Source organism: Nicotiana tabacum, chromosome 16, assembly GCF_000715075.1.
Source record: "Nicotiana tabacum cultivar K326 chromosome 16, ASM71507v2, whole genome shotgun sequence".
In the NCBI taxonomy this organism is placed as follows: domain Eukaryota; kingdom Viridiplantae; phylum Streptophyta; class Magnoliopsida; order Solanales; family Solanaceae; genus Nicotiana; species Nicotiana tabacum.
Window position 1 is genome coordinate 34,013,565 of NC_134095.1, and position 72,089 is coordinate 34,085,653.

At 37.7% G+C, this 72,089-nt stretch overlaps 3 protein-coding genes and 1 non-coding gene across 6 annotated transcripts; 2 read left to right on the forward strand and 2 right to left on the reverse strand.

Annotated features, from left to right (window-relative positions):
• Positions 1-8,165: 8,165 nt before the first annotated feature.
• Positions 8,166-8,648, reverse strand: LOC107821211 (uncharacterized). The gene has a single exon (XM_016647633.1). It carries the CDS (start codon positions 8,646-8,648, stop codon positions 8,166-8,168), a length of 483 nt encoding a protein of 160 aa, XP_016503119.1.
• Positions 8,649-11,815: 3,167 nt separating this feature from the next.
• On the forward strand, positions 11,816-11,972 carry LOC142171294 (U1 spliceosomal RNA). Its single transcript, XR_012700869.1, has one exon. It is a non-coding gene; the product is annotated as a U1 spliceosomal RNA (small nuclear RNA).
• Positions 11,973-21,690: 9,718 nt separating this feature from the next.
• Positions 21,691-28,150, forward strand: LOC107818343 (uncharacterized). Of its 2 annotated transcripts, none has more exons than XM_016644341.2 (6): positions 21,691-21,846; positions 21,976-22,166; positions 22,529-22,606; positions 22,770-22,845; positions 27,578-27,651; positions 27,751-28,150. In XM_016644341.2, the coding sequence occupies exons 2-6, from the start codon at positions 22,035-22,037 to the stop codon at positions 27,820-27,822; spliced, it is 432 nt and encodes a 143-aa protein (XP_016499827.1). In that variant the 5' UTR covers positions 21,691-21,846; positions 21,976-22,034; the 3' UTR covers positions 27,823-28,150. The 2 variants fall into 2 exon arrangements, with proteins under 2 accessions (XP_016499827.1, XP_016499826.1); XM_016644340.2 differs by having other exon boundaries at positions 21,707-21,846; positions 21,934-22,166.
• Positions 28,151-28,665: 515 nt separating this feature from the next.
• On the reverse strand, positions 28,666-31,788 carry LOC107818344 (uncharacterized). 2 transcript variants are annotated; one of them, XM_016644343.2, is made up of 2 exons: positions 31,565-31,788; positions 28,666-30,429 (listed from the first exon to the last, which is right to left on the reverse strand). In XM_016644343.2, exon 2 carries the CDS (start codon positions 30,369-30,371, stop codon positions 28,833-28,835), a length of 1,539 nt encoding a protein of 512 aa, XP_016499829.1. In that variant the 5' UTR covers positions 30,372-30,429; positions 31,565-31,788; the 3' UTR covers positions 28,666-28,832. The 2 variants fall into 2 exon arrangements, with proteins under 2 accessions (XP_016499829.1, XP_016499828.1); XM_016644342.2 differs by having other exon boundaries at positions 28,666-30,411; positions 31,565-31,769.
• Positions 31,789-72,089: the final 40,301 nt, after the last annotated feature.

The window sequence follows — 72,089 nt, forward strand, 5'->3', positions numbered from 1 at the left end:
TCATGGAATATGTCATTGAACATACAAAATATGTCATTAAGCATTTGAGATGAAAATCATAGAAGAAGAGTAGACATCCATCATAATGTGATATTTATCATAACACTCCCCCTTGGATGTCCAAAGATAATGTGCCTCGTTAAAACCTTACTAGGAAAAAACCATATGGGAAAAAAAATCCTAGTAAAAGAAAAAGAGTACACATGATTAGAAATACGCCTTTTTATTGCCTCGTTAAAAACCTTGCAAGGAAAACTCAGTGGGACAAAACCTTGTAAGGGAAAAAGAGTACAACGCGTATTAACTCTCCTTGATGAGAGCATCAACTCACATCCTTGAGCCTTCGCATCCCAATTTTGTACACCGGTTTCTTGAAGGTTGATGTTGGTAGAGATTTGGTGAACAAATCAGCCATATTATCACTTGAACGAATCTGTTGCACATTGATATCACCATTCTTTTGAAGATCATGTGTAAAAAAATAACTTTGGTGAAATGTGCTTTGTCTTATCTCCTTTTATGAATCCTCCCTTCAATTGGGCTATGCATGCTGCATTGTCCATTTTTACATTATTAAACAAAATACAAAATGTGTATGTCCTGGTAATTAGACCATAATTCATTCAGTAAAAGAAAAATTCACAAAAATATTCTAGGGTGCGATTTAACCTATTTAAATATTTTGATAATTATGTTTGTTTGAATTTCATTTTATTTTTAGTTTTAAGATTAGAAAAAAAAAAGAAGAAAAGAAAAAGGAAAAAAGAAAGGGAGAAAAGAATGAAGAAAACGGTTTGGGCCAAGGAAATAAACCAAAAATAGGCCCAAACCAATTCGATCAGGCCCAGTCCAAATCCGGTTGCCCAGACACCTCCTGAAACGACACCGTTTCAGGCCAATCCATCTCAGCCGTTCAAACTCTCGATCCAACGGCTCAGGACCTCTATCAGTAACCCGCTTCAAAACCCGACCCAGGAACCAATCCGATCCAACCCCTCACTTAAACCAAACGACCCCGTTTGACTACCAAACGACCCCGTCTCATTTCTCAGCATCAGATCCCAGCCGTTGAGATCATCTGATCTAACGGCTCAGATCCAATCAACCTCCCCATATATAAACTCAGCCCTTTACCCCGCACCCCCTATCCGAACCCCCCCCCCTTCAGTCATCTCCTTCCCCGAACCCTGAAACCCCAAACCCTAACGCCGCCCTAGTTTCCCTTCCACCAAAACCCGGCGGCATGAACGCCGGTGGCCACCTCCCGAACACCCTAAGACCCCCTCACTCTCCTGAACATGGATCTGTTACTCCCTAGCCTCGAATCACTTTCGTTCGTCTCGAATCTTCATTTGAAGATTTGAGTCGAACCCGGATCTATGCCAAACCACCCCATCTTCATACCAGACACCCCCTGACCTTCCTCGTGACCAAACCAAGCTTGGTTTGGTCCGAATCTACCCACAACTCCCAAAAATCCAGATCTGAAAATCCAGACTTTAGAACACATGCACATGGGGAATCCGGCTAGCCTTAACGGGGGTTTGAGGTCTAATAGACCTTAATCAAGGTGTTCTCATGTGAGAACCCCCTGATTAAAGTTTGTTCGGCCTCAAAGGGTCAATGTCGAGTCAGATTTGGTTCAGTTTTGTTTGGACATTTTTGGTAAGTTTTCTTTTCCTTTTTGTTTTATTCAACTGCTAGTTAAGTATGTTAGCATGTTCTGTTGTGTTTGTTCGGTGTTTTCTGATACTCTTCTTAATTTCTTCCGTCTTTGTAAAGACCTTTTATTTGGTCAATTGTTTTCTGTGTATGATTTGAATGTATTCTGTGATATACATGTTCGATTAGATTAGTCGTCAAACGAGTTAATTCATATAGGTTCCCAGTGATTGAACAAAGTTGTCTGAAGTCACTCGGGACTCTGTACGTGTTGTTTATATGAACGATTGATTGTTATGTGTTACGACTAATATAGTCGAGTCGATATATGTCGTCAATTAGTTGCAGTCATTAATGATAACAACTTGATTCATGTTGTTTATTTTTGCTGTGATCGTATTTGAATCCCATTATGAACTGAATTGTATTGCCTATTGATTTTGTTCAAATTGAATTAAAGAACATCTAGGGGAAATGTTATAATGGCAGATTCAGACTTTGATTTTAAAACACGATGCCATTTGGTTTGGACCGTGGGCAGCATGTGTATGGTTAGCTTTAAGGAATTAAAATAACTGGACAACATGTGCTGTCAGATTATATTCCCACTGCCCATACTTTTGTTAAATAAACAAGTGATTAGTACATTTTAACAACAAAAGAGAGAGGGGCTGTCAGGAATTTGATGGGAGTTTTATTTATTTAAAAGAGGTGAGTGGAAAAACAACAGGGAGGGGGGAATTTGGAGTTGTCAAAAAGACTGTAAAGTGTTAAGGTTAGGCTATAAAAGAGGCAGACCTTCCATTAGAATGGGGGTTCAATTTTTGGAGTCTGGAGAGATCCTGGGAGTAAGAAAAACTAAAAAGGAAAAACAGAAATAAATTTCAGAATATTGTGAATGAGTATTGTCTAGAAGAAACTGTGCAAGAGTCCAGTTTGATCAGGCTTTCTGTGGGGTTTTGCTTTTCCTGTTGTCTGCCAAGCTTTCTTGTGGTTATTGGATTTATGTTGCTGTTACATTCAACACTCTGGGCTGTTGTTTCCTGCTCTGTTTTTTTTTCTGGGATTGTTCATTGGTCGCTCGACTCCTTGCTGAGCTTCACCATTATCGGTTGTTTATTTGTTGCTGTGTTGTTGCTGTGTCTGTTGCTGCTGTTGATTGTGGCACACTACTCGACTGATTATTCCCTTTCTTCCTTTCCTTTCTATACCAGGTACACACCCAATACACTGTCAGATGTAACTGGAAATTTGAGCATGAATGTAAATGAAAGACCTGAAGAATTTTGTTTATATACGTAGTTTGTCCCTTGAAATATCATGTAATGTATGAAATTTTATGCTTGTTTTGGATGCTGGAGATAGCCTTCAGGTTTGACAACTGTCAATGAATGGTAGTTTGAATGTTAGATTGTGCATATAGGATGGTGATAAGAGTATGCCTAAGGCAACAGGTTGTATCTCAGATTTAGTGCAATAGTGTAGTATAAGCATGTAATGTATGCCAAGCATGAAATTCGTACACTAAATAAGTTCTTTCCTTTCCAATAAATTGCTATATATAACTCTTAAAACCATGTTTTAAGATCAGGAACACAAACTCAGGGCCTCAACCTCACAAAGATCGAGTTCAGGCCAAAACAGGCCAAGCCAGCCTGCTTCGAACAAGCAGTGGCCCAGGTCTGGCCAATCACGCTTGGGCTGGATTTGGGCCCGATATTATTTGTTCGGACAGCCTCGTTTCTGATTTAGGCATTTCTGAATGTTGTTACAATCAACTTGTAAGCATGTAATTAATTAGGACTATCTACTGTTTTACAATTGATAAGGACAAACGCGATAAGAAACGTAGTTGCTATAGGATATCCTTTTAAAATAAGAACGAGATGAGCCTCGATGAAAATAAACAAAACGTGCAAATGCGGGGCCCTTGTTTAAATGTATATTATCGAAGCATTTAGGTTCCAGGACGGGTTGTTTAGCAAATCTCACAACCTTCCTAAAAATAACAATACGATAGACTCTTTAGGACGCGCCTTAATAAATCTTACCTTCTTAAACTCGGGTGCGCATTTATGTGACCCAAATCCAATTCTCAACGGAGCCGAAATGTGTTTCTAATCACGGGTACATTGATTGTGACGTGGTTCGAGATGCATGTCCATGACGTTGCAAATTCATAAAAAATAAAGAACGAGATGAGCCTCGCCAAATAAAAATACAAATTGCGGGGCCCTCAGTAAATATTTGCTTTAAAAATTATTTGGATTTCGGGATGGAACGTTTTAGTGAAATTCCACGGTCTTACCCAAAATAAGTACGCTAGTCGCTTTAGGCGCGTCTTTAGTAATTTAATTTCCTTAAACTCGGGTGCGCATTGATGTGACCCAAATCCCAATCTCAACGAAGTCAAAGTGTGTCGACAACCACGGGTACATTGATTGTAACGCGGTTCGAGATACATTTTCACAACGTTGCAATTCCTGATAAAAACAGTAAAATGATAAGAGCGGTTAAAAGTTAAATTTTGCACATAAGTTCACACTTGTATAAAATCAGATAATCAAGCCGAATATGATAGTTAAGCGACCGTGCTAGAACCACGGAACTCGGGAATGCCTAACACCTTCTCCCGGGTTAACAGAATTCCTTATCCGGATTTCTGGTACGCAGACTGTAATATAGAGTCATTATTTTCCTCGATTCGGGATTAAAATTGGTGACTTGGGACACACTAAATCTCCCAAGTGGCGACTCTGAAATTAATAAACCATCCCCGTTTCGATTGTCCTTTAATTGGAAAAACTCCCCTGCGCCCCCTCGCGGGTGCGGAAAAAGGAGGTGTGACAATTGCTTAGTCGATCGCCAAGATATGGCAGTGCCGCCACATGTAAACACATAACCTGTTTGAGATCGAGCCTTATGCGGGTCAGATAAATACCCAGCATCGACATAACCAACAAGATCGGGATTGCAATCATTGCCATAAAATAAACCCATATCGGTAGTCCCTTTTAGATATCGCAATATGTGTTTGATCTCATTCCAGTGTCTCCTTGTAGGAGAAGAGCTATATCTTGCTAAGACATTAACCGAAAAAGTTATGTCAGGCCTTGTAGTGTTAGCAAGATACATTAGTGCACCAATTGCACTAAGATATGGTACTTCAGGACCAAGAAGCTCTTCACTCTTTTCTTGAGGTCGAAACGGGTCCTTATTCACATCAAGTGATCGAACAATCATCGGAGCACTTAATGGATGTGCTCCATCCATGTAAAACCGTTTCAATACCTTTTTTATGTAGGTAGATTGATGAACAAAAATCCCATTTGTCAAATGTTCAATTTGCAAACCGAGACATAATTTTGTCTTTTCGGGATCTTTCATCTCGAATTCCTTCTTTAAATAATCAATTGCCTTTTGGAGTTCTGTAGGAGTTCCAATAAGGTTTATGTCATCAACATATACGGCAAGTACAACAAATTCCGATGTTGTTTTCTTTATAAAAACACATGGACAAATGACATCATTTATATAACCCTCCTTTAATAAATACTCACTAAGACGGTTATACCACATTCTTCCTGATTGCTTTAGACCATACAAAGATCTTTGCAATTTGATTGAAAATATTTCCCGGGACTTTGAATTCTGTGCGTTAGGCATTTTAAATCCCTCGGGAATTTTCATGTATATCTCATTATCAAGTGAGCCGTAAAGGTAGGCTGTAACTACATCCATTAAATGCATGTCAAGCTTTTCATGGACAGCAAAACTAATGAGATAACGGAATGTTATAGCATCCATAACAGGAGAATATGTCTCTTCATAATCGACACCAGGCTTTTATGAAAATCCTTGTGCAACAAGGCGTGCTTTATATCTTTGTACCTCATTTTTCTCATTCCTTTTGCATACAAAGACCCATTTATAGCCAACAGGCTTAACACCATTAGGTGTTTGGACTACATGCCCAAAAACTTCACGTTTTGCAAGTGAACTTAACTCTAATTGGATTGCTTCTTGCCATTTTGGCCAATCAAGTCTTTGTCGACATTCTCCAACAGATTGAGGTTCAAGATCCTCACTTTCTTGCATAATGCTAGATGCAACATTATATGCAAAGATGTAATCCACCACTATATCCATTCGATTCAAATTTGTCTCAATATCGATTGGATTTATTGATAGTTCCTTATTTTCTTGAGTCTCAGGCTCATTGATTTCCTCGTGAATCTCAGGATTGGTTAAATCGTGAATTTCATTATGAGACTCTTTCGTAGTGTCATCTTGATCATTTGTTTTCCTTTTTCTAGGATTTTGATCCTTAGAACCTAATGATCTGCCACGTTTTAGGCGTGCTTTTGACTCATTAGCTATGACACTAGAAGATTGTCCAATAGGGACATCGAGACGGATTGGAACATTTTCTGCAGAGATATGTGATTTTATTATTCTTTTCAGATCCGTAAATGCATCTGGCATTTGATTTGCTATTTTTTGCAAATGGATAATCTTTTGCACCTCTGTGTCACAAATAGAGGCACGTGGATCAAGATGAGATAATGATGTATTTTTCCACAAAATTTCACGTTTGGTTTCACTAATTTCTCCCCCTAATTTTGGGGAAAATGCCTCATCGAATCGACAATCTGCAAAACGAGCAGTGAACAAATCTCCCGTTAATGTTTCAAGGTAGCGAATAATGGAGGGCGATTCAAACCCAACATATATTCCTAACCTTCTTTGGGGACCCATCTTGGTGCGATATAGGGGTGTTACAGGCACATATACAGCGCATCCAAAAATTCTTAGATGAGATATATTAGGTTCATGACCCAAAACTAATTGTAACGGGGAATATTTGTGATAATTTGTCGGTCTGAGACGAATTAGCATTGCTGCATGCAAAATGGTGTGACCCCAAACAGAAGTGGGCAACTTCGTTTTCATGAGTAACGGTTTTGCTATCAATTGCAGACGTTTAATTAAAGACTCTGCAAGGCCATTTTGAGTGTGAACATGAGCTACAGGATGTTCCACTTTTATCCCAATTGATAAGCAATAATCATTAAATGCTTGGGATGAAAACTCAGCAGCATTATCAAGTCTAATAGACTTAATTGGATTATCGGAAAATTGTGCCCTTAATCGGATTATTTGTGCCATTAATTTTGCAAACGCGAGGTTGCGAGATGACAATAGGCATACATGAGACCATCTAGAAGATGCATCTATTAAGACCATAAAATATCTAAACGACCCACTAGGTGGGTGAATAGGTCCACAAATGTCCCCTTGTATACGTTCTAAAAACGCAGGGGACTCAATCCCAACCTTTATTGGTGATGGTCTTATAATTAACTTGCATTGATAACAAGAAATGCAAGAAAATTCATTATTTAAAAGAATTTTCAAATTCTTTAATGGATGCCCATTTGAGTTTTCTATGATTCGTCTCATCATAATTGATCCAGGATGACCCAATCGATCATGCCAAAGTACAAAAGTATTGGAAGCAGTAACCTTTTGATTTAAGGTAGAATGTGCCTCAATTGCACTAATTTTTGTCCAATACAGGCCACAAGATAAAGATGAGAACTTCTCAATAATTCTTTTCTGGCCAGAGACATTCTTGGTAACGATGAGATATTCCATATTATTCTCATCTATTGTCTCAATATGAAATCCATTTCTGCGGATATTCTTAAAACTCAACAAGTTCCTCTTGGACTTGGAGGAGAACATTGCATTCTCTATGATAATTATTGTTCCCATAGGCACAGTTATAGTAGCTTTTCCAGAGTCTTTAATTAGATTACTACTACCAGAAATTGTAGTAATATTTTTCTTACACATACTTAAATGAGAGAAATATTTCTTCTCTTTGAATATTGTATGTGTCGTACATGAATCAATTAAGCAAATATTTTTACAATTGAACTTTGATCCAAGTTTGCTTTGAAAGATATCCATAATTGCTTCCCGTAGTTTGACATACAAAAGAAGTATATGAATAAATATTAGTATTTTTAGAGAAAAATGGAAAAGAAATAAAGTTAAAGCAATAAATCAATATCAGCTTTTAATGCATTTTCTGGAAAATTCTAATTATTATACAAATAATTACGCAAAAAATAATACAAGTACACATATGACTAATACATTTCCTACACATTGTATGAAAAATAATTTATGTGTAAGAAAAGAACATACTCATAAAAAAAATTTGAGGGTGAAGTAACAAAAGTTGTTCCAGAGTGCTTGTAAACCTTTTCTTAAAGAGAATTAAAGCAACGTAAAGAAAAGTTAAAATTGTTAAAAGATCACTGAGACTAGAATACTAATTAATAGGATATTACTCCTTGTTTGTGAAATTTATAAAATTTCGGAAATAAAAATATTCTTAAGAACTACATAAGACGAATTATAAAGTGTAATAAAAATTACGAGATATTTATTCATTACATACTACGAGTAGGAAAGCATAAAAATTAAATTGCTCAATTATCTCTAACCACAGATCCATCACCGATCAAGTGGTTTATTTTTTCATCAGGGTGCTCAAAAAAATTTGCCACATCCAAGTGAGTGATGTCAAATTCATTGTCATAGACAAGATTGGCTTCAGGGTCTTTATTCTTCAGAGATGCTTGATAAAGCTCAACCAAATGTTTTGGTATGCGACAAATTTTTGCCCAATGCCCTTTTCCACCGCAACGATAGCATTTAGTTTCTGAACCCTCTGCGTTTCGCTTCTCATCTTTCCCTTTCCATTTTTGGAAATTATTTTTCGGTGGAGGATGATTAACACCAGGAAATTTTCTTCCTAAGATATGGCCACGACCACGGCCACGAATATGACCACAACTTTTTCCACGATTAGCATAATGAGAATACACCTCATCCTCTTTAGGCAATGGTGTAGACCCAGTGGGTCGATTTTCGTGATTTCTCATAAGCAATTCATTGTTTCGTTCAGCCATAAGTAGAAGAGAAATCAACTAAGAGTACTTTGTGAAGCCTTTCTCTCGGTACTGCTGTTGCAAGACCATATTGGAGGCATGAAACGTTGTAAACGTTTTTTCAAGCATATCATAGTCACTGATATTATCTCCACAAAGTTTCAATTTAGAAGTAATTCTAAACATAGAAGAATTATATTCAGAAACAGACTTAAAGTCTTGGAGCCTAAGATGAGCCCAATCATATCGTGCTTGTGGAAGAGTGACCAACTTTAAGTTGTCATATCTTTCCTTTAAACTATTCCACAAAACAAGTGGATTTTTCACTGTGAGATATTCAATTTTCAACCCTTCATCAAGGTGATGACGCAAGAAAATCAAGGCATTAGCACAGTCTTGGGTAGATGTTTTATCTTTATCTTTAATGGCGTCTCCAAGACCCATTGCATCTAAATGGATTTCAGCATCAAATACCCATGTCATATAATTCTTTCCCGAAATTTCAAGGGCAAAGAACTTTCTTTTCATAATATCAGACATAATTTAAAAAATACAAATTTGAGAAAAATTATACCTTAATTTTCTCAAAGATCTTCTTGAGATGGTAGAGCCTCGTGCTGATAGCGTGTTATAAATATAACCCAAAATAACAATATAGAACAAGCAAAAACAAACTAAGAGATATAGAGAGAAAGAGAGGAAGAGAGATTCTTATTTCTTCTTCAATTGTGTGTATTTTCCTATCTATTACAAGGCCTTTATATAGGCATAAAAAGTGAAGAAAATATGTCATGGAATATGTCATTGAACATACAAAATATGTCATTGAATATGTCATTAAGCATTTGAGATGAAGATCATGGAAGAAGAGTAGACATCCACCATAATGTGATATTTATCATAACAAGATCTGAATATTTGATGGTCATTGTTGGTTGATATTATTTTTGTATATTGTGATGGTCATTGTTGGTTGATATTTTATTTTGTATTTAGTGAGTTGTATAAAGGGTACGTGATTGTATTAAATGTAGTGTAAAACAAGAAGTTGATACTCGTTGGCTGATTTTGGAGGTATTGTACCTATTTTGTGGTAGTGGTAGTCCAATGATGTGGGTCGGGTTCCTTGGATATTCTTCATCACTGTTGTTTGATTCGTTCGGCTCATACACCAACAAATATCATGCATCTTTAAGTTATATGATTCATTATAATATAACTTGCATCTTTAAGGCACAAATATCATGCCTCTTACTCTTAGGCACTGGGGCAGTAGATTAAACTCCACGCATTTCACAGCCTCGAGTTTACCACTATATATGCTTGAAGTTTATTTGGGATTGTGTGTATGATCTTGAATTGGAGTTGTAATTATAGCATTTCAATCCATTATTTTTAAGGTTTTTTTTCTTTTCTATACACTATATAAAACCTTATTATCAAAATTGTCCCATTTTTGGAAATTACGGCCTAAGATATGGTTTGCTTACCATTTATATACAATCCATTATTAATGCCTTAAATTAGGAAGATTAAATTACCCTTTTATCTTTTTTCTCTCCTCTTCTCCTTCCCTATTTTCTGTTACCTCTCTCCATATACTATACATTATTAGTGTCTTAAATTAAAGAATTTAGTTATATCTTTTTCTTATTTTCTCTCATCTCCTCTTTTTATAAGCGTAAAAGGTTAACAAAAAAAACTTACCATATATACAAATACAAGAGAGATTGAAAGCCTCTAGGTTTTGAATAGCAAATTCATTCTTGTCCAACATTCGCCCAACAAATCGCTTTAATTCCTACAACATAGAGATGGCAACGATGGCCAAGAGAAAGAAAGCTTAATCTCTCAATTAATTCTTTTTATTACTATTAATTAATTAGGGTGACAGTAGCTGATTATTTTTAAGTATTAGGACTTTTAACTAGTATTTTTAAGCAGGAGTATTAACAAGGTGCTCGTTTTCGTACAAATTTGACACATCTACAAATTAAAAAATAAATTTCGTATAAATTTGATACATTTACAAAAATATATAAACTAAAAATAAATTTTATACAACTAATTAGATAGTACACAATATATTTACAACTTATCTATAACTTTCATACATTATTAATTATATAGTACATAACATATTTACAACTTATCTATAATTTTCATACATTATTTTACCCAGTTAAATACATCTACAACATCATAAAACTTAAATACGATTTTCATACAAATTTTATATATTATGTCTTTTGTATCCGATTTGTATATATTTCATATGTGGTGTGTTCTTTTTCCTCTCTAAAATTCCAATCAAAACTTCCTCTCTTAATACAATTTTGATACATATCAACAACTTTATGCAAAAAAGATAGTATTTATAGCTTAAATACAATTTTCTTACAACGATTCATACATTATACAACTATTTTTCAACTTTCATACAACATTCAAATAAAAAAATATATAACTACAAAATAATACAACTATAATACAACTTTAATATAATTTCGTAAGTATATTGTATGTCATGTGTTCTTTTTCTTCTTCGATTTTCAATCTGAAATTCGTCAAAAATCAAGTCTAATCTTCACCAAACACCCTCAAAATTGAGATATAAACTCCAAAGAATATTCTTAATTATTTGCAACAACACCCAATCCAAACAAATAATAGTTATTGAAAACCCAAATTTGAATTCAAAGCTTCGAAATTTTTTAACGTCTGTCAATGGTGGAGAATCAAACATCTTCAAAATTTACTGATTGAAATTTTAATTCGAACATCAATGGTGCAACATGAAATAAAAATTGCTAAGTTAAAACTATATAGTAAAACGATTGAAATTCATTGATGAATTCCATTAAAACTCTATACAATAAGAAAGCATAAAAAACAGAGAACATCAAAGGAAGAAAAGTTGGGAAAAAAACAGAGAAGGAGAGATAGAAAGACGAAGAAAGAGACAGTGAGAGAGAGATAAAGATAGAGAGAGATGGAGAGAGAGAGAGGGGCAGGTATAAAGGAATGGGAAAATAACTGATATTCTTTATTCAATTTCTAATATAAAGGGATACTCATTTAAAACTTATTTGTATATAATTGGTAAACTGTATATGATCATATAATAAAATTAAAACTTAATTAGGGAGGATAATAAAGTTTCATACGTAGTATAGAAAAGTAAAAATCTCTTTACTTGGACAGGGTCAATGGGCGATCAAAAAGGCCCATGGCCTAGGTTGGTGACCTCCATTGCACTTCGGAGGGCGCCCACCTAAGGTCGGCCCCAATAGTCAAGCGTACATCATAATTGTGACAGCGGGCACCTGCATTCGCGTGGCCCCTAAATAAAATAAAATATAAGAAAGATCCATTATTTAGTTGTTATTTTGATGATGTCCTAGTGTACTTTGATTTCTCTCTACCAATATATCAATTTTGTTCCTTAATACGAAAGTTGTGAGGTTTGGCACTATAAGAAGTTCTATATTTTCAAGTTGTTCAATTAATTGTAAAGACGAATTTAGGGTTTAAACTTTAAAGTTATAATTTTTAAATAAAGTTAGGTATAAAACTTAATATTTATAATACTTTACAAAAATCTTTACGTATATATTAATAATCAATATTATAAATGAATAATATTCAATTGAGTTTTGTACCAACACTCTAGATCCACCTCTGCATAGTAGGTAGCCTTCGATGGATGAAAAGGTAATAGAGTCGCAAGTGGTAGGGATATAATAGATATGCCCTAAATCCAATCTCATATTTGATAATTTGGACATATTTTTGTGAACGTTATTCGATATAAAAATATATGGCATTTTTTATCATAGTTATTATTAATTGTTTGATTAATTTGATAAGGTCCTTGATTAAATTTTAAGATTTGTCATCGTGATAGAGATCATGATAATGAGAGCAAAGTCTCTTACAATTTAATGTAAATTTGTTCTTGATCGTAGGATTATTAATTTAGACATTAGTAATCCGGTTAGATCAATATTTATGTGATCGTCTTTTTGGGATAAAGATTAGTTGATTTCATTAACTAAATCACATGGATAGATGATGCATATAGAGATATGATCATTGAACCGACTCATTGGATAATTCCTAATGGTTAGAATTACCATAATCTGTCAATAGGATATTCTGCTGAAGAATGTGATGTAAGAATTTCCTTTGACCTGAGATCGTCATAGTAATTGACAAGTTATTTGTTGTGCTTTGATACTAGACACCTATGGCCCTAGGACAATAGTTGAAAGGATATTGGGCACGATTGAATACTTGTAGAATTAGTGATTGATCAAGATGGAATCTGTCAACTCTTGGTAATGAGTTTAAGCTCCATGTTGTCATGAATTATAAACGACCAAATTAAGACCTTGGCCAGGGCAATTGAATGAAAGAAGAAAAGAGTTTCTTAGGTCATTCAATGGTCGATTATATTTGACATGAACACATAGTTGGTCGCCTATTAGGATTTGACAGTTGAACCATATTCTAGGGTGACCCAGAGCTATAAGGACATAAGGAATTACTATATTATTCTTCTACTGGTTCTTGAGAGTAAATTGTATACTTCATGTTATCCGGTCGTTAAGGAGTGTTGCTAGACGCCACCCTTAATTAGTATATTGATGCGATCAATCTACTACCGGCTTAGTATTGAACCTATGGGGTCGCACACTAACGAGTGTTCTGATCTTTGCTAAGGATTAATTAATTTATTATTTGACAATTAAATTAGAGAATTTAATTAGTCAAATAAATAAAGTTATTAGTCCAAATAAAATATTGTTATATTTTTTGCTAGCACAAAGGATATAATTAATATTGTGAACAAATTGAAATTTTCTATTTGGAATAAAAATTGAATTATATCTCTTGGTTGAAATATATATATATATAATTAATATTTATTTTGTATAAGATGTATATAAAATATAATATGAATAAATGGCTTGGTAAGTAATTCCAATTTGGAATTGGATTAATTCACGTGCAATTAATCCACGTGCAATTAATCCCATTTGGAATGGGATTAATATTTTATTCAAATTTTGAGTTGGAACAATCACGTGACTGTTCGGCAAAACCCATTTGAACGGGATTCGAATTTTTGTGGAAAAACTATAGAAAGTTTATTTTTGGAATAAACTTACCCTAAGTAAATCATTACCTCAACCAAATAGGAAAAAAGTTTATAGGTGATGCTATATAAAGGGTGATGGAGAAAATTTGCCGAATAATTTTTCTTAAAAAAAAAATACTTTGTGAAAGTGAGAGTGTAATACAAAGCCAAGAGAGAAAATACAATTACAAGAAATTGTTTCTTGTTCTTTTATCTTTGAGTTGAGATTTTTGAGAAAAATTTCAGCACAAGTTTTTCGTTCAATTTTTTCGCGGGTTTCGTTGATCAAAGAGTTGATAGCAAGGATCAGTCTCGGTGTGGATACGCATAGAGTTTTCGTACTATCGAAGAAATTTTTAAATGACTCTCTTCACTAGGTACGTCTTAGATCCGATCTTTGACATGTAAATAATTTTTAAACACGAAAGATCTGCCTAGGATTGTTATTGTCTTCCGCTGCGTGTTACGAACACCTATACGCAATCCATCAGTGGTATTAGAGTCGTGGTTTATTGTATCTAAAATTTATTTACGAAATATTTTAATATTATATTTGAAGAGTTCAAACCATAATACATGTGTCTTGCGCAATAGTCAAATCGTTTGAATGCTGATATTATTTTATTGTGGATAAAATATGTATTCATTTAACTATTAAGATAGTTCATAACTTGAATTTGAAATTTTGTATTAGATACGATGGGAATCTATAATAGGTTACATGATTCTATTGTTATTTTTAATTGTTATTAGTTCATGAGATGTTAATTAATAATGATATTCTGGTATGAATTAGTTTTTTGTGATATATGTGATATATAGATTAAACATGTTAGAAGAATGTTGAATTTTGTTTTTATGTCACGTACTTGGTCATTACATAATTTTGAATTATTTATTACATGTGATGTAAATCAATTTAGGACTAAGCATGTAGACAACTTGAACTAAATTCACATGCTATAAAAGATTTGATCTTTATGTTATTAAAAATTGTTTTAGTAATAATTCTCTCTTACTAAACTTTGAGTTCTTAAATAATAAAATATAAGATATTTTATTATAGAGCTATCCATCAAGGTAAATAATTTTACTTATTTCTTGTTTATAAGGAGCGGTCTGACTACCAGGAGACTTATAGTTCGAGAATATGTTAGAATTATTTATTGCATTAGATGTATGGATTGAAAGAATTATTCAATTTTACACTAGACGCCTGGACCACCCGGGGGAGTATAAAATTTAATAAGTTCTTTGATATCATGATGGTTGAATTCAACTATGCCAATAGGATCGACCTGACTACCAGGGGACTATTTGACATAGAGCTATTTAAGAAAATTGTATGGGGATACAATTGATAAGAGTACCTACCTTTAAAATATATGTGAGAAACGACTTGACTTCCAAGGGGCTCATACATATTGTTAAAGGATTCCTTTACTCCACTAACAGAAATAAAGATTTCGTAAACTATAATGAGGGTAAATAGTTTAAAATAATTAGTGAAAATATCATTTAGATAAAAGCCCATATTTTTATGATATATGCAAGTATGTTCTTATATTATTGCCTTTTATTTTCTATATTTTAGAATTCTCAATATGTCTATTATATCACTGCATAAAATATTTGAGACCAACAAGTTGGTAGGACCAAACTTTGATGACTGGTATAGAAATTTGAGAATTGTTCTCATGCATGAAAAGCTCATTGATGTGATCGATAAGCCTGCAAAGCTAATCCCACCAGAGAATGATGCTCAAGGAACCAAGGTTTATCAGAAACACTTGGAAGAATGCCTTGTTATTAAACACATCATTCTCGCTTCTATGAGTTCTGAACTCCAGTGAAAACATCAGAATATGGATCCGACTGCAATCATTGAATATCTTAAGAAAATGGTTGATACATAGTTGGACATTGAAAACTCTTCAGTTGGACCCCTTGTCAATCATATGATTGTTCTTACCGAAGAACATGAGAAGTTGGGGTACAAGCTTGGTAAAGAGCTTTCTGAAGATTTGATCTTGCAGTCAGTATATGATGCTGAATGTTTTTACTATAAGAAGAAATGGCATTGGAAGAGAAACTGCAAGGAGTATCTTGCAACTCTAAAGGACAAGAAACAAGGTGAGACATTAATGAAAAATGTTTTCAAGGTTTCTTTAGCTACTATTAATTCTCCACTGTAGGTATTAGATACTGGCAGTGGTTATAACATCTGTAATATGTTGCAAGGGTTCAAGATAAGTAGTAGGCTAAAGAAAGGAGAAGTTAATCTACAAGTTGAAAATGGTGCAAAAGTTGTGGTCGTAGCTGTAGGATCAATTTCTTTAATAATGCCTGGCAAAGTACTTATGTTGGATGATTGTTATTACGTTCCTAAATTTGTTTCGAACATAATTTCAGCTTTTATGCTAGACAAACATGTTTTTCGCATTATTATAGGCAATGGTATTTGCTCTAATTATGGTGATAATTTATATGTGAATGACTATCTCCAACATGATGTTTATGTCTTACCTAATGTGAATGCTAATTCGATTATGCATGTTTCAAGTCTTAAGAGGAAAAGAGATGATCATGTAAATCATACATACCTTTGGCATTGTAGGCTTGGTCATATTGGAGAAAAAAAATTAACAAGTTGTACAAGGAAGGATACCTTGACAAGTATGATTTTGAATCATATCCAACTTGTGAATCTTGTCTCAAAGGAAAAATGACCAAATCTCCATTTACTGTAAGTGGAGAAATAGCTTCTGAATTATTGGGACTAATTCATACAGATGTTTGTGGGCCCATAAAAATTCAAGCTAGAGGTGGATATTCTTACTTCATCACCTTCACTGATGATATGTCAAGATATAGATTTGTGTATCTTATGAAACACAAGTCTGAATCTTTTGAAATGTTCAAAAGGTTCCGTAGTGAAGTTGAGAAGCAGACTGGTAAAAGTATCAAAGTACTAAGGTGTGATAGAAGTGGAGAATATTTTAGTAAAGATTTTACCAGATATCTCAAAAAGAATGGGATTCTCTCACAGTGGACACCACAACACAATGGTGTGTATGAAAGGAGAAATCGAACCTTAATTGATATGGTGAGATCTATGATAGGGTTCACTAATCTTCCAATAAATTTATGGGGATATGCTTTGAAAGCAGCAACATACTTACTTAATAAAGTTTCCACTAAGTCAGTCTCTACAATACCATATGAGATATGGAAAGGATGTAAGCCTAACCTTAAATATATCAAAGTTTGGGGTTGTCCAGCTTATGTTATGAGACTACAGTATGATAATCTTGACTCAAGATCTGATAAGTGTAGGTTCATTGGGTATCCCAAGGAAACAATGGGATATTATTTCTATCACCCTTCTGACCATAAAGTGTTTGTGGCCAGAGGAGCAACCTTTTTGGAAAGGGAATTTCTTTTAGAAGGAAATTATAATGGAGAAATAGAACTTGATGAAATTCAAGATACTAATGAATCAAGGCAATGTAAAGATCATGAGACCCAAGTTGAAGAATCTTTATTGGATGTTTTGAAGTTGACAAGGAAGTTGTCATCTTCAATGGTTGAAGTTCAAGAACTAAACGTAGTTCAAGAACAGGTTAACGAACCCGTTCCAAACCAAATTAAACAACAACAAAATCCAGCACAAGGTGAACAAGTTGTACAAGAACCTCTTAGAAGGTCTACAAGAGAACACCATGTTCCAACTAGATTAAATCTAATGGTACAAGATGTTGTATCAAATGAGGTTGATCATAATGATGATGACCCTGAGACCTATGAAGAGGTGACACAATGTTCTGACAATGAAATATAACAAATGGATGTGAAAACAGTTTCCTTAATGGTGAGCTAGAAGAGGATGTGTACATGACACAACCTGAAAGTTTCACATCTCCGCATGATCATAATAATATTTGCAAGCTACAAAGATCCATTTATGGACTACAACAAGCATCTTGAAGTTGGAATATTCGCTTTAACAAAACAATTGAAAAGTTCAATTTTGTTATATGTGGCGAAGAACCTTCTGTGTACAAAAAGGTTAGTGGGAACATAATTATATTCTTAGTATTGTATGTTGATGATATATTGCTCATAGGGAATTATATATTGGCATTGCAAAATACCAAAATTTGGCTATCTAAATAGTTCTCCATGAAAGACTTGGGAGAAGCAACTTATATATTAGGAATAAAGATCTATAGAGATAGATCGAGGAAGTTGCTTGGACTTTCCCAGTCTTTGTACATTGATACCATTTTGAAAAGGTATAACATGGATAATTCCAAAATAGGCTATCTACCGATAGGCACTGGAATTACTCTAAGTAGGGAGGATTGTCCTAAAATACCTGAACAGAGAGAACGCATGAGTAGGATCCCATACGCTAAGTGCAATAGGAGCTATCATGCATATCATGACATGTACACATCCTGATATGGCTTATGCACTTGGAGTGACTAGCTGATATCAGGCAAATCTTGGTGAGGAACATTGGAAGGTGGTGAAGACCATTCTTAAGTACTTAAGAAGGACTAAAGACCAATTCCTCATTTATGGAGATTCTGAATTAAAACTTGAATGTTATACTGTGCAAGTTTCTCTTCAGATAGAGATGATAGCAAATCTATTTCTGGTTATGTATTCACCTTAAATGGTGGTGCAGTGAGTTGGAAAAGTTCCAAACAAGCTACAATAGCTGATTCAGTGACTGAAGTAGAATATATAGTAGCTAGTGAAGCTGTATGGATGAAAAAGTTCTTAGCTGAACTTGGTGTGGTTCCTTCAATAGAAGGTGCGGTTCCACTGTTGTGTGACAATACTGGAGCCATTGCTCAAGCAAAAGAACCAAGATCACACCAAAAGTCCAAACATGTTATGCGAAGGTATCACTTGATAAGAGAGATCATTGAACATGGAGACGTCTAGATTCAAAAGATTGATGGAAAGGAAAATGCTCCATACCCATTCACTAAAGCTCTTGGTGCAAAGGAGTTTGACAAGCAAAAGTGAAAATTGGGAATGAAGTACAAGAGTGATTGGCTCTAGTGCAAGTGGGAGATTGTTAGGGATATAGTAGATATGCCCTAGATCCAATCTCATATTTGATGATTTGAACATATTTTTGTGAACGTTATTCGATATAAAAATATATGGCACTCTTTTATCATAGTTATTATTAATTGTTTGATTAATTTGATAAGGTCCTTGATTAAATTTTGAGACTTGTCATCGTGATAGAGATCATGATAATGAGAGCAAAGTCTCTTACAATTTAATCTAAATTTGTTCTTGATCGTAGGATTATTAATTTGGACATTAGTAATCCGGTTAGATCAATATTTATGTGATCGTCTTTATGGGATAAAGATTAGTTGATCTTATTAACTAAATCACATAGATAGATGATGCATATAGAGATATGATCATTGAACCGACTCATTGGATAATTCCTAATGGTTAGAATTACCATAAACTGTCAATAAGATATTCTGTTGAAGAATGTGATGTAAGAATTTTCTTTGACATGAGATCGTCATAGTAATTGACAAGTTATTTGTTGTGCTTTGATACTAGACACCTATGACCCTAGGGCGATAGTTGAAAGGATATTGGGCACGATTGAATACTTGTAGAATTAGTGATTGATCAAGATGGAATCTGTCAACTCTTGGTAATGAGTTTAAGCTCCATGTTGTCATGAATTATAAACGACCAAATTAAGACCTTGGCCAGGGCAATTGAATGAAAGAAGAAAGAGTTTCTTAGGTCATTCAATGGTCGATTATATTTGACATGAATACATAGTTTGTCGCCTATTAGGATTTGACAGTTGAACCATATTCTAGGGTGACCCAGAGCTATAAGGACAGAAGGAATTACTAAATTATTCTTCTACTGGTTCTTGAGAGAAAATTGTATACTTCATGTTATCCGGTCGTTAAGGAGTGTTGCTAGACGCCACCCTTAATTAGTATATTGATGCGATCAATCTACTACCGGCTTAGTATTGAACCTATGGGGTCGCACACTAACGAGTGTTCTGATCTTTGCTAAGGATTAATTAATTTATTATTTGACAATTAAATTAGAGAATTTAATTAGTCAAATAAATAAAGTTATTAGTCCAAATGAAATATTGTTATATTTTTTGCTAGCACAAAGGATATAATTAATATTGTGAACAAATTGAAATTTTCTATTTGGAATAAAGATTGAATTATATCTCTTGGTTGAAATATATATATATATATAATTAATATTTATTTTGTATAAGATGTATATAAAATATAATATGAATAAATGGCTTGGTAAGTAATTCCAATTTGGAATTGGATTAATTCACGTGCAATTAATCCACGTGCAATTAATCCCATTTGGAATGGGATTAATATTTTATAAATATAGAAACAACTGATTTCAATTTTTGAGTTGGAACAATCACGTGACTGTTCGGCAAAACTCATTTGAATGGGATTCGAATTTTTGCGGAAAAATTATACAAAGTTTATTTTTGGAATAAATTTACTCTAAGTAAATCATTACCTCAACCAAATAGGAAAAGAGTTTATAGGTGATGCTATATAAAGGGTGATGGGGAAAATTTGCCGTTGTGAAAGTGAGGGTGTAATACAAAGCCAAGAGAGAAAATACAATTACAAGAAAGTGTTTCTTGTTCTTCTATCTTTGAGTTGAGATTTTTGAGAAAAATTTCAGCACAAGTTTTTCGTTCAATTTGTTCGTGGGTTTCGTTGATCAAAGAGTTGATAGCAAGGATCGGTCTCGGTGTGGATACGCATAGAGTCTTTGTACTATCGAAGAAATTTTTAAACGAGACTCTCTTCACCAGATACGTCTTAAATCCGATTTTTGACATGTAAATAAATTTTAAACACAAAAAGATCTGCCTAGGATTGTTATTGTCTTCCGCTGCGTGTTATGAACACCTATACGCAATCCATCGACAAGTTGCAGCCCGCAAAAGGGAGATGTGCAATCAATCCCCTTCTCTTCCAATTGACCTCCACGGCAATGCAGTCACTTGTCATTGATGATTATTTGCTTCAATCTCACAATCTCAGCTCTCCCATTTTGCATTATGATTTATGGGCCACCTGATTTGGATGTATTGTGCAACCATTCAAATTGTTCTAGTTTGTAATAGTCCCAGTAACAAGACCAACTTGTGATTCTATTTCAACTGCAATACCAATTACCAGCTTATTGACATAAATTTTATTCGGACAATAAATCACTCTCTCAAAAGGAAAGACAAGAAAGAATTTCCTTTGGATACGGGTTCGATTGAACCTAATAATATTTGTTCAAATATTGTATTTGTCTTAAAAGACTATTGGATTATGTACAAATTATTAATTTAGAACTCAATAACTTAAAAGAATTACAATATTGAACTTATAAGTTTTAAATCCTGGCTCCGTCCCTAATTATTCGTACTAACATTTTATTGCATGAAACTTACGGGATAATTCGTGTTTAGTCAACTCTCCACCAATCTATGGTTTCACAATTAGAAAAAATATTAAATCCTCGAATAATTGCGTAATTGTTTATATATTGCATTGTCAACTCTATTGAAAAAACATATTTATGTGGTTCTCTAAAATAACCAAAATAACTTAATTTAAACATCTTAATGCTGATCAATTATTTTCTCCAAAATGTATGCTTTTGGATCACTTAACCAAAAAAGAGGAATACTAAGAGCTAAGCCCAAAATTGGTCGCCTTTGATAATGCGGTGAGACAAATAACGCAAACCAAGAAGCCAAGTGTCCTAACCAAAAAGCACATTCCTGTTAACACATCAATCTCTCGAAAAAAGCAAAAAAAAAAAAAAAGAATTAAAAAAATTTACCCTTTCAAAAATACTTAAAAACACAAAGAGGTATCAACCTAACCCCTAATTACTCGTCCAATTATCCTTATTTTCTTCAAAATCAATTTTGTTTTAAAAGAAAAAATCTGCCTCTATTTGTGGGGATTGTCTCTTGGCCCTTCGGATCTCACAATTTCATCATCTTAGCGGGTATCTAGAGCTGCATTTTATTTTCTGTAAACTGAAAAAATAAAAATAAAAAGATCAGATTTTTATTATATTTCCGGGCTTTTTCAGCTAAAATATTTTCCGTCGGTTTTCTTGGCTGGCGGCTCACAGATAAATCCTTTATGGTTTGCCTATTTTTCTTGAGCTGAAACGCTTTTTGAGAAGAAAAGATGATGTGGGATGAGTGGGGCAATGATTTCCGACATGAATACGAGGAAGAACAGCATCAGCATCAGCAGCAGCAAGAAGAGGAGGATTCTTATCTTAAATTTGATTTCTTGTCTGTTTTGTCTATGCCTAAGGTATTCGCATAATCTCATGTGTTTTAATTCTTTAATGTCTCTGCTTCTTGTCCAAGGCTTATCTGCGGATTTTGTATTTTATTTTGTCTCGAGTTTGTAATTTTGATTGGTGGGGTTTGCATTTCGTGAATGTGTGTCAGTGTGTGTAGGATTATTATAGGATGCTGGTGGTGGATTTTGGTTTTATTTTCTGGAAATTTTTGTGCCAAGTTTTTAATTTTACTGGTGGGGTTTACATTTCTTGAATTTGTATGTAGGATTATTGTGAGATACTGGAAGTAGATTTTGGTTTTATGTTCTGGAATGTTGTGTCAAGTTGCAATCTTGACTTGTGGGTTTTGCATTTCTTGAATGTGTTGTAGGATTACTATAGAATACTGGAAGTGGATTATGATGCGACAGAGGAGGTCATTCGATCCAATTATATCCGTCTTGCTTTGGTTAGTTTTTAATCTTTCCATTTATAACCAATGCCTTTGTACATGTTTTATGATGTTCCCGCTTTGTGAGTGTTAAACATTTCATTGTATCTGATCTATGTAGTGTGCATCTCTCATTTTCTTAGTCTTGGCATCTATTTTACGATTTTCGTTTTGGGGACAGAAATGGCATCCGGATAAGCAAAAAGATCAGGATAGTGCTACTTCAAAGTTTCAGGAAATAAATGAGGCTTACCAAGGTTAGTTTTTTTCACATTTAAGCTTTACTCATTTATTTTGCGTTTAACAGGCTTTTTGTTATGCCTTTTACAAATCAAAGTTGATTTGATATGGACTTCTCAGCCTGCAATTAGACAATATTTAGTTCATGTCTGTGTTTTCCTTGAGTTTGTTTGTCTAATAATGTATTACTGGAAGCAACATGTTTGAATGAATAGATTGAGAATCAAATACTTATTTCCTATCTACACTCAGGCAAGAATTAAAAGTTATGGCTGGTTATCCCATGAGGAATGGGTGTGGATAACTGATATTCCACTTGTGCGACTTAGTTGCCTCCATTTTAAGAAAAAACATATACTCCGTAGCATGTATTTTGGCTAAGCCTGCAGAAGAGGATTCAGGTCCATGATTCCTAAGATAAAAAAATTTGTACAAAAGAGTAGGATAGAGAATTTTCCATGCGAATTGAGTGTATTTTGTAGGAGGCATGGGACATTCTTTGAGTTTGATTTCTAAGAAAATGAGTCATAGAATTCACTTCTCAACAATTGTGATGTACTAGCACACTAATATTATGGTGGAAACCTTATAAACACAACTGCTCCTACTTATATTAACCAAAATGAAAGCCCGGTGCAACTGGTGCAGGGACATAATAGGCAGTGTAACGATATTAATGGAGTGAGAAGGTAGCAAAGTGTTGTCTCATTGCAAATACATGTCTAACTATGAATATCTTTGTAACCTGCACTCAATCTGGTGCTTTTTGACTATTCCTTATTTAAACAAAAGTCAACTTTCTGGGTGCCGGGAATATCATTGTACATGTAAGCTTCAAGAGTTAGGTGTGCATATACACTCATCTCAGTTATTTTTGAGTTGAATGGCCAGGCTGACAAAATCATGCCATACATGGCTTTATTGAATTATGATGGCAAGTGTTTTGTCTTGAGTGAAACTAACACATGTACTGCACATATGCCAAATTTCATATTGTTTCGGCCACGTTACAGGTTTTAACAATAACAACGACGACGACCCAGTAGAATCCCACTAGTGCGGTTTGGGGAGGGTAGAGTGTACGCAGACCTTACCCCTACCCCGGAGGGATAGAGAGGTTGTTTCCGGGAGACCCTCGACTCAGAAATAATAGATCCGTAACAACAACAGAAACCAGAAAAATAGTATCAGCATGGTAAAAGACATCAAATAAATGGAAAGGCCAAAATGTGAAAGACAGCAAAAATGTGAAACACAACAAAAATCGGTAGCAGTCCTAGACAAAACACTATCAGACTAGCCGGCACGAGGAGAAACGCTCGACTACCCCCTAACCTACAACCCTAATGCTCGATATCCACACCTTCCTATCAAGGGTCATGTCCTCGGAAATTTGAAGCCACGCCATGTCCTGCCTGATCACCTCGCCCCAATACTTTTTAGGCCGCCTTCTGCCTCTTCTCGTACTTGCCAGAGCCAACTGTTCACACCTCCTAACCGGAGCATCTAGGCTCCTCCTCCACACGTGCCCGAACCATCTAAGCCTCGCTTCCCGCATCTTGTCATCCAAGGGAGCCACACCCACCCTCTCCCGAATATCCTCATTCCTAATCTTATCCATCCTAGTGTGCCCACACATTACAGGTACCCCCTACAGGGAAATCCTTATATATTTGAAACTCAGTTATGTTAAAAAAGTAGAATAATAAAAAATCACAGGCGGTCTCCTCAGTCTCCGATTTCATGGATTTGTTTGTCAGGTAAATGGTTATTTTCTGGAAAGACACAATTTTGTGCTTAAGTTAAACTAAGGGATTTAAAAAAAAAAGTTAACTAAGGGATTCTTGAATGTTCCTGTAATCCGATGACGAACATCAGTTTTCCACTCTTGTGTGTGCATTTTCCAACTAATCGTGAAAGCTTAGAATAGTGAACAAGGAAAATTTGAGCTTATTCTCATGGAGTAATTCTGAAGGTTCTGGAATTGATCAAGAGTGCAAATGAGATTTGAATCTGATGCAAATACTGGTCATTTTATGCTTCAAGATTTAGCTTTCCCATTGGCCTTGTTTTGAGAATTTACAATATTAACTGCACTCAGTTCCAAACCAGTTGGGGTTAATTATATGAAATCTTTGACTCCATCCTTCTGTTAATTAGTATGCTGAGGATTGACTCTTTTTAGGGTAGGTGTCAATAACCTCCACCTATATCGGGGGGTTGGACTTGGCTGTGCTTTTCGTGTAGGTGGTGTGATTTAGGAATTTACAAGTTCAAAAAATTGAGACTCCAATTGTTAGACGAACTCCAAATATATCAGAAGATGACCCTCATCATGATCTTCTTAGTGAATGTGTAAATGAGAAATTTAAATTCAAGCTAACTTCCCCAATAAGGACTGGCAGCTTGGGCTTTCTTGCAAGTGGTGTCTATATTTTCTGAAGTTGTCTATTTTGTTCATCCAGTAGTTATGGGGAAGAAACAATCCAATGAAAAATGATTAGCGACATAATGAGATGATCCACTGATGCTTTGAAGTTCATATTTACATAAGAGATTCTGTGCACAACTTAACAAGCTGAACAGTTGCGATAATCCCTTATTGTGTGAGGTAAAATAGCAGGAATATATGTCCTCTTTAGTGGAAGGTGAACGATACCAGTGTTGTGAAGAACGTAAAGCGAGGAAAAGCGATAACCCCCATTTCACGAGAAGTGAGAAGCGAGAAGCGAAGCGCTCGCTTTTTTTAAGTGAAGCGGAATGTAAAAAAAAATTAAATAAATACTGCATAGACAACACATGTAATTGTAAGCAAATGTTCAATACTTCAATTAAAAAACTAAAGAGTAGCATCAATTAAAGCACAAAATGAGCATCCTATTCTTCTACAAGATTGTCAAATTCTTGTATTCCACTATCATTATTAAATTGGGCAGAAATTGGGGGCAGAAACTGAAAAAATTGGGCAAAAATTTTCTGAGAAAGAACCGAAGGTTAAAAAAAAACTCGCCAGCATTTCGACGCTTTTTGGACGTTTAGAAAGAAAAAGAAAAAGAAGAAGAAGAAGAAGAAGACTGAAAATCAAAAGTAGAAGAAGCAGAACATACCTGTGATGTTGAAGAAGAAGAAGAACAAACCTTGGAACTTGAGATAATTTCAGAAATCTGAAGTTGATGAAGAAGAGAAGAAGAAATCGCTGCTCTTGTTGAAAAAAAACCTAGTCTCGCTGCTGTTTCTGGACTCCAGACAGTGTTTACGGTTTACAATAGGGCTTGGGTTAATAAAATAGGGCTTGGGTTAATTTGAACAAAGAAGCGGTCGCTTCTCTCGCTTCTTCTCGCTTCACCGCTTCTCGCTTTTTACAGAGAAGCGGTCGCTTTTTCGTACCAGAGTCGCTTCACAGACCTGAAGCGCTGACCTGCCCGCCTCGCTTCGCTTCTCGCTTAAAGCGATGAAGCGAGCGCTTTTTTAATCACTGAACGATACTAGTAATTCAGAACCGTCTTTAAACAGAAAGATGGAGGTAATGCTATCTGTTGTGGTTTGTGAGTGAATGGGAGAAAGAGGGCAAACATTAGCTTGAAGGCGGTATCAGTTTATCACAGGTTTCCTGTAGAGAAGCTTCCGAAGGCTTAGAAAAATGCAGAAAACCTAATCATCATCAACAACAACAATGTACCTGTGTATTCCCACAAGGCAGAAAAACTAATCGATATACCTAAAATAATAGGGTGCAATGAGTCTACAATCAGAATTTTGTAAGGCTAGTAAAATGCCGCAAAAGTAAAAATACATGAAACTGACTGGAAGAAATATTGACAGCTTCTGCATTTCCCATATTCTGCAATTATCAACTAAGATCAGAGACCCTTATACTAGTCAAGATTCCGGAAGCTTAAAAGTTATTATGATAATTCATGATTTTGAACCTAACTCGAAATCATATAGGTATACTTACAGCCCTTCTAGCTTTTGGAGTGTTGTCCTGACATCAATGACTTTCAAAAGAACCTTTGAACTTCTGGAAAGTTGGAATACAGGGGGAAATTCCTCTAACAAAGACAGATGGAAAATTGTCCCAGCAGCTATTTGGTGGACAATATGGAAGGAGAGGAATGCAAGATGCTTTGAAGATACAAGCAGCTCTACACAGAAGATTAAAATGAATTGTACTCTTCTTTTTAGTTATTGGTGTAAATTAGAATATATTGATGACCATGATTCAATCATAGAAGTCTTAGGCTCCTTGTGAGAAGAACAAGGATGTTACGCTTTTGGTTTTTGCCTAAGTTCTACATGATGTACATTTTGGCTCCCAGCACAATTTTTGTGCTGATGATTTAATTAGTAATAGATATGTTATCTTTTCAAAAAAAGAAAAGAAAAGAAAAGGAAAATTTAAGGGGTAGGGCGTTTGACAGTAGGAACCCATTCTTTATCATTGAAACATCAATGACTTATTTAAAGTTACCCAAATTGTGTAATAGCTATGTATTCATACTGTGTAATGCCATTGACTTACTTCATGATACATAGTTCATGCAAGCATTGTGCAATATGGTTGACAGTATTGAACTATCTTAGTTGGACAACGTGATTATACAAACTGTAATGACCAGGTCACCAACATTTATCTCTTAAGATTTTTTAACCTGCTCTTACTTTAACCTTTTACTGTGTCTATTTCTGATTAATCTTATCATTTGTCGTGTTTCCCTATATTTTAACTTTCCAATTGTCTTTAAACAGTTCTGATTGATCCTGTGAAACGTCAAGAATACGACAAGAAAGGGATGCTACGAGCCTATGATTACAACATTGTTGTGAGTGTCCTCCTGATTGTTTCTTTCTGGTTAGTTTTAAGTACTTAACCATGTCTTGATTATTAATATTGCTCTGGCATTTGTCCATCTTGATTGCAGGAATACCTCAATCGCTACAAGGGTCTTATTTTAACGTGTAACGGTCTTGGCATGAAGCATTCAATATGGTAAAGCCAAGATATGCACCTTCCCGTTGTAGTATATCGTGTGATCCTACTGGCACCTTCACATTATTACAGGAGCTGGGATGCACAGTTGGATCTGTAGTTTACATCAATTAGGCTAGTGTACTATCTTTTGTGCATGTATAGAGAAGCCGACATCACTGCTAAGTGCCAAGTGACCAACCTCAGTTAGAGGGCTGTCTATATGAAATCTTCTTGTATCGACTAAAGAATTGGTGACCTCTTATTTTGGTAGATTTTCTTACTAGAGTATCAATGGATTTTGTCTCAATTCATGGTTTATAATGAATTGTGGGAAGTGCATGCCCTTTTTATGTGCTTTCTCCTTAGAGTTTGTAGCCACACATGCAGAAGGACGATATCTAGAGACATATATCTAATTAAAAACTCAAATTTGTTCAATCTGGGCAAAACGTTTGCTTTATCAGAGCAAGCAATAGTAAAATTTCAACAGTTGGAATTAGGAAGTATCTTTTCAAACATGTTGGACCTCAACGGAGCACAATGACAGTTCTTTCTGTCCCCATACTGGGTGGTTACTGCATTGACCGTTGGTTCACACATGAACTAAATAATCTTTTAACTTAAAAACGTATTCAAAAGCAAGTTGTAGCTCTTCCTGGAAAGTTTGATTTCTTGCATGGTCCCTCAACTCATTCAAATGCAAGCTGTGGCCTTTTCTGGACAAAAAAATCACGTATCGATAGGCTGATTTGCTGCATCACAAAGTCAAAGTAGCAATTTCTAGGTTGTACAAGTCGCAATTCATTCAAAGGGGCAAAACGTTAAGGTGGTAAAATGCATATAGCAGTAGGGCAAGTGAATCTGCTATCCTCGCAAGTTTCCATTCCTTTGTGTCTTATAAGGAGATACAGATTAAACTTCTAATGAACATATGTTGATGTCTACTGCAAGCTAATGATGGTTCAAATATCTTCTTTCTAAAAGCCATCGACAAGAAAAGAAAAAGCCTACAGTCACAGTACATATATTTAACTATTGCAGAACCAACTCATCAAGTAATTGAAATGCAGGCAATAACTTTCTCTCCCTGCAAATCACATCAATCAATAAACTCCATGTCTGAGGTTCTGGCTTAAACCCCATTTCTAACAGCCCAAACAATGCCATAGCTGCATCGGCTGCCTTTCCAGCTTCACATTGTTGAACTATCAATTCATTTGACGTAGCAAAATGAGGCACGAATCCTCTAGCCAACATCAGACCTAACAACTCCATTGCCTTTTCTAGCTCGCCTTCTTTACACAAGAAATTTAACACAATCCTATAACTTTCCTTACTTAGGCGTATACCATCATAAGGTAACCTTTCAAGCATATCGAAAGCTTCACTTGATCTAGAGGCTCTGCACAATCCTCCAAGTATAACTTTTATTGTCACGTCATCAGCTTTGCATCCTTTATCCTTCATTTCTTCAAGTAACTCAATGCCTTCATCAACTTTACCAGCCCTACAGAAGGAATTTATCAATGTTGTATAGCCAACGATATCAGGCGTTAGGCCTACTCTTTTCATCTCATGAAATACCTCTTTGGCATCTTCCCCTCTCCCCTCCTTACAAAATCCATTCATCAAAGCTGTGTAATTAACTATATTTGGTTGGCATCCATTTTTCTTCATAAAATCTATTATATTTGTAGCTCTATCCACCTTTCCTGCACGAGAAAATGCATTTATTAAGATATTGTAAGTCAATGCATCTGGCGGAATTTGATCTTCAGCAAGCATTTTCTCAAACAAGTCGATTGCTTCTTGAAGCCTTCCACATCGGCATAGGCCATCCATAAGGGTGCTATAAGTAATCAAGTTAGGATAAGAAACTATGGACTTTCTCATCTCTTCTACTACTACAAATGCAGCTTCAACATCCCCTTTTCTGCAATGATACTTGACCAAGATATTGAAAATGCATGTATTCGGCTTCAAATCTAGATGCTTCTGCACATTTAAGAGAAACTCCCTGGCCAGATCAATCTGTTTTGCTTCAATCAGGAGATTCAGACACGTGCTAATGGCATTGAGGGACGGCTTTTCCCGAACGATAGGCAAGATTGCGTCAAACATCTCCAGAACCTTTTCATGGAGAGAGGATTTGGAGTAATGTTTCATGAGGTTAATGAATATACCTTCATGGAACTTACAAGTTTCATATTTCATCTGATGAATAACAACATCGACTGTTTCAAATTTCTTGCAAAGAGCAAGTTTATGGAGAAGAACAGCATAGGTGGAGTTATTGTGATTGAAACCCTTCTGATCAGAAACCTTGTTAAAAATCTCCAGGGCACGTTTTGCATCTTTCTCTTGTTTTATCAAGCTGACTGCGGCTTCATGAGATATATACTTGCGTTTTCTTGGAACTTCTTCTACAGTAGTGCCATCTATTTCGATAGCAGCATCTTGCCTCGGGGAACTCCTGCTCTGGTAATGCAAAGGAGAAATCCATTGAACTGAAGATGAGAATAACCTAGATGAAGAGCAGAGACTGCATCTCCTGTGCCCAATAACTTTCATCCAAGTTAAGAAACTCCTAGACCTGTGGCTCAAATTCTACCTGAAGAGTTATATGCGGCTGTCAGCGTAGAGGAGAAAAAGTTATGCCGCATCCGAACTCTCATCAGACATGAGAAGGAAGTTACTCTAGTAGATAATCAATGATCTTCAAGCAGGAAATGATTTGTTAAGAGAAAAAGGAAACAAAGAAAAGATTAAAATCTATCCCTCAGAATAGGATGAAATCTTGAATATACCCCGTTTCTCATTGATAGATACACCGGCCCCCTTAATTCCGGTAATACAAATATCATTTAATTTTCAAGCGGAAAGACAACTCGATTTTCCCCCTTCCAATCAAATGCCAAGTTTCCCCTTAAATATTTGTAGTAGTCAAATAGTTGTTAATCGTATGGGACATAGAGTAAGTCAGATGAGTTAAACATTGCTCTTTCTCAGAAATGAATTTACACCAGTTAAGATGACAGGTACGAACTAACCAGAGGCGAAGCGAGCCTATTAGGTACGGGTTTGGAACCAACCCAGTCACATTTGCTTAAACACTATATTTGTATTAGGCGAAAACAGTAACTAAGACGAGCAGCAGGTTCCGTGGCAAATTCAGAACCCATACACTTCAAATCTTGACTCCGCCTCTGGAACTAACCATCTGGCGGAAGTAAGATACCCAAGTAAAAATTTGTCTTTCAAAATGCTAACAACCCAAATATAGGGGTGAAAAAAGGTAATTACGAGCATGTGTTTTCTTTCGAATGCCTTATAAAGAACTACAATTGCCAGTTGCTAGAAGTTTTTCACATCAAATGCTTAAAAAATATACCTAAACACTCCTCAAGAACGCGAACATTTCCCATATCTTGCTTTGAATGAATCTTTAACATCGAATGGCATAAGACATTTACATTCAAGTGTTGCATAATTCAACTAGACCATATACTATTCAGATTAAATCACCAGCCATTCCCTAAAGAAAGACATTTTTTTGTTTCACACTACAATCCTGACTCCACAATCAAAATCAAGTCAAACAATTCGTAGAATATCAAGAGTAGCAACCAAGTCCAACAAACAAATATAGTGTGAAGGAACGAACGAAACAAAAACTGCTGAAAGATTTTCCAATAAATGGCAACATAATTAGTGTGAAATAAGAGATATCACTAAAAAAAATAGGAGATAGCTAAATTGTTTACCAGTAGATGAATGAATGAGCTCAGAGAACTGATTGACTGCATCCAAGATCCTATTTTTCGCCCATATTCAAGAAAAATTAAGAAAAGGGTAAGCTTAAATTGGATTCAGGCGGTTAATTAAGATATAAAGTGGCCAACTTTTGCAGAGATGGAGAAGACGCGGTAGGGGATGTGATTTTGTTCACATACAAAATTTGGACGCTGATACAGCAAATTGTGTGGGTGCACTCACCTGACACGCGCGTATTTTTCTGTATATGTTGTATTTTTTTAAAAAATAAAATATATTTTTACCTTTTTAAGTATGTTACTTTTTTAGTAATTTTTTTCGAATACAATTTATAATAAAACTTGAATAGAACTACATTATTTAGGCTAAATTTTTTTATTTGATCAAAAATAATAAAGTTTTAGTTAATCTTTTTTTGAGTTTGACCTGAAAATACAATTGAAATAAATAATCAAAACATCTAAAAAGTTATAAAAATACATAATTTGAAATTAATTATTTTGGCTATAATTTTTTATATAGCTCTAAATTATGGTGCTCTAAAATATATGTATTTACAGATTTTACTTGAAAAAAATAAAAATATACAGTTGAAATAAATAGCCATTGTATCAAAAGAAGAAATAAAAAGAGTGTACAATTGCAAAAAATAACTTACTCTATGGATACATTTTTAGAGCAATAAAAAAAAGAGGCAGCCCGGTGCACTAAGCTCCCGCTATGCGCTGAGTCCGTGGAAGAGCTAGACCATAAGGGTCTATCGTACGCAGCCTTACCCTGCATTTCTGCAATAAGTATTTTTTAGAGCAATAAATATGTTAGAAATAATAAGTTATTTCTTGCAATTGTTCACTCTTTTTATTTCTTCTTTTAATGCAATGACTATTTATTTCAACTGTCTATTTTTACTTTTTCAGGTAAAATATGTAAAAAGTATATTTTTAGAGCACCATAATTTAGATCTATATAAAAAATTATAAACAAAATAAATAATTTCAAACTATGTATTTTTATAACTGTTTAGACGCCTTGACTATTTATTTTAATTGTATAAATCTTTATTTTCAGGTCAAATTCAAAAAAAGACTAAATAAAACTTTATTATTTTTAGCCAAATAAAAAAATTTAGCCTAAATATGTAGTTCTATCCGAGTTTAATTATAAAATTGTATTCGAAAAAAATTATATAAAAAAGTAACATACTTAAAAAGATAAAAAATATATTTTATTTTTCAATAAAATGCCACATATACAGAAAAATATACGTGGCATGCGAGTGCACCCAAACAATTTGCCACATCAACGTTCAGGGGGTAATGAATCTCAAAAGGCTTAGTTGAGGAGGGTAATTAAGAACACGAATAGTTTAAGGTTGTAACTAATAATCCGTGACAAGTTTAGGGGGTGATAAGGTATTTTGCCTTTTTTTCTATTTCCTATTACTATTAAATTTTTTCATACAGGTAGCTAAACCCATTCTTGTTTGAATTTTATGCGTCTAACTTTTTAACTGTAAAGCTGATTGTTTTTTTTTAATCACTAGTATTAGTACCCGCGCGAATGCGCGGACACTAATCATGTCAAATATTTAAGTTATTTGGGTTGTATGTAAATAATTTTAAAATTTACACTTTCTCAGTAAATATAGATAATCATTGAATATTAACTACGTGAAAAAATTAACCATTTTTTCTATTTTTCTTCTTTGATACCATTCTTGCCGGTGTCACTGGATTCTTATCTCATAAACGGATGAGTTTTAATAAATTGTCTACGTATGAACTTTAATTATATTTTTAGTATTTGCTGAAATTATTTCACAATTTTCTTTTGGCTTTATCTAATCAGCCTAAATAAGTGCTCACCCGATCACTTAAATTTAAAAATTGGATGATGTGTAATTTATATATTATCCATATATAATATGTGTATAATCGTGTGTTGTCGGTATATCATCTATTTATATTAGCTATAAAAAGTAAACAATAAATATGACTGGATATTATGTAAATATTCCATAAGATTTCATTTTTTTAGTTTTTCCACGATATAACTTCTATTATAATAATTTTAAAACTCTCTACTAATATTCAAAAATATCTTATCTTTTTATTATCTTTGAATTAAAAAAAGTAAAGAGTTTTTTCAAAATAATTTGTTTCCATTTTAAAAAAAATATTTCACGTCATACCAATTTTTTCTTTATATATACTCTTTGTTACACTTAAAAGTCGCTATAGAAACTATTAATTAGAAACTAATTTCTCTCTTGTTGAGTCTGAAAAAAAAAATCTTTCACATAATCTAATGATTTAAAACTAATATTCTTCAACGAAAAAAATATTATACCCTTGCAATATTGGCTTGACTACAGCTAAATGAAGGGGTCAGCTTATACTCTTTAATTCCTTGAAAGTGCTAAATTAAAATTAACGATAACAATTGTATAGCCAAAATTTTGTTATTTGTTTGATGTTCATTTATGCAAATTGACTCTTCAAACAAATATTCTTTAAGAAGAAAAAAGAAACAATTTTTTTTTAAAAATATTGACTGATTTTGTGATGTTTTTTTTCTCCAGCATGTATGTTTACTTTATTATATATGTAAGTAAACTTTTATTTGGTTTTGTAAACTCTTTTTTGTTATTTAGATAAACATAGATGTGTACCCTATATATTATATTTATTTTAAAAGAATTTTGTTAGCTACAGTGTTTCAAAGAACTATACTTATAGGATTTTAAATGTAAAAGAGGTTTATAGGTATATGGAGTAGTTTTTTTTTTTTGCTAGAGGCGATGTAGTATTTAAATAATTAGAAAAATAACAAAAGTTCCTAACATGGTTGCATATGATCATTAACCGAATTAAGTATGATAACATGATAAAAAAAAGATAAATTTTATTTTTAATTTAAATTTGAATTTTAGAACTTGATCTATAAATTTAACTTTATCTATAAATTCAAAATTATCTTTTAATTCAAATTCCGTATATATATATATAATATTGTATTTAACTAAAATAGTCAAATATAGAATAAAGTTATCATATACTATTGACATTTATTAGCTTGCCACTTGGCTTAACCATAATGTCAATTATATATGATAACTTTCTAGCTTTAATATATATATATAGATATAGATAATTGCCTAATCTCTAATTTATTTCTCATTTAACAATATAACTCGTGCATTATTGATTTTAGGTAAAAGTTGAATGGCGTGGTTGAAAATTACACAGCCTAGTTATTAATGATATAGCAATTATAAAGACTTGTTTTTTCGCTATAAGGTAATTACAGTGTAGATTCAAATATCGTGTTTATAATTTAGATGGAGTAGTTATAGATTTTTTTGATATTAAAATAAAAGTTCACAATAAATATTAAAAAAATTTAGATGTACAAGTAAAAAAACCTTAATGTGTAACAAAAATATATATATGCAGCTCTACTTGTATAATACACTGAGTATGTTATACTTGGGCCCGAGGCCGCAGTTGTGCATATATATATATATATATATATATATATATATATATATATATATATATATATATATTTACAAACAATTTTTACAATTCATTTGAGAATTGGAGAACGTACTCGCTCTTCTCAACTATTCCTTACTCCATACTAATTAATTATTTATGTAACCAGATAATTAATTTAAAATTGTATAATTATACCAAATTACATTACAAGATGGCCTTCCAAACGGGTTCTTAAATGTCTCGTATACTTTTGTATTTGGGGACTAATATAACGCTATTATTTGACAATTATTATTTGAATACTTAAACCCCTTTTCTTTCATAATGATGTTAACATAATTTTTTTCTTTTTTAGTTGTTAACAGTACTTATTAATCTCTCTATTTTAGTTTTATGTAATATTTTTTTTATTAGTCCGTTAAAAATGAATGATACAATAATATGTTTGAAAATATATATTTTAACTTTTAATATTTTATCTTACCCATTTTACTCTTATTATAGCTACATAAATTAAAAGTCCCATATAAACTTTTAACTTTTTAAGTTTTCAAGTAAAAATTTAGTTCCTTTTGTCTTACATACATACTGAGTAAACTTTTTTTTGGGTCAACGGGATAATATATTAACTAGTTAAACAAAAGGGGTTACACTGCCTTGGGAGTTACTGGGGTACCTTAAGTCCCGCATAGATGCAAAGTTTTGCATAATTGGACTTATATTATAACCCACAAAAGTTCTAGGTAGTTCAGTTCCTAGGGTGTCTGCCCAAAATACATCATTGGCAAACACCGGAGGAACTGCTAGAAATATTGATTTGTTCAAAAAAATTTCCTTGGCTGCTTCCTTCGCCAGTGCATCAGCTACCCTATTTTGCTTCCTGTATGAGTGCCTCACTACCACGCTGCCCATCCTTCGAATCAGCAATCTGCATTCACAAATTAGGGGGGTCAAATATTAGATTTCCATTCAACAACATATTGATTACTTCTGCTGAATCAGTGTCTACTTGTAGCGGAACTAAGTTGTTTAGTTCTGCTAGTTGTAGGCCTCTGATGAGGGCTCTAAATTCAGCCTCTGTGTTAGTTGTTTGGGGTAAGTTTTCCATGAAGCCCAATATCCAACTTCCGTTATGGTTTCTGAAGATGCCCCCAGCTCCACCCATTCCTGGGTTGCCCTTTGCTGCACCATCAGTGTTTAACTTGTAAGAGCCTCTTGGTGGTGGAGACCATTTAAGCATGATTTGGTGGGTGCATTGTTGTGAAATGTTATTATTAAGGACATGATACTCAGTAGCTTTAACAATGGTGTTATTAGCATTGATGAATTCTTTTTTGTTATTGAACACATATTATTCCTTGCCAGCCAAATGTGCCAGAGGCGGTAGGGAATGAGATTCTCCCAGTTAAGGCAGTCATTGTACTTTACACCTTTAAGAGTTGTCAAAACTGTTTGCCAAAGGTAACAACAACTGAGAGGATTGGAGGGTGATGGGGCTGAAGATTTTGATCGGATGGCACTCCAAAAGTGGACAACATTGGGGCATAGGAAGAAGATGTGGTCAATATCTTCTTGTTTAAAACCACAGAAATGGCACTGGGTGGGGCAGTTTATTCCAATAGAGTGTAAAAAGCTCCTGGTAGGTAGTCTTTTGTGTGTTAGGATCCAGGTAAAGTACTTTATCTTGTTTGGGGTTTGGAGTTTCTAGATCCACTTGAAGTGATCCTCTTCTCCACGAGAATGAGATTGTGTTATGATGGAGTATGCAGAGCTGTTGGAGAATTGCCCATTGGTTGTGATGCCCCATATTAGATTATCTTCCTTAGTGGCTACCCTTGAAATAAACACAGCCTTAAGGAGGTTTTGGATATGAGGAGGGAGGTCAAATGACAGGGTTGATATGTCCCAAGTGCCCATATTGTGGATTGTTTCCACTTTAATTTGAAGGTCATTCTGGGTTAGGGGTCCCTCTATCAAATGCCTGAGGGCCGGCTGATTAGGAATCCAGGTGTCATTGAAGAAGCTGACCCTATCTCCTCTATTAACTACCCATCTACTAGCTTTGCTACATGTCTCCCAGCCTTTTAGTAAGCTCTTCCAGGTAGGTGATTTATTGTTCCCATGGTGTCTCACAGCCTGAGCAGGTCTGGACATGTTGTAATTTTTGTGGATAAGGACTCTAGCCCAAAAACTTCTTGTAAGTTCTCCATGCCAGGTTTGCTAAAGCAGCTTTGTTTTTAAAACTAGCTTTTTGCATCCCTAGCCCTCCCTCAGCTTTTGTTCTAGTAACTACATCCCACTTAATCAAATGAAGTTTTTTCTTTTCATGGGTGGTACCCTAGAGGAAGTTCCTCTGAATTCTATCAATTTGATTTGTTATTTTGGTTGGCAGTGTAATATATTGCATTACATGGCTTGGGATGGTGCCTAGGGTGGTTTTTGCCAGGACAGTTCTCCCAGCCATGTTGAGGAATCTAGTTTTCCAGCCAGCCAACTTGTGTTGTATATTGTCAATGATGAACTGAAAATCTGAGGCTGATTGTTGTCACACCTCCTTTTTCCGCACCTAAGGGAGCGCAGGGGAGTTTTTCCAATTAAAGGACAATCGAAACGGGATTGGTTTATTTATTTCAGAGTCGCCACTTGGGAGATTTAGGGTGTCCCAAGTCACCAATTTTAATCCCGAATCGAGGAAAAGAATGACTCTATATTACTGTCTGCGTACCAGAAATCCGGATAAGGAATTCTGTTAACCCGGGAGAAGGTGTTAGGCATTCCCGAGTTCCGTGGTTCTAGCACGGTCGCTTAACTGTTATATTTGGCTTATTTTATCTGATTTTAAATACAATGTGAACTTATGTGCAAATTTTAATTTAAAAAAAAAACCGCTTTTATCATTTTACTGTTTTTATCAAGAATTGCAACGTTGTGAAAATGTATCTCGAACCGCGTTACAATCAATGTACCCGTGGTCGTCGACACACTTTGACTCCGTTGAGATTTGGATTTGGGTCACATCAATGTGCACCCGAGTTTAAGGAAATTAAATTATTAAAGACGCGCCTAAAGTGACTAGCGTATTTATTTTGGGTAAGATCGTGAAATTTTACTAAACGGTCCATCCCGAAGTCCAAATAATTTTTAAAACAAATATTTACTGAGGGCCCCGCAATTTGTATTTTTATTTGGCGAGGCTCATCTCATTCTTATTTTTTTAAAATGAATTTGCAACGTCATGGACATGCATCTCGAACCACGTCACAATCAATGTACCCGTGATTAGAAACACATTTCGACTCCGTTGAGATTTGGATTTGGGTCACATAAATGTGCACCCGAGTTTAAGAAGGTAAGATTTATTAAGGCGCGTCCTAGAGAGTCTAGCGTATTGTTATTTTAGGAGGGTTGTGAGATTTGCTAAACAACCCGTCCTGGAAACTAAATGCTTCGATAATATACATTTTAACAAGGGCCCCGCATCTTATGCGTTTTTGTTTGTCGAGGCTCATCTCGTTCTTATTTTTTTGAAAGGATATCCTATAGCAACTACGTTTCTTGTCGTGTTTGTCTCTATCAATTGAAAACAGTAGATAGTCCTAATTAATTACATGCTTGCAAGTTGTTTGTAACAACGTTCAGAAATTCTAAAAAAAAAAAATCAGAAATGAGGCTACATGCATAGTCGGCCGAACAAATAATCATGGGCCCAAATCCAGCCCACGCATGATTGGCCAGACCTGGGCCGCTGCTTGTTCGATGCGAGCCTGCTGGGTCCGTTTTGACCTGAACTCGACCCTAACGGGGTTTATATTACAAATTTTATGTTCTTTGTCTTAACAGGTGATTTATTAGTTGTATGAGACCATTAATCAGAAAAGGAAGAACTTAACCCCCTTGTGTACAGTTTTCATGTTTGGCATACGTTACAGCATATACGGCAAAGTAAACTAAATCTGAGATGCAACCTAGTTCATTGAGACCACTTTTATCTAACAGCTTGCATATACAATTATCATTCGATACCCTACGTTGACATCAACTAGGCTTGTAAGCTAACTTCAGTATCCCAAAATATGAGCTATTAGACATTACATGACATTCAACACAACAGTACATGTATATAAACAACATCTGCAGATCTTCTCTTTTATACTCATTGCTCAAACTTTCGAGTTACATTGGTAGTGTAATTGTGTACCTGGTATAGAGGAAAAAGAAGAAAGGAATGATCAGCTGGGCAGTATGCAGTAAACACAGCAACAACAGATACACAACAACAGCACAGCAACAAGCCAATAACCAAAATTGTTTTCCACAGTCCACGAACAACCAACAATAATTCCCAGAACAAAAGAACTAACAGATAGTCGAGTAATCCCAGGAAAGAATAGAGAAACCACAGCACTAACAGAGTGTTCAATGCAGCAGCACCAACAGCCCAACAACCATAAACAGCTCAGTCAATGCAAGCAACAGAACTTGGCCAAGACAGCTTGACCAAAATGCACTCTTATACAACTTTCAGACAGTATTTGGTTGCAATGTTTACTGGAAACTACCTTATGTTTTTCAGTTTTTCTTTGGACTCACTAGACCTCTCTTCAGATTAAAACTCCAGCCTTAAGACTAAAAAATTCCACTTTGTTTTTTTCTTTTTCTGAAGACTAAAAGTCCAGCCCCCTTTAAGTTTTCGAATGGCCTATTTATAAGCCAAAATGACCAAGTGCAGCTAAGCTGCCCTCATGCTGCAACTTGCAGTCTGCCCATACCCCTTAAGCCCATGCCTAAGCATCTTTTGTGCCAGCCCCTTTGTTCCCCACGCTTGGTTTTTGTTTAATCAAGAGTTATGGGCATCATTTTATTATTCATTTTAAACCCCATACTCTTGTGTCTTGTTCCCCATTGGTATTAGTTTAATCCCAAATTAGTACCCTACTTGTCAGCTCATTTAAACTAATCATTTTTGTTCTTTTCAAACCCCAGACTACCCCTGTCAACCTTGATTATTACTGCCCCTGCCTATTGCAGCATCAGGGCATTTTTGAACTGATGAAAGTTCAAATTCAAGACTGCCTGGACTGAACCTTTTCAGTCATTTTTTACAATGCAAACAAACCATTTCAGACAATGCTGGGCATCCAGTCAGTGACAAGGTACAATTAGTCATGCGACATTATTAGCTCATTCGACTCATTAGTTATAGAAAACTAATCGACGACATTTATAGAGTCGACTATACTAATTATAACAGGTAATAACCAGTCGCTCATATAAACAATACGTTCAGGGACCTAAAGGGTATCAGACAACTTTTGTTAAATTACTGGGCCTATATGAATTAATTCATTTAACGACTAATCTAACTGACGATCATGTTTATCACAGAGTGTATTCAGCACACAAACAGAAGACAATCGACCAAATAAAAGGTCTTTATAGAGATGAAAGTAATTTAAGAAACTATCAGAAAATAACAAACAATTACCACAAAGCATGCTAATGACTTAATCAGCAGTTAATATAAACGAAAAGGGAAAGAAAAAACTTACCGACAAAGTTTGAAATCAAAATGGACCCCAAATCAGACTCAACTTCGAACTCTTGAGGCCGAACAAACTTTAATCAGGGTGTTCTCACATGAGAACACCTTGATTAAGGTCTATTAGACCTCAAACCCTTGTCAAAACCGGCCGGATTCCCCAGGTGCATGTGTTCTAAGGTCTGGATTTCCAGATCTGATTTTTAGGGAGTTGTGGGTAGATTCGGACCAAACCAAGCTTGGTTTGGTCACGAGGAAGGTCAGGGGAGTGTCTGATACAAAGATGGTGAGGTTTGGTGTAGATCGAGTTTTGTCTCGAATCTTCAAATCCAGATTCGAGACGATAGGAGATGATTCGAGGTTCGTGGTTAGTGGATTCGTGTTCAGGGGAGTGAGGGGGTCTTAGGGTGTTCGGGAGGTGGCCACCGGCGTTCATGCCGCCGGGTTTTGGTGGAAGGGAAACTAGGGCGGCTTGCTAGGGTTTGAGGGTTTCAGCTTGGGGAAGGAGACGAGTGAGGGGTGGGGTTCGGATAGGGGGCGTGAGGTGAAGGGTTGAGTTTATATATGGGGAGGGGATCAGATCTGAGCCGTTAGATCAGATGATCTCAATGGCTTAGATCTGATGCTGAGAAATGAGACGGGGTCGTTTGGTAGTTAAACGGGGTCGTTTGGTTTAAGTAAGGGGTTGGGTCAGACTGGTTATTGGGTCGGGTTTGAACACGGGTTGCTGAAGGGGGTCCTGAGCCGTTGGATTGGCCTGGACGGATGGCTCAGATCGAACGCCCTCATACGGCGTCGTTTGAATTGCTGCTTAGGCAGCCGGTTTTGGACTGGGTCTGAGTGCTGGTTGGGCCTGTTTTTGTTTCATTTCTCTTGGGCCCAACCGATTTCCTTCACTCTTTGTTTTCTAATTTCATTTTTCTTTTAAAACAAAAATAAAAATAAAAATAACAAAAAAAAAAATAACGAAATTAAAACTAAACAACAATGCAACATTTTAACACAATTATCACAAAAATATTTAAGTAAGTGAACTAAAAGCCTAGAACGAACGATGCACATATATATATTTTTGAATTTTCTTTTACTGACCGAATTATGTTTTAATCATCCTAACATACATATTTTGTATTTTGTTTGTTAATGATTAAATGCAAAAAATGAACAGATCCACAAATGACTAATAACACATGTCACGAAAACTCGAACAATTGTACAGCGAAACCATTTGTCGCTATTGTTATTTTCTTTTGGAGTGATTGCTCGTGAAGCAAAAATCACGTGCTTACAGCTGCCCCTCTTTGCCCGAAGACACGAAGGGTTTTCGCGCAAAGATAAAGCGAGCGATTTTTGCCCGTCCGAATACTCCGTGTGAAGCATTTTTTGAAAAAGATTTGACCGAACCTTTACTTCAGAGGTTTCCTACATATCCTGGGCTGAACAGGAATCAGGTCAATGTAGTTCGGGAAATTTTGGTAGCTGGGACTACCGTGTGACTGTAGTGCTTGCTGTTGTTGTGCGCTATTGTATGCTGCTGTAGGATGCTACTGCTCAACCGATCTCCCTGTTACATTGCTCTAAAAGGAAAACAAGAAGCTAAGCTAGGCTGAGGATCATGAGATCTCATCCATCTTCAACTTGTTCTTGTTGCCTTGCTTTCTTGTCGGCTAACGCTTTCCTCCGATGCCTTTATTTTGTGACTTTAGGAGATGACGCTGGTCCTTCGCTGACGTTTGAATGCCAGTTTTCATCACTTCGCTTGGTCCGCTGGGAACATGCCCTCTTCTTCAAGCCTTTCAATTGTTTTCTCTGGTGGTATGGCTTTTCATCAAAATTGTCATGTTGGGCATGCTATAACGTTCCCAAACTGCTTCTTTTGAGACGCGTTCCTTTTCCTTTTGAATTGCGCGCTTGCCTCCGCAATTGTCTGCTTCTTGGTGCTGGGGATTTTATTGTTTCTTGTTTTGGGGATCTCTGTTGTACCCTTCCGTCTTCAAGTGGGGTGACTGATTCCAAAATCTAGAGCTAAAAGTATTCCCGCATTATACTGGTGGGTGACCTAGAACTTAAAAGTATTCCCGCATTATACTGGTGGGCGACCTAGAACTTAAATGTATTCCCGCATTATACTGGTGGGCGACCTAGAACTGAAATGTATTCCCGCATTATACTGGTGGGCGACCTAGAACTTAAATGTATTCCCGCATTATACTGGTGGGCGACCTAGAACTTAAATGTATTCCCGCATTATACTGGTGGGCGACCTAGAACTTAAATGTATTCCCGCATTATACTGGTGGGCGACCTAGAACTTAAATGTATTCCCGTATTATACTGGTGGGCGACCTAGAACTTAAATGTATTCCCGCATTATACTGGTGGGCGACCTAGAACTTAAATGTATTCCCGCATTATACTGGTGGGCGACCTAGAACTTAAATGTATTCCCGCATTATACTGGTGGGCGACCTAGAACTTAAAAGTATTCCCGCATTATACTGGTGGGCGACCTAGAACTTAAATGTATTCCCGCATTATACTGGTGGGCGACCTAGAACTTAAATGTATTCCCGCATTATACTGGTGGGCGACCTAGAACTTAAAAGTATTCCCGCATTATACTGGTGGGCGACCTAGAACTTAAAAGTATTCCCGCATTATACTGGTGGGCGACCTAGAACTTAAATGTATTCCCGCATTATACTGGTGGGCGACCTAGAACTTAAATGTATTCCCGCATTATACTGGTGGGCGACCTAGAACTTAAATGTATTCCCGCATTATACTGGTGGGCGACCTAGAACTTAAAAGTATTCCCGCATTATACTGGTGGGCGACCTAGAACTTAAAAGTATTCCCGCATTATACTGGTGGGCGACCTAGAACTTAAATGTATTCCCGCATTATACTGGTGGGCGACCTAGAACTGAAATGTATTCCCGCATTATACTGGTGGGCGACCTAGAACTTAAATGTATTCCCGCATTATACTGGTGGGCGACCTAGAACTTAAAAGTATTCCCGCATTATACTGGTGGGCGACCTAGAACTTAAATGTATTCCCGCATTATACTGGTGGGCGACCTAGAACTTAAAAGTATTCCCGCATTATACTGGTGGGCGACCTAGAACTTAAATGTATTCCCGCATTATACTGGTGGGCGACCTAGAACTTAAAAGTATTCCCGCATTATACTGGTGGGCGACCTAGAACTTAAATGTATTCCCGCATTATACTGGTGGGCGACCTAGAACTTAAAAGTATTCCCGCATTATACTGGTGGGCGACCTAGAACTTAAATGTATTCCCGCATTATACTGGTGGGCGACCTAGAACTTAAAAGTATTCCCGCGTTATACTGGTGGGCGACCTAGAACTTAAAAGTATTGAAATTGTTTCCCCGTTTTTTCCGAGAAAATTTTCGACAATTGGCAGAAAATTTTCTGCCCCGGTTCTTTGGTGATTTCCCTGGCGTTGCGTTTTGCTGCCCTTATCAATCCTTTATTTCCCTGCAGCAGACAAAAGGATTTAATCAGTTTTCATTGTGGTGGTAGAGGGTGCCTTTCGGTGGATGATTTTCCTTTCTTCTCTTCTCTTGCTTTATGTCCCAATTGATTAGTGGGCAAAGTTGCCTGCTGGGGGCCTCTAGCCTGCTGGGGATTGGCTTTCAATTAATCCCCCTTTCCGCTTTCTCTTGAAGCATATTCTGTGGGAGTCTGCTTTTAACTCCCGAAACCACTCCCTTTAGGAGCTCACTTCTTCCAAAATTGCCGGGCACGATCCTTGCATTGGGTGAATTCCCCTCCGGTTTTTGGTAGTAAGCTTTGAAAAATTCTTTTCAAGACAAATTTTAGGAAGAGAAAATAAAGCTAGAGGAAAAAAAATCTTTCTGAACCCATATTCGGTGGGGAGGAGAAACTCAAAAGAACTTATCTGGAGGACATGACTGGTCCCCGTGATCATGACGTGCACCATAGATTCCCGACCCAGTCTATTTGTATCAATCGATTTGCCCGATGGTCTGACTTGCTGGGGATGATAAATGCCTGTCCATTTTGTTGCAAATGTGGTAGCTTTTGCTGATTCGTCTTGTCGCCTCATAGTGCCCTTTGAGGGGTTTTCACCAATGAGACTCTCTCTTTTCTCTCATCTCCCGGCGCCTTATGGTGCCTGTGAAGGTTTTCACCAATAAGACTCTCTCATTTTATTTCTTTCGAAGAATCGGGGCGTTGTAGATACGACCCTCTCTTCTGGAGGCTCCTTTGACTATCAATTCATTCCCAGTCTTACGATCCTCTTCTTTGCTGGGGATCAGTGTATTATTCTCGGCCTTATTCGCCGGATTTGGCATCTCTCGAACATTGATCGGGAGGTCTTTTGGATGTTGATGTTGGTTTTGGTGTGGGATTGAAGAAAGGCTATAAAAATGAAAACAATTTGAAGGGTGATGTGCTACAACTTTTGGAATCAAACCTTTGTTGGAACTTAAAACATAACCTCTGCCACAGTTTTCTTGCTTGGGGAATTTATTTTTTACGCTTATGTTGAGCTATGTGCGTTACGCACATTGTGCCTATTATGCACACTATGTACATTATGCATCCTATATTTGCTATGATGCATACTATGACCGAGCCGTGAGGCGCCTACGTATCCTCTTTGAGGAATCAGGTCAAACGTAGTTCCCACGGTTTTGTATTTCTTGTGATTTTATCTTCTTCTCTTTTTTTTCTTTTCCTTCTTTTCATTTTCTTTCTCTTTTCTTTTTCTCTTTTTTTTCATGTCTTTTCCATTAGTGATTCCAAAAGAGGGGTATGAAAGAATTACTTAGGCTCAAAGGAGGAAGCAAGGGTTAAAAGTGTTTGGATAGAAGAAAGAATTGCCTCCGTCATCTCATTATTCAACAAATGCCAAATACAAACAAATAAACCAAAAATTGCCATGATTAAAGAAATTACGCATAATATCTCTTGACTGCATCTGAATTGATAGCCATGTCGACACACCTACCCTCGACATCTGTCAAACACAAAGCACCGTTGGACAATACTCTGGTCACGATATAAGGCCCTTGCCAATTTGGGGCGAATTTGCCTTTTGCCTCGACCTGATGTGGGAGGATCTTCTTCAATACTTGCTGCCCTACTTCAAACTTCCTGGGGCGCACCTTCTTATTATATGCTCTTGCCATTCTCTTCTGGTACAGTTGACCATGGCACACTGCTGCCAATCTTTTCTCATCTATCAGGATCAACTGTTCCAATCGAGCTTTGACCCATTCATCATCATTAATCCCGGCTTCGGCGACAATTCGGAGGGACGGAATTTCGACTTCCGCTGGTATTACGGCCTCAGTTCCGTACACCAACAAATAAGGAGTTGTGCCTATGGAAGTTCGGACCGTAGTGCGGTAACCCAACAAAGCAAAAGGTAATCTCTCGTGCCATTGTCTGGACCCTTCCACCATTTTCCGCAGTATCTTCTTGATATTCTTATTGGCTGCTTCGACTGCTCCATTCGCCTTGGGACGATATGGGGTGGAATTGCGGTGTGTAATCTTGAATTGTTGGCATACCTCTTTCATCAAGCTGCTATTAAGATTCGCACCGTTATCCGTTATGATCACTTTTGGGATCCCAAATCTGCAGATGATATGGGAGTGAACAAAGTCCACCACTGCCTTCTTGGTTACTAATTTGAAGGTTTTAGCCTCAACCCATTTGGTGAAGTAATCAATGGTCACTAGAATGAACCTATGACCGTTGGATGCTGCTGGCTCGATGGGCCCAATGACATCCATGCCCCATGCCACAAACGGCCAGGGTGCTGACATCGTATGTAACTCTGTTGGTGGAGAATGAATCAAATCTCCATGTATCTGGCACTGATGGCATTTCCTCACGAAAGCGATACAGTCGTGTTCCATGGTGAGCCAATAACACCCTGTTCGAAGGATCTTTCTTGCCAACACATATCCGCTCATGTGTGGTCCACAAACTCCCGCATGTACCTCTGCCATAACCGTCGTTGCTTGACTGGCATCTATGCATCTCAACAATCCCAAATCCGGGGTTCTTTTGTACAATACTCCTCCACTGAGGAAGAAGCCATTCGACAAACGCCGAAGGGCTCTTTTTTGGTCTCCAGAGGCATGTTCTGGATATATCCCCATTCTGAGGTATTCCTTGATATCATGAAACCAGGGTTCACCATCTGCTTCTTCTTCTACGGCATTGCAGTAGGCATGCTGATCACGGACCTGGATGTGTAGAGGATCGACATACATTTTGTCAGGGTGGTGCAGCATTGATGCTAAGGTGGCCAAGGCATCCGCAACCTCATTGTGAACTCTCGGGATGTGTTTGAACTTCACCGATCGAAATTGCTTGCTCAGATCATGCAAGCATTGTCGGTATGGTATGAGCTTTAGATCTCGTGTTTCCCATTCACCCTGAATTTGATGTACCAAGAGGTCCGAGTCTCCCAAGACCAAGACGTCTTGGACATCCATGTCAGCAGCCAAGCGCAGACCCAGAATGCAAGCCTCATACTCGGCCATATTGTTGGTGCAATAGAAGCATAGTTGAGCCGTAACAGGATAATGGCGTCCTGTTTTAGAAATGAGTACTGCTCCTATTCCAACCCCTTTCGCGTTTGCAGCTCCATCGAAGAAAAGCTTCCAACCCGGTTCCTCAGTTAATTCCATCTCATTTGTGTGCATTACCTCCTCGTCGGGAAAGTATGTTCTTAAAGGCTCGTACTTTTCATCAACGGGGTTCTCTGCCAAATGATCGGCCAGCGCCTGGGCTTTCATGGCTGTCCTCGTCACATAGACGATATCAAACTCTGTGAGTAGAATTTGCCATTTTGCCAACCTTCCCGTGGGCATAGGTTTCTGAAAAATATATTTTAATGGATCCAAACGGGATATGAGATAAGTAGTATATGAACACAGGTAGTGCTTCAACTTCTGAGCTACCCAAGTTAGGGCGCAACATGTTTTCTCGAGTTGAGTGTACTTGACCTCATGCACTGTGAATTTCTTGCTAAGATAGTAGATGGCCTACTCTTTCCTTCCTGTGTCATCATGTTGCCCCAGTACACAACCAAATGAATTTTCCAGGACCGTCAGGTAAAGAATTAAGGGCTTTCCGGGCTTAGGCGGGACCAATACGGGTGGATTAGACAGATACCTTTTGATTTGGTCGAAAGCCTCCTGACACTCTGCCGTCCAACCTACCGCAACATCCTTTTTCAGCAGCCGAAATATGGGTTCACAAGTCGTTGTGAGTTGAGCGATGAACCTGCTGATGTAATTGAGTCTACCCAGCAAACTCATTACCTCTGTTTTGTTCCTTGGCGGTGGAAAATCTCGGATGGATTCAATTTTGGATGGGTCTAACTCAATCCCCCGTCGACTGACGATGAATCCTAGTAACTTTCCTGATGGAACCCCGAATGCGCATTTGGCCGGGTTAAGCTTGATATCATACCTCCGGAGTCTTTGGAAAAATCTCCTTAGGTCTGCTACATGGTCCTCCTGACGCCAAGATTTGATGATCACATCATCAACGTACACCTCGATTTCCTTGTGTATCATGTCATGAAACACAACAGTCATTGCTCGCATGTACGTCGCCCCGGCGTTCTTTAACCCGAATGGCATTACCCGATAGCAGTAGGTTCCCCATGGCGTAATAAACGCTGTCTTCTCAGCATCCTCCTCGTCCATTAGGATCTGATGATAACCCGCATAGCAATCCACAAAGGATCCGATCTCGCGCCCAGCGCAGTTATCGATCAGGATATGAATGTTGGGTAGCGGGAAATTGTCCTTGGGACTTGCTTTGTTGAGGTTGCGGTAATCAACGCATACCCTGATTTTTCCATCCTTCTTTGGGACCGGTACCACATTGGCCAACCATTCGGGATATCGAGTGACCCGAATGACCTTCGATTGCAACTGCTTAATCACTTCTTCTTTGATCTTTACACTCATTTCTGTTTTAAATTTCCTTAGTTTTTGCTTGACCGGAGGGTATGCCGGGTCAGTGGGTAATTTGTGAACCACTAAATTGGTGCTTAATCCAGGCATATCATCGTAGGACCATGCAAAAACATCTTTGAATTCCATGAGGGTTTTGATCAATTCTTCTCTGACATTCGGCTCAATGTGGATGCTAATTTTGGTCTCTTGGACGTTGTCAGCGTCTCCTAGATTCACAGCCTCAGTGTCATTTAGGTTAGGCTTGGGTTTCTCTTCAAATTGGCACAGTTCCCGGTTTATCTCTTCGAAGGCTTCACCTTCATCACATTCGGATTCATCATCGCAAACGACCTCTTGCATCATTGAGTCAGATTCAGATTGATTTATTAGACTAGGTCGAAGATCCGCTGTGCATGCCATGTCATTAGAACCAGTAAAAAGAGAATTGTTCAGAAAGAAAAAGAACAAAACAAAATTAAAATGGGACAAAAGAAAGAACTTTATTAAATTTGCGAGATAAAAGGGTTCACACTTTTACAAAAACGAAAGTAAAATTTGGATTACACCCTTGAATAATCCGAACAAACAAACAAACAAAACATAAATCAAAGCCTACTACCAAGACTCCCCTCGGATAGGAAGAGGAGTAACCGTCCAATTGTTGGTCTTGGCCTCAGGCCCCACAAATTGTATCTCTGCTCTGCTAGAACCTTCTCCAGCTTCCACCATACTGACATCCGCGAATAGCCTCTCAAAACTCTGATTCAGGTCTTCATTTATACCGATCAAAGGTCCTAGAATCTTTGGGACCGGTGGCCCTTTGGCACTTGCTTTGACAAAAGACCTTGAGAGGCGTGACACTGGTTTAGGTAGAAACCAGACCCTCTTCTTCATTTTTCGTGCTTGCTTCCTATCTGCTGCGGTTGGTTTGAACCCCAATCCGAAAGTTTCCATATTTTTAGGAAGGGATACAGGTTGGACAATCCCTTGAAGCTCGACTCCCAGGCCTTTTCCTGGCACAAATCCGTTACCCAGCATTTCCGAGACCATCATGACTGTCGCGGCAGCTACCCTAGGGTGCGGGATGATTTCTCCTTCAGAAATTTTGTTGGCCGACCCTGTATCGAAAATCTGGTAGACACAAGGACCTTTGTCATCAGCAGTCTCTATGAAAGGCACAATGGTTCCGCCCATGGTGCACGTTGTATCCTCGCCGTGTAACACGACCTCTTGTCTTTCCCACTCAAACTTCACCGTCTGATGTAGAGTGGAAGGCACTGCTTTTGCTGCATGAATCCATGGTCGTCCTAGCAGCATGTTGTAAGATACTGTGGCGTTCTAACACCTGGAATTCCATGGTAAACAGGACTGGACCAATGGTCAATTCAAGTACAACATCCCCTACAGTGGTTGTTCCGTTTCCGTCAAACCCCCGGACACAGATGCTATTCTTTCGGATTCTTCCGCGGTCGATCTTTAACTGGTCCAGAGTGGATAATGGACAGATATTGGCGCTTGAGCCGTTATCCACCAATACTCGAGTTACCACCGAGTCTTCACATTTGACAGCTAGGTATAGAGCTTTGTTATGCTCTGTACCTTCCACCGGCAGGTCATCATCTGAGAATGTCACCCTGTTCACCTCGAAGATCTTGCTGGCAATGGTTTCCAGGTGGTTTACAGAAATCTCACTGGGTACATGAGCCTCGTTCAGTATCTTCAACAGGGCCCGACGATGCTCCTCAGAATGGATCAGCAACGACAACAGTGAGATCTGGGCCGGTGTTTTTCTCAGCTGTTCGACCACAGAATAGTCATGTACTTTCATCTTCCTCAGGAACTCTTCGGCCTCTTCCTCGGACACAGGTTTCTTGGTTGCCACTGGGTTGGTTTTTCTTAGCTCCACCGGAGCAAAACATCGACCTGATCGAGTCAGCCCTTGCGCTTCACAACTGACTTCTTCCACCTGTTTTCCTTGGTACGTCACCACTGCCTTTTCATATTTCCAAGGCACCGCCCTGCTGTCAATCATCGGCAGTTGGACCACAGGCTTTATGGTCACCCGTTCTCTACATACCCCTTTCAACACGACTGCCGGTGTGGGCAGGATCCCTGGTATTACCAACTTGCTTGGCTCGGGTTTGCTTGCTATGATGGACGGGCTCTTCCCCAATATCACTACCGGCTTGACGCCTTCTCCCTGCGACTGTACACTCGTTCCTCCACTGGTTAAGACTTCTTTCGGGGCGGCTTGGATCATCATCACTGTTTGTGAGGGTTTTCTTAATTCTCCTCCCTCACACACCAACTCAATCATGTGAGTTTCGTGGTGCGCTGGCAGTGGGTTTTGGTTGATGTTAGGAGCCTCCGGTGTCTGGACCTCGATCTTATTGGTGTCAATAAGATCCTGTATGGCATGCCTTAACTTCCAGCACTTCTCGGTGTCGTGCCCAAGCATCCCTGAACAGTATTCACAACTGATTGATCGATCTATATTCTGAGGTGGGGGATTTGGTTCTCGAGTCTGGACAGGACTAACCAAACCCAATTGCCGCAGCTTGTGGAACAAAGCGGTGTAGGTTTCTTCCAGCTCCGTGAAGGTTCTTTGCTTCCGCAACCTGTCATTCCTAGCATCTGGATTTCCTCGGAAGCCTGCCCCTGAAGGGTTTCTATATGCCCTTGGTGGAAGGTAGGTGTTTTATGGTGGTGCATATATGTTCTGGGGAGCCGGTGCGCGCCATTGTGGGCGAACCGGAGGCTGAGTGTATACCTGGGCTTGGTGTACGGAATAATATGGTTCTCGAGGTGGATAGAAATTTTGTGGTGGGTTGTATGGGTAGTTTGACCTGTGAGGCCTGGGTTGGTTGTAGTGCGGCCTGCCAGCCCTGGACCAACTACCTGCCTCGATCGTGGCAACCTCTTCTTTCTTTCTTCTCAGCGCACCTCCCGTGCCGTTTTGAATAGCCTGGGTTGTGGCCTTGAGTGCCGAATAGTTCAAGATCTTGTCCGACCTCAAACCCTCTTCTATCATGACCCCTATTTTGACCACCTCGTTGAAAGATTTTCCAACCGTTGTCACTAAGTGATCAAAGCAGGTTGGATCCAATGTCTGCAAAAAATAGTCCACCATCTCTCCCTCTCTCATGGGAGGATCGACTCTAGCTGCTTGTTCTCTCCAGCGGAACCCGAACTCGCGAAAACCTTCCCCGGGTTTCTTCCCAGTTCTCAATAACGTGAGACGGTCAGGGACTATCTCCAGATTGTACTGGAAATGACCTGCAAAAGCCTGCGCCAGATCATCCCACGTGTACCACCTGCTGAAATCCTGCCTGGTATACTATTCCAGTGCAGATCCGCTCAGACTTTGGCCGAAATAAGCTATCAAAAGCTCGTCCTTGCCTCCTGCCCCTCTCATTTTGCTACAGAATCCCCGCAAATGTTCCATGGGATCACCGTGCCCTTCATATAAATCAAACTTGGGCATCTTGAACCCAGCCGGGAGTTGGACGTCTGGGAAAGGGCACAGATCTTTGTATGCCACGCTGACTTGATTTCCCAACCCGTGCAAGTTCCTGAAGGATTGCTCCAGGCTTTTGAACTTTCTCAACACTTCATCCTGTTCAGGGGCCTTAACCGGCTTCTCAATCTCTGCCGGTACTTCCAAACGGGGATTGTAAGCTTGTGGTTCGGGTGCATGGAATGTAGGCTCAGGGGGATAATATTGGGTATCGTGAGCTTGAAACAATGGCTCACTGGTCGTTCTCTGCAAAGGGGCTGATGTAGGTCCCACAAAAATGGGAATGTTGGGTGTTGGGAGAGGTTGATGGGGTGGTGGAGCTTGAGAATCGTGAGGGCTTCTTTCTTGATAATAAAGGGGATTTGGACGGCTTGTGGAAGGGCCAGGGTGAGGGTATTCCGGCATGTGCCCCAGCGTTTCAGGGCTCTTTTGTGTTTTGGCTAGGGCTAGCTGCATTGCATTCATCTCTAGTCCCATCCTTTCAATCTTTTCCATCGCTTCTTTTAGCAACTGGCCCATTGGCCTTTCTTCCTCATTACTATTCTCTGAAGTAGTCATGCTTGTTGCTACCGGTCCTTTGGATCTGGTTTGGTAGGAGTGTGTTGCCAGAGTTCTTTAACAACTAACTTGTCTGAATCAGACAACAACAAACTTTGTTAGCGTTAGATTTTAACAGATTTGATCATATCACAGAGGATGCAATGCACCTAGGCAGTTAATCGTTTCTACATGCTTTGCCTCAAACAACATGCGTCATCCCGGTTTGCTCATTCGTCCCTTTTTAAAGTACTTTGGGAAACCCTGTGTTTTACTTTATTTTGTATTTTTATTTTCTTTCTTTATTAAAAGCGGTCGAATCTTATGGGGATTGCCTACGTATCACGTCCCCGCGTGAATCAGACCAGGCGTAGTTATGCCATGAGGCTAACATTTATAAAAAGAAAATGAACAAACATTACATTTGAAAACTTTGTAAAACAATGTCTTGCAATACACATCAAAGATAATGAACAACATTACATTTGAAAACTTTGTAAAAACAATGTCTTGAAACACACACATTCAAATTGAAATAAAAAGATACAATTCTTAACATCTCATAACGTGCCCCACTTTCCACTTGTGTTGTAAATTATTAGATCATTTGCTCAAGGCGGGGCTTGACCCGGATGTCCTCCCAATGTTCGATACATCCTTTCCAACTCCACTGCTAGATGACGGGCAAAGGTGGGTGCATGCTCGGTAAACCTTTCATAATCCATTCCTTGGCAGTTTACATAACTTTGAGAGGTGTAGACCGCCAGGTCGTGGATCTGTGCCCTGAAATCTTGGAGACGTTGGCCTTGATCCTGCAATTGCTGCTGGCGAGTGGTGGCTACATCTTGGATACGGCCTTCACGATCTAGGGCTGACTCTAATAGAGCTCGGAGTCTGGCCTGCTCTAATCTCATCTGCGCTCTTTCTCTATCAGTGTCCGCTTGTTGATGCTCTCTGTACCTTCTTGCCTCTTCTAGTTGTGCACGAAGTTGGTCTCCTGATCGTATCCAATGGTCTTTTTCCTTCTCGAATTGTGCCCTGTCTTTCTCGGATTGCCTATTTGGCGTTCCTTATCAGATCTGGCTCCTTCGTTTAATTGTTGGATCCTTTCTTTTGCTTTGCTCAACGCCCTTTCTTTTGCAGCAAGAATGGAATCATAATCCTGCATTCTTTTAAAAAGATTGGCGATGGTTTTTTGATCCTTCCAATTCCTCATTGGTGTTTCAGAAGCCCTTTTCATTTTCAGAAATCGAGCATGAAGACTTTCATTCTCACAGGCTAGACTCTTCTTCTCGCCTTCAGCTTCTTGTGCTTGCAAATCCTTCTCCAGACTGAGGTTCCTTAGATTTTACTTTAGGGCGTGGATAGTTGCTTTGTACCCCTTCTCTTTTTCTCCCCAGATCAACCGCTCTTGGATTTTATCATTAAAGTTTTGAATATGGGGTCTTTTAGTTGGCCTTCTCAGCTCAGGTTCTGGTACCTCGTCCATGCGAGACCGTTTCTCGAACCACCTTGCATATCCAGGATTTATATCACCCTTTTTAGTGTCTGGGACTTGAGTATCGTTTTTTAAGTATCGACATCCATTCCACATCTGCTGAAGTAACGCCTCAGGAATAGTGGCCTCTGGGTGTAGTTCGATTTCTTGCGCACTCAAATCTTCATCATCAGGAACTACTTGATATCTTCCTAGTTGTCTTAGGACTCTCAATGGCGCGTATGGCTGGATGCTTCTCAATCCCAATAGTAGCAGATAACTATTTGAGTTTGACATATGTATTACTTCCCTCATTGATAGCCATCCCAGAGTCCATTCAATTTGATTTGCCGTTAGAGCCCTTAGCCGAGATACCCATGCTTCTGTCCCTTCTGGAACCTGATAATTTTTCACTCTTTCCTCATAACCCTCGATGTAATTATCGTTGTTTGGCCTGTACTGTATGATCTTGGGCTGTTGTTGGAGATGTTCAATCAGCCACATTTGCAACAAAATTCGCATCCTTCGAAGACTTTCGCTCCTGCTTTACATAAAGTCAGAGCTCGATAAATGTCTGAGAGAATGATGGGGACAAGGGTGTGATTTTCCTTGGAGGTGAGGATTTGCACAACTTTTGCGGTGCGAATATCGATTGTTCGTTCTTTGTTCGGGAAGACCATGATCCCTAGAAAAGCCACCATGAAGGCGAAACGACGGTGAACCTGCCATGCATCTTTGTCTTGTTTGTTAGTAAGGCCTTTCTCATGAATTTCGAACCCATCTGACTTTCCGAACCTTGAATACAAAAAGTTGAAAGAACAACATCCGTTGACGACGTTGCTTTTCCTGATTTGACTGCTGATGTTCAAAAGACCGAAGAATCGATGTACCGAGGGAGCCTTCGTGAATATCAAGCTTTGATTCCTTAAACTTTCGTCAAAACCAACATATCCAGCTACCTCTTCTAATGTAGGAGTGAGCTCGAAGTCAGAGAAATGAAAGACATTGTGAACAGGGTCCCAAAAAGTCACTAATGCCGCAATCAGATCCTCACGGGGTTTAACTTTCATAATGTCCGGGAGATTTCCCAAATGCTTGATGACCCACTTTTGACCATCTTTGCCTAATTCACCCCACCATATTTGAAGCTGGAATAGAAACTCTTCTGTATTTGCGGAGGAGGGGTTTTGTGTGGTGCTCATTTTGTATCTGAAATTTAATTTAATAAAGTCAAGACTCATTTTGAAAACATACTCCAATCGCTTTCAGTTAAAACTATTTCAAGATTTAAAACTATTTTTTTTTGAATTTTCCAACTATTTTCAAGACTAACTACCTTTCAAGATTAAATACCTTTATTTCAAGATTTGAAAACTATACTTTATTTTTATTACATATATATATATATATATATATATATATATATATATATATATATATATATATATATATATATATATATATATTTTATTATGACCCATTTTACTCCTCAGCTCCTACCATGATTTCATTTAAGCCGGTCAGCAAGCATGTTCGAGGCAAATGAATGCACGTATAGCAAGTAGGATGCATCATGATGGTCTTTTTATTTCGGGTTCACCTGTCTTAGACGGACCCAAACCCTGTGTTGAGTCCCCTAAGTCAAATGCACGTGATGCAAATAAACGTTCCTACTAGGGATCCGGTACATGGCTGAGTTATTCTAAGTGTAACCCTGAGGTTGATTGTTCTAAACCTGGTTTACCCAAACGGACAGTTTGAGCCGAATCGGGGGCAACGTACCGGGAGCACGAAAGTCTGCCCGGCCTAGTTACTTGTCCCAACTCCGTCTTATTTGGTATGACTTTAACAGAAGGGTGGGTCACGCGCACGTGTACACCATAAATTCAGAAGACTCAGAAAGAAGGGTTTCATAGCAGTTTTATATACACAATTCAGATAATATTAAAGCGGTAAAAGCATCATTTAGCACATTAAGCATATATCATGTAAAAATCAGATAATAAATAAAGCCAAATAACAACAATTATTCTAAGCTCGAATTCTTAACCCTGAACCAGTGGTTCTGGGTCTATGTTCCCCAGCGGAGTCGCCAGAGCTGTCACACCTCCTTTTTTCGCGCCCGAGGGGGTGCAGGGGAGTTTTTCCAATTAAAGGACAATCGAAACGGGATTGGTTTATTTATTTCAGAGTCGCCACTTGAGAGATTTAGGGTGTCCCAAGTCACCAATTTTAATCCCGAATCGAGGAAAAGAATGACTCTATATTACTGTCTGCGTACCAGAAATCCGGATAAGGAATTCTGTTAACCCGGGAGAAGGTGTTAGGCATTCCCGAGTTTCGTGGTTCTAGCACGGTCGCTTAACTGTTATATTTGGCTTATTTTATCTGATTTTAAATACAATGTGAACTTATGTGCAAATTTTAATTTTTTAAAAAAAAACCGCTTTTATCATTTTACTGTTTTTATCAAGAATTGCAACGTTGTGAAAATGTATCTCGAACCGCGTTACAATCAATGTACCCGTGGTCGTCGACACACTTTGACTCCGTTGAGATTTGGATTTGGGTCACATCAATGTGCACCCGAGTTTAAGGAAATTAAATTATTAAAGACGCGCCTAAAGTGACTAGCGTATTTATTTTGGGTAAGACCGTGAAATTTTACTAAACGGTCCATCCCGAAGTCCAAATAATTTTTAAAACAAATATTTACTGAGGGCCCCGCAATTTGTATTTTTATTTGGCGAGGCTCATCTCATTCTTATTTTTTTAAAATGAATTTGCAACGTCATGGACATGCATCTCGAACCACGTCACAATCAATGTACCCGTGATTAGAAACACATTTCGACTCCGTTGAGATTTGGATTTGGGTCACATAAATGTGCACCCGAGTTTAAGAAGGTAAGATTTATTAAGGCGTGTCCTAGAGAGTCTAGCGTATTGTTATTTTAGGAGGGTTGTGAGATTTGCTAAACAACCCGTCCTGGAAACTAAATGCTTCGATAATATACATTTTAACAAGGGCCCCGCATCTTATGCGTTTTTGTTTGTCGAGGCTCATCTCGTTCTTATTTTTTTGAAAGGATATCCTATAGCAACTACGTTTCTTGTCGTGTTTGTCTCTATCAATTGAAAACAGTAGATAGTCCTAATTAATTACATGCTTGCAAGTTGTTTGTAACAACGTTCAGAAATTCTAAAAAAAAAATCAGAAATGAGGCTACATGCATAGTCGGCCGAACAAATAATCATGGGCCCAAATCCAGCCCACGCATGATTGGCCAGACCTGGGCCGCTGCTTGTTCGATGCGAGCCTGCTGGGTCCGTTTTGACCTGAACTCGACCCTAACGGGGTTTATATTACAAATTTTATGTTCTTTGTCTTAACAGGTGATTTATTAGTTGTATGAGACCATTAATCAGAAAAGGAAGAACTTAACCCCCTTGTGTACAGTTTTCATGTTTGGCATACGTTACAGCATATACGGCAAAGTAAACTAAATCTGAGATGCAACCTAGTTCATTGAGACCACTTTTATCTAACAGCTTGCATATACAATTATCATTCGATACCCTACGTTGACATCAACTAGGCTTGTAAGCTAACTTCAGTATCCCAAAATATGAGCTATTAGACATTACATGACATTCAACACAACAGTACATGTATATAAACAACATCTGCAGATCTTCTCTTTTATACTCATTGCTCAAACTTTCGAGTTACATTGGTAGTGTAATTGTGTACCTGGTATAGAGGACAAAGAAGAAAGGAATGATCAGCTGGGCAGTATGCAGTAAACACAGCAACAACAGATACACAGCAACAGCACAACAACAAGCCAATAACCAAAATTGTTTTCCACAGTCCACGAACAACCAACAATAATTCCCAGAACAAAAGAACTAACAGATAGTCGAGTAATCCCAGGAAAGAATAGAGAAACCACAGCACTAACAGAGTGTTCAATGCAGCAGCACCAACAGCCCAACAACCATAAACAGCTCAGTCAATGCAAGCAACAGAACTTGGCCAAGACAGCTTGACCAAAATGCACTCTTATACAACTTTCAGACAGTATTTGGTTGCAATGTTTACTGGAAACTATCTTATGTTTTTCAGTTTTTCTTTGGACTCACTAGACCTCTCTTCAGATTAAAACTCCAGCCTTAAGACTAAAAAATTCCACTTTGTTTTTTTCTTTTTCTGAAGACTAAAAGTCCAGCCCCCTTTAAGTTTTCGAATGGCCTATTTATAAGCCAAAATGACCAAGTGCAGCTAAGCTGCCCTCATGCTGCAACTTGCAGTCTGCCCATACCCCTTAAGCCCATGCCTAAGCATCTTTTGTGCCAGCCCCTTTGTTCCCCACGCTTGGTTTTTGTTTAATCAAGAGTTATGAGCATCATTTTATTATTCATTTTAAACCCCATACTCTTGTGTCTTGTTCCCCATTGGTATTAGTTTGATCCCAAATTAGTACCCTACTTGTCAGCTCATTTAAACTAATCATTTTTGTTCTTTTCAAACCCCAGACTACCCCTGTCAACCTTGATTATTACTGCCCCTGCCTATTGCAGCATCAGGGCATTTTTGAACTGATGAAAGTTCAAATTCAAGACTGCCTGGACTGAACCTTTTCAGTCATTTTTTACAATGCAAACAAACCATTTCAGACAATGTTGGGCATCCAGTCAGTGACAAGGTACAATTAGTCATGCGACATTATTAGCTCATTCGACTCATTAGTTATAGAAAACTAATCGACGACATTTATAGAGTCGACTATACTAATTATAACAGGTAATAACCAGTCGCTCATATAAACAATACGTTCAGGGACCTAAAGGGTATCAGACAACTTTTGTTAAATTACTGAGCCTATATGAATTAATTCATTTGACGACTAATCTAACTGACGATCATGTTTATCACAGAGTGTATTCAGCACACAAACAGAAGACAATCGACCAAATAAAAGGTCTTTACAGAGATGAAAGTAATTTAAGAAACTATCAGAAAATAACAAACAATTACCACAAAGCATGCTAATGACTTAATCAGCAGTTAATATAAACGAAAAGGGAAAGAAAAAACTTACCGACAAAGTTTGAAATCAAAATGGACCCCAAATCAGACTCAACTTCGAACTCTTGAGGCCGAACAAACTTTAATCAGGGTGTTCTCACATGAGAACACCTTGATTAAGGTCTATTAGACCTCAAACCCTTGTCAAAACCGGCCGGATTCCCCAGGTGCATGTGTTCTAAGGTCTGGATTTCCAGATCTGATTTTTAGGGAGTTGTGGGTAGATTCGGACCAAACCAAGCTTGGTTTGGTCACGAGGAAGGTCAGGGGAGTGTCTGATACAAAGATGGTGAGGTTTGGTGTAGATCGAGTTTTGTCTCGAATCTTCAAATCCAGATTCGAGACGATAGGAGATGATTCGAGGTTCATGGTTAGTGGATTCGTGTTCAGGGGAGTGAGGGGGTCTTAGGGTGTTCGGGAGGTGGCCACCGGCGTTCATGCCGCCGGGTTTTGGTGGAAGGGAAGCTAGGGCGGCTTGCTAGGGTTTGGGGGTTTCCGCTTGGGGAAGGAGACGAGTGAGGGGTGGGGTTCGGATATGGGGCGTGGGGTGAAGGGTTGAGTTTATATATGGGGAGGGGATCAGATCTGAGCCGTTAGATCAGATGATCTCAACGGCTTAGATCTGATGCTGAGAAATGAGACGGGGTCGTTTGGTAGTTAAACAGGGTCGTTTGGTTTAAGTAAGGGGTTGGGTCAGACTGGTTATTAGGTCGGGTTTGAACACGGGTTGCTGAAGGGGGTCCTGAGCCGTTGGATTGGCCTGGACGGATGGCTCAGATCGAACGCCCTCATACGACGTCGTTTGAATTGCTGCTTAGGCAGCCGGTTTTGGACTGGGTCTGAGTGCTGGTTGGGCCTGTTTTTGTTTCATTTCTCTTGGGCCCAACCGATTTCCTTCACTCTTTGTTTTCTAATTTCATTTTTCTTTTAAAACAAAAATAAAAAATAAAAATAACAAAAAAAATAATAATAAAATAATGAAATTAAAACTAAACAACAATGCAACATTTTAACACAATTATCACAAAAATATTTAAGTAAGTGAACTAAAAGCCTAGAACGAACGATGCACATATATATATTTTTGAATTTTCTTTTACTGACCGAATTGTGTTTTAATCATCCTAACATACATATTTTGCATTTTGTTTGTTAATGATTAAATGCAAAAAATGAACAAATCCACAAATGACTAATAACACATGTCACGAAAACTCGAACAATTGTACAGCGAAACCATTTGTCACTATTTTTATTTTCTTTTGGAGTGATTGCTCGTGAAGCAAAAATCACGTGCTTACAATTGTTTTTTGTGAAAAATTGAAAAATCAAGATACTTTCCAAAGGAGGTGGTGTGTTTGATGGATAGGAAGTTGGAGAGTTGTTGGGAGGTATCTTGGGTAGTTTTTGAGGAGAACAGGACTCTGGATTTGGCTAGGTTTATTTTTTGTCCTGATTGGTTGTTGAAGCTATGTAATATGGAAAAGATTGTATTACAGTTCCTGATGTTACCTTTAGCAAATAGGGTGAGGTCATCTACAAAGAAAATGTGGGAGATTTTTGGTCCAGACCTACTTATGTTGATGGGGTGCCATTGGTTTTGCATGACTGCCTTGTCAATGGATCTGGATAGCCTTTCCATACACAGAATGAACAGGTAGGGTGACATAGGGTCCCCTTGTTTGATGCCTCTTGAAGGGTTGAAAGGATCAATTCCCTCCCCCCCCATTGACAAGGATTGAGATGGAGGAAGTACTTATGTAGGACATGATGAGTTTGGACAAACCCTTAGGGAAATTGAAGGCATCTAGGGTGTCTCTGATAAAAGACCATTCTAGCCTGTCAAAGGCTTTCTCAAAGTCTATTTTTAAGATCATATTGGCACTCCTTCCCTTCATTTTCCTGAAGTGGTTGATGTATTCTTGGACAATGATGGCATTGTCACAGGCTCTTCTCTTGGTTAAGAAACTAGTTTGGATTGGTCCTATGATGAGGTGCAGTATAGGCTTGATCCTATTCACTATTATTTTTGTGACTATTTTGTATATGGTGTTGCAAAGGCCAATGGATCTAAAGTTTTTTAATGTTGAAGCTTGTGGACATTTAGGGATTAGGCACAAGAGGGTTTGGTTCATGGTGTTATCCATAGAGCATGTGCTGAAGCATTTTTGGCAGAATTCTGTGACAGAGTCCCCAACAATGTTCCAGTATTTTTGGTAGAAGAATGGGTGGAGGCCATCAGGTCCTGGTGATTTGAAGGGTTGCTGGAGAAGACAACCCTTTTTATTTCACTCATATAGAGGGGCCTGTCCATGAAAGCCTTGTGGCTTTGCTGCAGGGTAGGTTCCATTATGGAGTGGTGAGTGGTTGTCCAAGGGATTTCAGAGTGGGAGGTTGAGTAGAGCTCATTAAAGAAGGTGACAATGGTTGACTGGATCTCTTTTTGATCATTGATCCAGTTGCCATTGTCATCCTTGAGGGAGAGGATTTTGTTTCTCCTCCTTCTATTAAGGGTAGAAGTGTGGAAAAATCTGGTGCTGACATCACCCTCATTGAGCCGGTTGATCCTGGACTTCAACTTCCAGAAGTCTTCCTCATTCCTGAGGATACTGTTTAGCTCCTCATTAAGGTCTGTTTCAAACTTTTGGAGGAAACTACTGAATTGGTAGCTGGGGGACTTTTGAATGCCATAGATTCTGGCCAGGAGTCTGTTCTTTTTGTGGAAATATTTCCAAAGACTTGTTGGTTCCATTCTGTTGCCAGATCCTTGAATTTGGTAGTGGATTGGAGTAGGGGGGTTTGGCCAGAGAAGGCTTGATTGATGATGTTGGGGATAGAAGGGTGGCTAGCCCACATTGTTTCAAATCTGAAGGGCCTAGAGGGTTTGTTGCTTGGGGGCTCTTCCATTTGAATCTTTAAAGGACAGTGGTCTGAGTAGGTCCTAGGTAGGTGCTAATCACTTGCCTCAGGGTACTGTTCAATCCAACCCTCATTGGCAAAATACCTATCAATTCTTTCTAGGATTAGGGAAGTTCTGCTAGAATACCTTTTGTTACTCCATGTGAATTTACTTCCCTTATACCCTAGGTCGATTAAATGACACCTATTTATGCAGTTCCAAAATAGGTTACTGCGGCTCAGGTTGATAGAGTTACCCCCAAACTTGTCCCTGGCCTTCAAGACTTCATTGAAGTCTCCACCTATGAAACTCACATAAATTAAAACAATAAACCAAGCCCCAGTTTGGTCATAGATTTTGTCAAGTTTTGCAAAAAGAAAAATTTGGCAAAACTTGTTTGTTCATAAATTTTATCCATATTTTGGCATAATTTTAAAATAAAATTTTTAAATCTCAAAACTAGCTCTACACTTGTTTTTGGCCCAAAATATTACCTTTGAATTTTTTTTAACAATTTTAAAAATTACCTAAATTTTTGTATTTTATAAAAAAGCACCATCTATTATGACCCAACTAATCCACCAGTTAGTTACTATCATTTTTTTTATTGATAGATCTTGTAATATAATTGCAATTTGACGAATTGTAATAGCTAGTGATTGTGTTAATAGCGGTTCATATTAAAATATCATGTTATGATTTTATGTCAAACTATCTATGTTCAAGATTATGATTTATGATAGAACTTACGGGTCTAAGTCAGGTTTCATACTTTTTCAAAAAAAAATTATAGTATATTTTAAAAAAGGCCAAATATATAGATAACCTCTTAAATTTGGGTCCCAATTCCATTTAAACACTTTAACAAAGCCTTGTACCTATTAGACACTTCAACTCTTACCAAAATATACCTATTGAACACTTCCTGCTTAAGTGGCACAAAAAGTGAATCTCACTTAGAGTTAGGCGCGTAAAGCTAAAATATACTGTAATTTTTTTTCCTTCCTTCCTATTTCTTCTTCACATAACTTTCTCCCACCATGATCATCTTCTTCCACAATAGAATTGGTCATCCATAGCCATATATCTCATATAATTGAACAAAATCAAAATACAAAATTCAAAAGAAAAAGAAAAGAAAAAATCTTGAAAATCTCAGATTCGGAGAAAAGACGAACAAATAAAACAAGTTGAAAGGACAGAAATTAGAAACGATGAAACAAAAACCCAACTGATAGCAATTGAAAAATGAGAAAAAGGGTTAGAGAAGAAAAGACAACTCATTCAGAACAATAATAGTAAGGATTAAAGTAAAGCAAGAGAAATTTATAAAGCTTTGTTAGGATCTAACTAAAGCTAAGCTAAGCCAAGAAGAGAAGGAAATAATGCAAATAAGATAAAAGGGTTTTTCATTCATGCCTTCAAAATGAGCTACTGCTCAATATATATAGCTCAAGACACACGGACAGGAGCAATGACCTAAGGCCCAAAACGAAATAATGAAACTTACAAAAGGATAGTAAAATAATAAGATAAGCTAGCTTAGTTAATTAAAATGTAAGAAATAAAACTTGTGAACTAATTAGCCGACCCCTTTCATTAACTTCACCGTATAACCATGTAAGCCCATTGTATTGGGAAAAAAATGAGTTTATATTAAAGATGATGTGGTATGACACGTGGATTAGTTAAATGGTCAAAGCGCAACAATTGACTAAGAGGCATGGATGGAGACAGCCACGGGAAGAAGAATTTAAATAGGCACGAGACGACGTATAGATACGAGTCTCGTACCAATTTAAATTATTTACAGCCAACGGATTAGAAGGCATTGAAGACAAAGATCTGATGACAGAAAGGAGTCCAAATTCATTATTAAATACTTGATACGTTACAAGATTGGTATTTAATAGGAATGATTGTATAACGGCTTATTTAATGTCATTTATTACTCATAATTATATCATTAAAGCTGAAGCTTCATTCCTTTACCTAGAATTATTTATAAAAGGAAGAAGTATCATCATTTGTAAGGGGACAGAATATTATTGAGAATTCATTGAAATACACAGCTATTTGCTTTTTTATCATCATTCTCAAAAGTATTTTATTTTGTCTCCTGATTATCAGTAACCCGAATTTCTTTTTAGCTTTGACCAAAGACTCAGATTTTTGGTTAAACAAATTGGTTCCGTTACCGGGAATCTGATAATCTTTCCTTTTAAGCTATATCTTATCTATTATCGTCACCATGTCAAACAACAACGCCGACAACAATAGTAATAACACATTGGGAAACCATGAGAATCAAATACATCAAAATCAAGATGACGTGGTTCCCTCTCCTCTAAATTCACCACGTCAATCTCGTGAAGGCACTCTTGTTACTGAATCCCGTGCTGATCAACAAGAGCAATCTGAACATTTTGAAGGAGTTACAACTGAAGCTTTGCAAAAGCTAATTGATGCACAGGTCGGCAAAGCTCTTCAGGCACTTGTTAGTCGATTGCCTGTTGCGCCACCCACACCAACTCCTAATAATAATACATTGGAGAATCCCCGTTCTGGTCTTGATAATTCTGAAAACGGAGCAACCTCCAGTGAACCACAAGAAGGGGGACCAGGTAATTTAAATAATTCATATTTGCAAAATTTAGTACTAACCTTGCAGAAATAGCTTAAGAAACAAAATGAGCGTATTGAACAAATCCCTGGAGTTCCGCCTGTAATAAAAGGAGTAGACATGGATAAATACTCACAACAACCATGGAAGCCTAGTGCTGCTCCCCTTCCAATTCCGAAAAAGTTCAAAATGCCTGACATCCCGAAATATGATGGTACTACAGACCCAAGTGATCACGTGACTGCATTTACAACAGGCGTAAAAGGCAACGACTTGACCAAACAAGAAATTGAATCAGTATTGGTCAAGAAATTTGGAGAAACACTCACCAAGGGTGCATTAACCTGGTATTCTCTTTTATCTGAAAATTCTATTAATTCTTTTGCTGAGCTTGCAGATTCTTTTATTAAAGCACATTCGGGAGCACAAAAGGTTGAGAAAAGAATGGAAGATATTTTCAAAATCAAACAAGGGAATTCGGAGCTGCTTAGAAACTTTGTTGATAGATTCCAGCGTGAAAGAATGACTCTACCTCGTGTGCCTGACAATTGGGCTGCTATAGCCTTTGCAAGTAATTTAAATGACAAAAGTTCTGAAGCCACTAGACGACTCAAAGAAAGCCTTCGAGAATTTCCTGCAACCACATGGAATGATGTTTACAACAGGTATAGCACGAAGCTGCGAATCGAAGAAGATACCGTACCTAAGCTTCATCATGAAGAAAGGGGCGGTACCTGAAGGTCAGAAACCGAAAAAAGATCAGGTAAAAACAGGTACGATCCATATATGGGACCTGCAGGAAAAGACCCACGGTCGAAACAAGATAGCCAGCAATATGATCAAAAATCGAGGAACCGGGATTCTGGCTCTTCTTCAAAGTTCAGGAATGATCGGAACAGACAAGAATCACGAGATGATGACAGGAGTTTAAAGGCACGATTCGGCGGATATAATTTTAATGTCTCTACCTACAAGCTCGTAGCTGTTTTAAGAAGCATGGGAGATAAGGTACGGTGGCCAAAAGAGATGCGGTCAAATCCATGTAGACGCAATCCGGATCATTGTTGTGAATTTCACAACGATCACGGGCACAAAACTTCAGAATGTAGATTCCTGCAGAGTGAAGTGGATCATTTATTGAAGCAAGGGTACCTCACTGAGTTATTTAGTGAGAAAGGAAAACAAGCTTATATGAAAAACAGACAAGAGCCACCACAACCTCCTTCACCCAAGAGGACAGTGAATGTCATAAGCGGGGAGAAGATATTCACGGCATAACCTACACAGCCTCCAACAAGGTTTCTAAGGTAACGATTACACACGGGAAACGGGTGCGGCAGGTCCTTGAAAATGAAAGTATTTCGTTCGATGACGCAGATACCGAAGGAGTGACAACTCCACATAATGACGCACTGGTAATATCTTTACTTGTACATGATACTAATGTAAAACGAGTTTTGATTGATCCAGGGAGTTCTGTAAATATTATATTACTAAGGGTACTACAAGAAATGCAAGCTGAAGACAAAATGATACCCAAGGCGCACACCTTGTCAGGCTTCGACAATTCAAGTGTAGTAACAAAAGGTGAGGTATTTCTAACAACTTTTGCTATGGGTGTTGTGAAGGAAACTAAATTTCAGGTAGTTGATATGGAAATGGCCTACAATATGATCATGGGGAGACCATGGATACACGATATGGATGTTGTCCCATCAACTCTACATCAGGTTATTAAATTCCCATCACCATGGGGAATTTGCCAAATTCGTGGGGATCAGCAGATGGCTAGAAGTGTCAACGCTGTAACAAGTACGAGCGCCGCAAATAAAGAAAAATAGCAATTACAGGAAACAGTTGAAGGTAAAAAAGATCAAACTTCAACTGAACAGGAAAAGACGGATTTGGACTCAAGACCTGACACAATTCAAGAACCTGAAGAAAATGAAAGCATCAAAACGACAATTGAAGAGCTTGAGGCAGTGATGTTATTTGATCAATGGCCTGAACGGAAGTTTTATGTCGGGGCCAATTTAAGCACGAACATGCGAGGTATGATAATCGAATTTTTAAAAGCTAACTTAGACTGCTTTGCTTGGTCCCATGCTGATATGACAGGGATACCACCAAATGTGATGACTCACAAACTCAATGAGGACCCTTCTTTCACACCAATAAAGCAAAAGAAACGGAAGCAAGGTGCTTTCAAGAACCAGGTGATTCAGGATGAAGTCCAAAAATTATTAAAAATCGGATCAATCCGTGAGGTAAAATATCCTACTTGGTTAGCTAACACGGTGGTTGTACCCAAGAAAAATGGTAAGTGGCGTGTTTGTGTAGATTATACCGATTTAAATAAAGCCTGTCCAAAAGATTCATTTCCCTTACCGCATATAGACCAACTAATTGATGCAACCGCAGGTCATGAACTTTTAAGTTTTTTAGATGCATACTCGGGATATAATCAAATTAAAATGGATCCTGGTGATGAAGAAAAAACTTCTTTCATCACAAACATGAGGACTTACTGTTATAAAGTAATGCACTTTGGCCTCAAAAATGTTGGGGCAACCTATCAAAGGTTGGTCACCAAAATGTTCCAAGAACATTTAGGGAAAACAATGGAGGTATATATAGACGATATGCTCGTCAAAACCCAGCAATCTCATGATCATATTTCTCATCTATCTGTTACTTTTGAAATTTTGCGAAAATTTAATATGAACCTCAACCCAGAAAAATGTGCATTTGGAGTTGCATCAGGTAAGTTTTTGGGTTTTCTTGTTTCTAATTGTGGTATTGAAGTGAATCCTTCTCAGATCAAAGCAATAGAAGAAATCCCTGATATCCTTACTAATAAAAAGGAAGTACAAAGATTAACGGGAAGAATTGCAGTTGGGGAGATTTATTTCCAAATCCTCAGAAAGGTGTTTTAAGTTTTTCTCTGCACTTAAAAAGCAAGATCATTTTGAATGGAATGAATATTGTCAATAAGCCCTTAGAAATTTGAAAGCTTATTTGTCAAAACCACCGTTGTTGGCAAAACCAAAGGTGGGGGAAAAACTTCTCATTTATCTGGCCGTATCTGAAGTCGCAGTGAGTGCTGTTTTAGTCCGCGAGGACCAAGGTAAACAATCTCCTATTTATTATGTAAGTAAGTCCTTATTGGAAGCTGAGACACGATACCCACAGCTAGAAAAATTAGCATTAGCTTTGATCATGACATCTAGAAAATTAAGACCTTATTTTCAATGTCATCCCATTGTTGTAGTTACTGCTTTTCCGCTTCGAAATATTTTGCATAAACACGAACTTTCAGGATGATTAGCAAAATGGGCTATAGAACTAAGTGAATATGAAGTTATTTATCAACCCAGGACCGCTATAAAGTCTCAAGTACTAGCTGATTTCGTGGCTGATTTTAGCCAGGGGATGCATTTAGAAGCAGAAAAAGAATTACTAGTTTTTAATGGTGCGAACCCGGGGACTTGGGTTTTATTCACTAACGGTTCATCTAATGTAAAAGGGGCAAGCCTAGGAATAGTCCTCGTACCACCTGCGGGTGAGACCATTAGACAGGCTATAAAATGTCATTCTATAACTAACAATGAAGTAGAGTATGAGGCTGTAATTGCAGGTTTAGAATTGGCACGAGAACTCGGCATAACACAGATTATAATCAAGAGTGATTCTCAACTCGTGGTTAATCAGATGCTGGGGACTTATACAGCCAGAGAGTCACGAATGCAAGAATACCTCGCAAAGGTACGGGAGTTAATAAAGCAATTCCAAACTTGGAAAGTAGTGCAGATCCCAAGAGATGAGAATGTAGAGGCAGATGCTTTAGCAAATCTCGCATCCGCAGCAGACGTGGCGAACAATACAGATGCTTCAGTCATACATCTATTTCATTCCGTTCTTGAATCTGATAAAAACGAGGTAAATTTTAATCATCTAACATGGGATTGGAGAAACAAAATTGTTGCCTTTTTACAGCACAGTACCGTGCCTAATGACAAAGGAAAGGCTCACGCGCTTCGCAAAAAAGCTGCACGATATTGTTTATATCAAGGAAATCTTTATCGAAAGATGTTCGGCGGACCACTAGCAAGGTGTCTCGGACCCTCTCAAACCGAATATGTCATGAGAGAAGTACATGAAGGACATTGTGGGAATCACGCAGGAGGACGGTCACTGGTAAGAACGTTAATTCGCACAGGATATTATTGGCCTAAGATGGAAGAAGAGGCAACCAGTTTCGTGTCCAAATGTGATAAATGTCAAAGGTACGACAATAATATGCACAGACCAGCTGAGTTACTACATCCTGTTATAGCCCCATGGCCCTTTATGAAATGGGGAATGGATATCGTAGGTCCACTTCCACAAGCAAAAGGTCAGGTAAAATTTCTACTTGTACTTACAGATTATTTCACTAAATGGGTAGAAGCAGGGGCATTTAAACAGGTACGAGAAAAAGAAGTTAAAGACTTCATATGGCGAAATATAATATGCCGCTTTGGAGTCCAAAGGAGATCGTGTGTGACAATGGACCACAATTCATTGGAGCTCAAATCACAGAATTTCTTCGAAGTTGGCAGATCAAAAGAATAACATCTACGCCATATCATCCAGTAGGGAATGGACAAGCAGAATCTACTAACAAAGTCATTATCAATAACTTGAAAAAGAGGTTACAAGATTCAAAAGGTAATTGGCCTGAGGTGTTACCTGGAGTATTATGGGCTTATCGTACAACGACCAAAACATGTACTGGAGAAACACCATTTTCAATGGTTTATGGTACGGAAGCCTTAATTCCAGTTGAAATAGGTGAGCCAAGCACACAATACGATCAGACAACGGAGGAATCTAATAATGAAGAGATGCGGGTTAGCCTAGATTTACTTGAAGGGAGAAGAGAAGCTGCTTTGATAAGGATGGCAGAACAAAAGCAAGTAATAGAACGATATTACAATAGGAAAGCACGCCTCAGATTTTTCAAAATTGGGGACTTCGTGCTTAAAAAGGTGTTCCAATATGCAAAGGCTGCTAACTCAGGAAAGCTAAGTCCAACATGGGAAGGACCGTACAAAGTCCGTGACATTGCGGGAAAAGGAGCATACCAGTTGGAGACAATGGATGGTAAAGTTTTACCCTCACATTGGAGTGTTGTCCACTTAAAAAGATATTACTTTTGAGAAAGTACCTACGGTCAGGTATCATCATGTTAAAATTTCTCTCTTGGTTTATTAATATTTTACTAACGATTTTAGATGCTAGGCAAAATATCCTAACTCGTGCCAAATGATGAGTCACAACCTGCAAGGCAAAATGGAGTATTCTTAAATTCCTAGCCCAGGGTTACAATTAATCTGATGGAAATACACACGAGTTAGGCGGTCTTCATCTATAATCGCACCTTCGGGTCCCGCATATCTTTCTGTTTCAGGAAAAAGGGCTAAAGTAAAAGAAATAAACAAGTGCTCGAGGCTTCATACTTCACCGCTCAAACACTTGGGGGACTAAAATACTGTACACAGATACGTGTAGAAATGCAGATACGCAGATACGAATATCGAACGATAGAAGTCAAGTGTTGAGAAAAAATTACGAAGTCTTCAGCATTCATGAGAACAACAGAGTCATCTCTCAAACTCATAAACAAAGTCACCTCTCAAACCCTTCTTAATATGTAAAGATAAGGTCATGACTATGTACTGAAACAGGTTATGAAGAAAAACCTTATTTATTTTATGTTATGTACAAATCTGTTACAAGAAAAACAGTTACGAGAAAGTTGTAGATGTATTGTAATACATGTAACTGTCAAACACTTGTTAAAAGTTTATGAATAAAAACTTGCCAAAGTTGTTTCATACAAAACGTGTGTTTTCCTATTTCTTTCATCGTATTATAACACCATTATGAAGTTGAGACGTCTTCTTCATTAAGTCTCGATAAAATAAAAGGACCCTCTTTTATAAGCCTCATGTTGATATTCCATGAGAAGAATCGTAAAGCATTTTAAAAGGGTAAAAATGCTAAACTATTCCATGAGTCCTAGATAAATAGACAAGAATAGAATATGCAGAAGTACCGATAAAACTTTTTTTTTTAAACAAAAAACTAAGTACAAACTTAGTCAACTAAGCATTTGTTTTTTTACAAATGCCCCATTATGTTAACTGGGGACTTCATCAAAAGATCCTTTACAACAATTTCATTTTTAGCTAGTCACTGAAGGGTTTGGAGCATCAGAAGTTTCACCCTCGGAAGCAGGAATTGTAATCCCAATTGCTGCAGTAGTCACTTCTTCATTTAAAAGTTCTTCCGTTCCAGGAACTTCAAGTGCAGGAGAAGGAGTATCAGTAGACTGTTGGCTTTTCTCGATGGTATCTACGACTTTGGCCAGTTCAGACTGCAAGTCAAAACCTTCTTGAGCAGCTTCCGTCAAAGCATCACGGCGAGATTTCAGGAAAGCCCAACTCACCTCTATGTTGAAGTTTTCCTCCAGAAGTCCATATTCCTTTTCCCACATAGCAAGATCGTTTTTTAAGATTTGGTGTTCAGCTAAATGGGAATCAAGAGAAGCTTCAAGAGAGGTATGAGAACTCTTCAAGGCATGAATCTCGTCAGAAGAGGTCTGTAAGTCAGCCTGAGCTTGAGTCAAGCTTTGCACTAACTCTCCTGCATACTCTTCCTTCTTAGCCAAAAGTGCCTTCAGCTCCCTAACTTCTTCACTAGCCTTGGATAATTGTTCTGACAAAGAGCATTCCAAAAGCTCTTTGTCTCTTTTCAATTGGCTTGAAGAAGCTTTGGCAGTTGCCAGTTCAGAAGTTAAACCACGGTTTTGCTGCTCCAGGAGATTTTTATTTTCTTGCAACTCCTCTATGGTCCCTTGAGCATTCTCAAACTGTTCCTTCCAATTGGTTGCTTCAAGCTGGGCTCCCCTAGCTATTTCTTTGGCCTCATGGACAGTCTTTTCAGACTCACGGGCTTTTCTTTCCAGAAGGGAAATTCTTCCCATTAATTCCGTGCCAATAAGGTTAGCCTACATTAACTCATAGAAATGAGAGATTGAAGATAATTAAAAAAAAAAACTTGTTGGTAAGAAGAAAAAATACCTTCAAAGTAGAATGAACTATGTCATTCATCAGAGTTAAGCAGCTATGACTCTCCATCTTCTTCTTCTCGATATCTCCAATTAGGGGCTCGAGCCAAACATCGGCTCTACCAGTATTCCTCAAGAGGCTATGATTGGCAGGAACTTCCAGAGAAACACTTCTCATAGTCATACTTCCACTGCTAGAACCCGTCTCTGTACGATGAACAGAGGGAAG

Coding starts and splice junctions, on each gene's coding strand:
- LOC107821211 (XM_016647633.1), bottom strand. CDS start 8,648: ATGGCTGAACGAAACAATGAATTGCTTATGAGAAATCACGAAAATCGA.
- LOC107818343 (XM_016644341.2), top strand. CDS start 22,035: ATGATGTGGGATGAGTGGGGCAATGATTTCCGACATGAATACGAGGAA. Junction 22,167..22,528: donor CTGTTTTGTCTATGCCTAAG/GTATTCGCATAA, acceptor AATGTGTTGTAG/GATTACTATAGAATACTGGA. Junction 27,652..27,750: donor CCTATGATTACAACATTGTT/GTGAGTGTCCTC, acceptor TCTTGATTGCAG/GAATACCTCAATCGCTACAA.
- LOC107818344 (XM_016644343.2), bottom strand. CDS start 30,371: ATGAAAGTTATTGGGCACAGGAGATGCAGTCTCTGCTCTTCATCTAGG.